The sequence below is a fragment of the Rhipicephalus sanguineus genome, chromosome 8 (assembly GCF_013339695.2).
Source record: "Rhipicephalus sanguineus isolate Rsan-2018 chromosome 8, BIME_Rsan_1.4, whole genome shotgun sequence".
Taxonomy (NCBI): Eukaryota; Metazoa; Arthropoda; class Arachnida; order Ixodida; family Ixodidae; genus Rhipicephalus; species Rhipicephalus sanguineus.
In genome coordinates, this window is record NC_051183.1 from 72,964,344 (window position 1) to 73,036,432 (window position 72,089).

The following is a 72,089-nucleotide window of genomic DNA, read 5'->3' on the forward strand; positions in this document are numbered from 1 at the left end:
GCGCGAAGCGCCGAAGCAGAAGAAACGTCCACACTGAACGAGTACTTTCCACACACTATATTATTTACACGTCGCCTAGGTAAAACAGGAATGCCAGAGCGGCGCCCCATGGCATTCGTACAGTGCAACACTGAACCGAAACCGAAACAGAACAATGAGCTCGTGCAGAGGGCGCGGAGGAAGGCAAGTTTCAGCGCAGTCGCATTTTCAGCGCAGCTTAAGAAACTAGGATCTCTAGAATTACGTATCTATGTGTCTTCTATTAAAGGAACACACCGCCTAATACTTACCTAGTGATGTTGCGCCTCAGATATGCGTAATGTTTGCTTTTTGATCAACAATGTACACAAGTATGAACATAGTCAGTTGTTCAAGATGGCTGGCCCTTGGGCAAGTCGTTCAACTTTGGCCGGGTGGCTGAATCGAGTGACGTGCCGACAAGCAGAAAGACAGACAGACACACCAAAATTTCTGTGTTTAAGTTCCTCAAGAAAGGCTATCGTCTTTAAAACATCTTGAAAAGCGCGCACTCAGACGTTTCTTTTAGCTTATTCACGTTACGCGCGCAGGTTATACCATGTTCGACTTTTTCAAATGGTGCACTTACGGTATGTGTTATACGCGTATTGGACCGTAAAACAACAATATTCGGCGAACTGATTAACTCGTATAATCCATCGTTCTTGCGCCGAAAATCTGGACATTGCGTGAAAGTAAACATAAATTTCCACGATTTCGCCGACATTGCAGGCAGACGTGAACAATTTTGCCTCAGAGACAGTACCACTTGCATGACAAAGTAACGTCATAGTATTTCTGTACTTTATGAACAGAAGGGGTTCTTATGCACTACGGGATTCCACTTGGAGACCATCGTTGATTAGATACTATGCGTTATGCGCAAGAGAAACACCGAGTCCTTTAAGTGTATGCCTCTTTATTTGCGAAATGTAGCCAATAATGGTAATATATCAATTTACTATAGCAATATTAACTATACCAGAGCAACCATTGACACAGCATTCATGGCCCGATCACTTTTTCTACAGATGTCTTCTCCGGTGACAGCCCACTGCCCACCTTGTCCGTCTGTGTTTTCCACCCGCAGATCGTTTGCTCACTCATCTAGACGAGTTTCCCCGCCCTCGTGATGAGCGGATGCACACCTTCATTGTTTCCATCATCGACGCGAAACTCCTCAGAAAGCACAAGGGCTCTCCTTCTGAAGAATTTGGGTTAACTTCTCCGGCTTGGCAAAATCGCGCGCATTCCGGCGAAATCGCGCGCATTTCATGGATCGCACAAATGCGACAACCCCGACTCGGGCGATGCCATGTTGCCGAGTGGCGGCGCATCACGACCCAGAAACAGGCCTCCGCAGAGCTGTTTCAGTGCAGGCTATGCCTAATAATTCATGGTTGATTGCCACATTCTCTATTCTATAAACGTATAAGTGCTAACTATGATTTTGATTTCTGTGTTTGCATTTTGGAACAGTCCTAGAGTGCTAAAATATTTGAGCAATTATTTCCGGTGCTTCAAAAGACCTGATTGGACGAGCGAGCTCTACCTTTGGCCGTACTGCCAACAGCTTGTGAGACGGAGTATAGTCTATCCTGCGCCTCGTCGTCGTCGTAGTAGTAGTAGTGGTAGTAAGTGCCACGCAGGTCACTTCATCAGATGGGGAGTGAATGAAGAAATAAATAAAATGAAGTGTTGTGAATGATGATGATGATGTTGATGACAAAGCTCGAAATGATTATGATGATGCTGATGAAATGCGGTAAAACATACAGGGAAAACAATTAGCACTTTCATTATTCACATTTTTAGACGCCTACATTGCTTTTATTAAACTGAGGCAAGGCACGTGACCCCGCGGGAGGGTGCGCAAAGGAGCACTAGCGTTGCTTTGTGCTGCTTCTTAGGTGAGTAGGGGGGCTGCCACCCCCGTGCCATGACGCATGTCGTGACACGAGGCGTTCACTGAAACACCATTGACTGAGCCAGCAGGTCATGTGATCTCGCATTACCCAACGAAGAGTAAGCGCGCGTTGCAAATCTAGCGGAGGACATGCGGCACCACTTGATCTCTAGAGCCATTCACACACACTGTCTCCTCTAGAACTTCGCTACCCGACGGTTCTCACGGCCTCTAGCTGGCTGAACTTTTCTCGAAGAAACAGTGTGCCTCATACTGACCACAGCTGTTTCCTGTAAGCACTAAAGACATTGAGCCCAGCTGTAATTGCGGTAGAGGTGTCACGTCATTTTAGTAAACTTGGACGCACATGGGGAGGCAAGTTCGAAACCGATTAGTTACAGCTCATGGACTTTGAAAGCTAAAGGCGATGGCTGACGTACGCTGCCCAGCAGCTGCGAATGAGTCGCTTTGTAGGACAACGTAAAAACTTTACAGAAACGCGAAGAAAAAATTAGATTCGGTAGGAACAACTGGAAGGCTAGTTAGATCATATGTAAAACAGGGGATGAAATACCGGGCGAAGAACAAAGACATTAAGAAACAGATACCGCAGGTCAAGCGCTGATCTTCTCAAATCTGCACCACTCTACGAACAGTAGCCGGTACCGCTGAGCTTCAGCACGCTGTTTTAGTTTTGCGTACCCATACACGTGGACGTGAGAATCATATCATGTTCATTTCACCGAGATTCAACATGTGGAGTTGTTGTTTGCTGGCCCTGTGCTTCTTACGGACTATACAAGCCGGATGGTGTCTTAAACGTAAGTGCAAATGAGGGCGTTGCTGAAAAAAAATATTTTTGTTTGTTTACGCTTGTACCCTAGGAAACCAATGAAAAAGGAAGTCACAGTAATTATAACGGGCCTTATTTGCAGTTCTTAAGTGTACTGTACAAAAAAGTGGAAGAAAATACGACTTGCCGCTGGTAGGGACCAAACCGATGCTCCATCAACGAGGCCTTCATTAATCAATTCCCCTTCCTTAGTGCATTCATAGCTACGGTCCCCTGCCGGCATAATTGATGCCTTCTGGTGGTGCGCGAGGGTTTGCAGTAAACGGTCAGCTCGTAAAAGTGTCACGTGCTGCGTTAGGCCAGTTGCCAAGAACAAGAGTGTTTGATACCCACCGTCAAGTTGTCGATGCTCAATTGGTAGAGCATCGGGCGTGTTATTTGAAGGTTGCAGCTTCAGTTTTTGCCGGCGGCAAGTTATCTTTTCGTCCAGTTTAATTCCTTTACATTTACAGCGTAATTACTATCATACAAATAAATGACCGCAAATAACGTCACCTATATCTTTCTTCAACTGATTGTATGTTGGTATATCATAAAAGATTAGTTTAAAACGAAAAACAAGCCCATAAATTCCCTTTCCTTCATACTCTCATACTCAGTGTTTCTGGGACATTGCTTAATTTGGGCAAGCGAACATGCCTCAAAGCACATTTCATCATGTCCGAGAGATGAATTCATTTTTTTTTTGAAACCATTTGAAATAAATGAAATCATTCTGCTTTTGCAAAAGTTTTTTACAGACAAAAGACTTTTAGAGACGACCTTGCGAAACCCGCTGCCGGTATATGCACCCTTCGTGGTTCTCGTGGTCGCAAGCACTTCTTCCTACCCCGGAGCTTCTATCGTATCTAAAAAGCACGTTTTGATTGTTGCGCCATTCGCTCGGTGGTTTACTCCAATTGTTGAGCATTACTGGCAAGGACAACGCATATTTTGTAACGCACGAAATCAAGAATTCAAATTTACTCATTACTCAATGTGCAGGTGAGAATATACGAAACCAGGCGAGTTGTCTTACAAGACACGTCTGTCTATATCAGTTAAGAAGGTACTTCCTATTTAATGCAAGCGCTGTAACATCCGAGGTACACATTGACTGCTTCACTGTCCCTACAGAGCATGATTTTATGTACTTATGCCGAAAAATAAAAGATCATCATTCGACATTGTAAGGAACAGTGTGAGCGTATACCACCTAGCGGGCGCCCAGCTATTTTATTCAAACGAAATAAGGATATAGCAGGCATAGGTTGTGATTTGTGCATACCGTACTTCGAGTATAGTTAAAGATCTCACTAAGCAAAGCTTCGTCAATTGTTTATAGCGCAGGAAAGGTTTACGAGGCAGGTTGGAATTGGTGTTGGGAGCCACTAACTCTCGCCCTATTAGAATTACATTATAAACTTTTCAATCCTGGACCCTAGATTGTGATAGGCAATGATGGTGTGCTAGGCAAATACTCTTTCAGAGGACATGCTGTTGGTCTGGAAGGTGTTTGCTAACCTGTGTTCTGTGTGTCAATGTCGTTGTGCCTTCGAACGGCATTATGACGATTTCAAATGCACGTTGTGAGAGCGCTACGAGAGAAAGCATAAGAACAAATGTTTAAAACAACTGCATATTCTTTAGCTTCTTAAGAACCTTACAAAACTTGTCGATCAAGACTACATGAATTGCCCTCGAGGAAGGACCCCTACACTACAGGATCGGGGCTGCCACAGGACAGCAACCATATCAAAAGAATGGTCACGAAATAATGTAATGGTAGCGGCTCCCTACTTGAATGTTCTGTATGCCATTCCAGTGATTCCTCAAGTTTTCATACAGATTCCACACAGAGCTTATATGTTTTATATATTTGCTATATATTCTCATAAGAATTTAACACAAATATACTCAATCATTGGAATGAATCACGGTTCAGAAGGGCTATATCCTGAAATGCTCTTTACTTGACAGCTACTAGAAGTGTCTCCCATTAACAAAAGTTATGTTGCCCTTTTTGCAGTACCGGAAGCACTGGACGTTGTTTACCCACATCTCATTGAAAGTCGCAACGAGGCCGGCCAAAAAGTCATCAAAGTGACCAACAATATCACGTTGAACTTAGAGAAAAGCTCTGTAGTAGGAAAACAGTTCTTACTACGTACATACCAGGGCGACATTATGGAACATAACTATGTGAGTATACGAGATGATCTTCAGGTGAAGAAACGGCAGTAATACATGCCAATTAGGTTTCACGTAATAAACTAAACAACTAGATTTGGACGGCTATAGTTAAGCATAGTACTAATGCCAAGTGCTTGCAGCTAGTGTGCAATTTATTTCGTTTTCTTTATTTTTGCCTGTAACATCCCAGAACTCTATATAATGAGGTGTACCATTGAAGAACATAATTATTGGTAAAGTTATTGGTTAAACCAATTATTATTGGTTTACTGGTGAGAAAACCAGTAAACAATATGAACAACAGAACAAGACGCCGAAGTGACGTGAATCAAACCGCTTACAGTGAGAAAGACTATACAATCGGCGTTTACTTACACGCATGTTGGGATATTTTCAAGCGCCACGAAACGGAACGAGGACAGCCGCTACAACTGGAGTGTACCATGAAGTATTTGGTGGCTGTGAAATTGTTCGACAAACATTGATCTTTTCTTACATGGGATTATTTTCTAAGTGCGTTTCACAGAGCCACCCTGTATTTACCAAATTACTAATTCCCACCACCAGCGCACTTAGCAAACGGTGTGTGACATATGTGTGCTATACAAAAGGATGATTTCAGTAGCCATGAACAAGTTTATTTCGAGAAAACAGAGAATTGATGAAAACAACAGCACTTGTAATAACACGACATTTTTCTATGTGTTTTGCAGCTTGACGGAGAATTATTAGAAGAAAATCTTTACCACGACCTTAACCTTTTTGCCTCCGTAACTGTTTCTGAAAGCGCGGGATTGACGGTGGTGAGACTTCATTCTTATTGCAATGACTTTCAGCTAGGATCCAGATCGATATCACAAGGCAGAGTACATCTTAAAAATGTCCGTTGTGAGCTGAAGTTTCAAAGTTGGGAGGTATTTAAATGATCAATCTCTTGGCTTTAGCAGCATGTTGAATTGGCAAGCGCTAGCTAACCTTTCATAGTATTGTTAACCTTTCATCGCACAAACCATTAGGAACATCTGCTGCAGATTGTCTAGATAATTTGCTTTGGTTAAGACTAAGGTTCAGTTGCAATGACGCATTTGGAGCAGTCGATGGACTCCGCGAGCGAGCAATTTAATTCTGGCTAGAGAAACGCTCAAACACAAGACTAGCATGCAACCACCACCACTTGAGCAAAGCGGAAGTTCTGTCTTCCGGTAGCAGGATTACCTAGAATAATTAGTCTGTGATCATTTGTTTCTGATGGTCACTATCAGGACAGGTCACTTGCGCCTAGCCACCACCATTGCTACGCTGTATAGAAATTTGGTTGATTGTGCTTTGAAGCCAAAGCATGGAGCAGGCAGGCGTTGTGCCCCTTTAGATGGCAGTTGTCAGCCTCTTCCCACCCTATTTCCTGTGTGTCTCGTGCTTTTTTGTCAATGTATACAACGCAAGAATAATATATTAATATAATAATAATTGCAGTGGCTTAGCTCGGCTAAGCCACTGCAATTTTTTGTTACAACACGGATGCGAGAAAATTATCTTGTGTAATTAGGACAACAAATGTATCTTGTACAATAGGGAAATACGTCGCTGCGTTAGGATTTTGTAGTGAATAAAGAGATGTCTTCTAACAAGAGAAATTTCTGTTCTTCTGATGGCAATTTCTTTGTGATGTTCAACTGGGATGTAAATATTTTAATAGTATAAGCTAGCTTTATAGAGGATTGTGCTTTAATGTTGGTAATTGTTGAGTTGTTGTTCCTTATTTAACATAGCAAGTTAAGCGAAAAGAATGTATGCCCATAATAAGACTAGGCTGAAACTTTTCGGATAACCAGCGAAAGCTTAAAAGAAAGAAAAATATTACAAGCCGTACCTGAACACAACGTGAAGAATATTGACTCCAATGATTAGCAAAACATAATAGTGAATATAGATAATCTCCTCAAAATTCCACAATATAATTTTCATGTCCTTTCAATAAAGTAACGTCAGGCACTGCTATAACAACGAGATCTATCTCAGTTCCACTTTATTCCGCACATATTGACATTGATTGAGTTACTTCTGCAAATTTTAATTATACTTTATGCGGGAGGAGGTCCTTGCTAACAAACTGTTGCAGAAGCCTCTTCTTAAACTGGACTTATCACTTTTTTATGCTTACTGTGTACACCAGCGCTTTCTTCTATATATATTTCACAAACACAGAATGTACATTACTAAACAGGTTTTGTTTTATTAGGAAGGCATAATAGGCCAGAAATATGGCATAAAGCCTTTACTGCCGCAAGAAAGAACGACGCAAGGGAACATTCCTCATATGATGTACGCGCTCACCGAAGATAAATTTCAAAGGGACAGTAAGTACACTTCCATTATTGCAACATGGTTTTCCCCGCCGCGGTGGTCCTCTGGTTCTGATGCACGACTGCTGATTCGAAGGTCACGGTATCGAAACCTGGCACCAGCGGCCGTATTTCGATGAAGGCAAAATGCTAGAGACCCGTGTGCTTAGATTTAGACATATATTAAAGAACCGCAAGTCAACATTTCGGAGCCCTCCACTATGGCGTCTCTCATAAACACATCCTGAGTTTGGTACATCCAAACAAAACAATTAATAATCGTTATGGCATGTTTGTGTTACGTATCGCTATTCCTTTGTTATGTGTGTAACAAGGTGCCATTGCTATTTTAGCGAAAATATGGATGCGCATGCATACCGCATCAGATCTCATGGTTATGTGTCTTTCTTCATAACGCTCTATCACGAACAATACTTTCACTGGGAATCTTGCCAGCGTTCGCATATATTCGCGTATGTGTTCACTGCATGTCTTCATTTTGTAATGTACTCCTTGGCCGTTTTTCTTTTGCTCGAATTGCAGCACAACATTGTATGTTGTTTTGTAAAACTTTATTTGTTCCCACTCCTGTAAAAACCCCCTCTTGGGGTTGACAGCATTCATAAACAAACGAACAAACAATAGACAGCACCCCCTTCTATTTAAATATACAGGATAGCAAAGCACACCTTGCAATGAGATATTTTGTAGCCGTCAGTTAGAGAAAAAATTACCTCCTGAAATTATGTGACGATGAAGAAGCTGTGCTCACTAACGAAGTAAAGTCTAGAAACAAGCCTTTCAGAAACAGTTAAAATATATCATCAGCATCGGCGAATACCCTAACACGGGTATATCAACAGACGCACTAAATAGCACTTCACTGCCAAGCACAAGGCGTAATCGTATCGCGACAAGGAAGGAGTTGCTGTTGTCATCGCCATAGCATTTATTATCGTTGCTGTCATCATCGTTGTTTTTACAGTTCCTGTTATAAAATGCACGAAGTGGCAATTCGTTGAACACTATTAGTCTAGTCAGAACTGAGCAAGGAACAAATCCGTGTGTCACTTGTCCCGTTAAACGGGTTGGCAATCGCCGGGCGGATTCTAAGGACTGGCGTCTCGGCCCTCCACATACGCACCACGAAAGCGCGGACAATTTAGAGTTGGTCCTTTGGTGCGCCAGCGAGCGTCGGTTGTGGTCCAAAGACCGAGTCAGAGCCGACAGTGGATAACACAAACGAAAACGAAAAAAACCCGCATTTCCCCGAAGGGGAGTATGAGGAAGTGCGAAGCACGGGGTGATGCTATGAGGGGGCGCGCGCGACTAAACTGCAGAGCCGAGCGAAGGAGACGGCAGCGAGAGAGCACGCGCCAGCCGACCCACGGAGGTCTGGCCGTTTTTAAGTGCAAAGCACTTTTACTGATGATGATGATCTGTCTTCCGAACTCGTTCCAAAGAACCCGCAACGCGTTCAACTTGTTGGCGGCGTTGCGCACGCCCGAGATGGGGCTCAGGTTGTTGTCGAACCACAGTCGATCGCACACCGCGCAGCTATATCCAAAGCTGCGGTCCAGGAAGTCTCGCTTGAAGCGCGCGTCCGGCCGATCGAATTCGAGGGCCCGCGCTCGCTCACGCATCGCGCGTCCCCGCGCCAGATCGGCTTCGGGGTGCTCGGCTCGCTTCGCACGCTTTCGTTCGGCGTCTCGCCGCCGGCCTTCATCACCACAGGCAATGCGCGGGGCGCGCGCAGCCACGGAGCGGAGGGCGGAGCGCGCGCAGTCACGTGGGGCGTGACGTCGCTGCGCCGTTGCTACAGACGCTCCTCTCCGCTCCTCGCGCCGTTGCTATGGGACGGCGGATTCAGGGTCGCTTATAAAGTGCATTCGCACTTAATATATTCTCCGTTAAGGCAATACCAATATGACAAACACGTGCACACTCGGCTAGTGCCAGTTACAACTTCACAATATAACTCGGATGGTGTTAACACAACGGGAACTATGCAAACAGATCACACGCTACAAATTCAATCTCATGCATTACATCTATTCAAGGACAGTTAAAGTCCTTAATATACAATGGCGTATCCAATCCACAATTCTTGGACGGTAATCGAATGCTTCTCTTCAAGGAAACACTCACGCACGCCAACTCCAGCGGTGTCTGTCGCAGTTCAATCGTCGTCGTAACTAGTCACGGCTCACACGGCGTCGTCCTCTAATTCTTCCAGATCGCCGATCAACTGACCGCACACCATCATAACCACGTCTTCTTTGGCTAACGGAGCCAAACTCAGCATAACTTCACCATCTCCGAGCCGACTGACTGACTCACTCCTTCTCGACGGTCTCCTGTCTGCCTGACTGGTCATCGTTTGCACGCTTTCATCCCTTCTCCCCCGGTTTCTAGAAGCGTCGGGAGGTTTATTCGGCGTGCAGTACAGCCAAGGCTGAGGATAGTTCGAGATTTCTCTCGCCGGTTCTACGCGCGGCGGCGTCGCTCGGTGATGCGTCCCCCCTTCCTTCTAGAAACATCCAGGCTTTGCCGGGCGTTTGATCGGGTTGTCTGCGTCTGGCTCGAGTGGGTGAGGAGGATGCGGCGCGTCAGCGCCTTTTGATGTTTGGTTTTAAATGCGAATGCATTTCTTAGTCGGGGGTTGTCCTGCGTCCCTGGCCGGCGTGCGCACAGGTGTTATCTCTCCGCGCGCGCTCCTCCTTGCCCCTAGCAACAGCTGCGCCGCGCCTAGCAACCGGAGCAGGTGGTGAGCGGCGGAGGGTAAGGGAGAGGATGGGCGCGCGGGTGTGTGATGGCGCTCGCATCGCGGAGCAGCGGAGGGTAAGGGAGAGGAGTGTACCCGGTGAGGGCGCTCGCATCGCGAAGCTCGGTCGGCGGAGAGAGAGCTCGGGCGCTCCTCCTCTCCGCGCTCGGACCTATATATATCATGGTGGTAGCGCGCGCTTTGGTGTCTTGATAGCAATGGAAGTCGGTGCAGTCGAATCTCTCGCGACAACGATACCACTAGGACGAAGTGTAACACAATGCAACTCGAGCATTACGCCTCTACGTGCACACTCTCGTCTCTCTTCATTAATTAATCGCACACTCATCGGGTGCACGCAAATGAATTCGCATTTCCTCACGATCCCCTTCGGGGAGGTGCGGCTTTTTTTCGTCGTTTGCGCTTCTTGGGCGAGCGGCTCGCGCCGTTCTCTCCTGCTGCTGTTTGAAAGCGACCGCGCGCGCGCTTTATAACCTTTTGTGACGCCGTGTTTTAGCGCTCCACAGTATCTCTGTAGAAAACTCTATATTTACACCTCATTATAATGACGCCTAACCAAAGCTACCTTGTCCAACCTCTATGATTTTGGTGAGGAGACTTTAGAGGCAGGTTTTACGGACACCAGTGTAGCCTCTCACCGCTCTTTTTCTCGCCTTCTTGTCACTGGTATTGCCATCTCACCATTCTAAAGTGAGATTCCGTTGCTGTGACAAATCCCAATTACTCAATATATTCGCCGAATCACTCAGTGTTCAAAGCTGGTAAAGAAACTGTCAATTTAAGACACCAAAATGTTTTTTTTATTTTATTTATTTATTTATTTTGTTACCCTCAATCGCCGAAGCTTTACAGAGGGGAGTGGGTTACAACATGAAAAATACAAAACAACGAAAAAAAAAACGTGCTATTTTATACATGAACAAGACTAAAGCAAAAAAACCGGCGCGGGTCATTTCGCTGCAGTAAACTTCGGGTAACAATGAAAATTGCACCACCTCGCAAACGTGCTTTCCTTTTAACCTTGACCTAGCCAACGATAGTAATTTCGAGATCATTGCTCTTAGATTTGTATTCGGAATGTTCCGCTCCTCAGCACATTTTGTTATGTTGAGACTAACTGAACGTGCTCAAATGTCTCCCCGATGCTTTATGCTGAAACACTGGGGCTGTCTCGCTGAGCAAACGTGACCGTAATTGATCAGGACGTGACATTCTAGTGACCGCCATATCATAAAAACCTCATATTACCGGTAAACAAGAAGGTATTACGGCGGCAGCCAGAGCGCGAGAAATATTTTTGCGGTTGACCATGCTCAGTTCGTGAGAACATACCATGGCGTCCGGCAGAGTGCGTTGTCGTATAATGCAGTGAGGTTATTACTTTTTCTTGCGTCTTTATTTCGTTTCAACTTTAGCGCGTGTACATTGTTTCAGTGTCGCTAATATTAGTAGTAACAACGTTGTTTTTATCGGCGTTATCCTGTTGTTGTTTTCTTTTCTTTTCAATAAAGCAATTACATGCAGTTGCGGTTATTGCTGCAGCAAAAGCCTCTGTAGGAGAAGATGGTAGCTTGGATGTCACTTGTAATACCTTGTTTTTTTTTTCTTTTGCGACCGTCATCTTGATGGCTACGCGTATTGTGGCTATTTAGGCTTTACTGCCAAAATATCAAAGGAGCAACTTTTCAAAGGAACACCGAGAGAACATTTCTTCAAAACGTTCAGGGCACGCAATAAATAGAAGAGCATGCTGCTTACGTTCATAATTATCATTTGCCCGAAATATTCCTTCCAAGCAATTATGATGATCTTTGATTAACGCTCTCATTTTAGCGGTTTAGTAATATTATCCGCAACGTGCCCCCGTAACGTATTGTGGGCAGTGCATTCTATTCAGTTTGTACTTTCCACATCTACAAATTATAAAATCATTTTTCACCTACAACTGCTTTTTTTCCTGTGACTGTACACTGTTAATTTTTCCCATATCTTCCTAGCTTTCCGCAGGCCAGTGAGTTCCTTCGTTTCGTCCAGGCACAACGTGAACCAGAGTAAGTCACTAGCACTATTTGATGATTTGCAGACTGCAGTACACCTATAAAGATGGCCTGAGTAATGTGCTAGATGTAGCTAGGAAACTAGACACTTTTCGGCCGAGAGTCACATACAACGTAAGAATGCAGGAGAGGCCCCTGAAGGTGGCCGAAGCGTGAACTCCCCGACTAGATAACCAGCTTCACTTGAGCTCTCCTCAACGTTCTCCGACGACAGAGTAACCTGCCTTCCTACTGGTGAGGTCAGTCTAGACAGCACCTCCTGTTCTTTTTTCAGTGCCAGTCAGATGTACCCGATTCAACCGCTCTCTACCCTCTCAAGTCGTCCTTTCCTACCCTCCCCAGTCGGCTAGCCTTTGCGCCTGCTTTAAGTTCATGGGGAAGAGATCCCTTTAGGTGGCGCCACATGACGCAAGTGATATTACGTAATTTTTAGTCAGCTGTGTTCTCATCTGTGAAAAGATGTCTTGCATCCCTCGTGATCACTATGTTGCCTGTCATGCTGGTTCTCCAAGACACGCGGTGTTTTGAGATGATGCGTCTCCGTTCGTAGCGTTACGCGCTACCAACGGCGACGTGTCACTGCTGCATGTGCTGCCTGTAAGATGTGCCACTCGAGCGCTGTGAGGCTGCCGAGGTAGTCCTTCTAGCTACAAATGAAGGTATACGACGGAAAAGCCCTAACGGACGCATGGTGTAGGAGAGGGATCCCGCGGCTACCGCAGCTCAACAGGAATGCTCTCAGACGCAGGTGTGACGAAAGCAGTCGTACGCTTTAGGTGGCGTCGCATCAAGACAACTCCATCAATTAGGACGGACCAACGGCTCCTATTGAAAGATAGGAGTGTTTGCAATGTCATTGAATTCTAGAGAACGCGGTCATTGGCGCATGTACAGTCGCAATCTTTTTGAGAGTGAACACGAGATCGCGTGGCTATACGAGCTCCCAGCGCAGCTAAGCGGCGACAGCGGGAAGCATTGCTCATGCGTAGTGCGTCCGGCTTGCGAAAATTGTGCCGTCACGCTCATTGCGTCAGCCAAGGAAGCGCGTGTCGTCTGCTGCACTTCGACTGCAGAAAGAAAGCCGGCCGTGTGCTTCAAAGTGGTGACAATGTTGTACTTGCAATTACGTTCCACACGATTCACGAATAAACTTGAAAATATGATCTCGTTTGCTGGCGTTCTCAAGAACATCGTTGATTTGTAGCTGGGCGCTTTCCCTGACGCACATTTTGTGTTCCAACATGACCTGGCGCCGGTACACACTGCAAGAGGTGTGAAAGAGCACATATAAAATCATAGGATCACTGTGCTCTTCTGGCCGGCATGAACATTCGTGAAAATATGTTCGAATATACATAAAAGCAGCCATGGTGCGACCCCTGTTAACATGGCGAGTGCGGACGAACTTCATGTAGCTGTTCGCGATGAGTGGGAGAATCTTCGAGCGCATCATAACTTTGTGCTAGCGCTGTACTCGTCACCACCACCCACTATAATGGCAGCAGTGCTTTTTGCAAAGCAGGACATGACAAAATAATTGTAACATGACAGAAAATTATAGCGCTTTACTTATACTACTTCCTAATTGTATTTTTTTTTGTGAAACATGCGCCAAATAATAGCTCGGATGTTTGTGTTTCTTTGCCTGTTCGTTGTACGACTACAAGAACACGAGAAAAGAAAAAAAAAACGAAAACGAAAAGGTGGAACGCCAGGCATAAGAAGCACATTGGTTGAACTGAAAGCATCAAAATTTTAGTTTTCTTCATACGATCACCACCAAGGCCGGAAAACAGCAAGCAGACGACACACGAGCGCTTCGGTGACGTGATGCGCGCGAAGGGAAGCTACCCTGCTTGCGCATGCGCGCCGATACTGTACGTGTCGCCTGACGGCGCTGGTTATGCAGAAAGCCACGCTCTCCTGTGTTCACCCTCAAAAAGATTGCGACTGTACATGTTCATCCGCCTTGGATGAGAAAATTTCGTTTCCTTTTGGCTTTATCTAGTGCTTTACTCAGGACCTGATTTAGTGCGTAGTGCTGCGCAATTTTGCTATGTTTAACGTCGTGTCTCTTACCCAATTTCCAGGACCGCCAGACAAGATAATCTTGGAGCTTATAATTGTTGTGGACAGTGCTTTCCGACAACAATTTAAATCAAAGCTGGAGCTGCTGGTGTATCTTATGATAACAGTTAATTCCGTAAGTTTCATCCGTCATTTTTTATTATATATTTTGTCGGCAGTGCTTTCAGCAGATGCAGTCATCGCCCGCACGAGGAATAATTTGTATAGAAGGCAGTCACCTCTTAATTTTTCATTTGTCGCGAGTCATATAGGTTTCGTACAAAATGCTCTATTGAAAGAAGGTTAACTCACGTTTTTCTTATTTTCGAGCAGGTGAACATAAAGTACCTCACAGTGTCAGACCCAGAAGTAGAGATAAAATTTTGTGCTCTCGAAGTCATTAACGTAAGCAATTGGAGCAATCGCTGCACTAACATCTGACATGTCTATTGTTCGATGTATTCACACCATCGCTTCATTTCCAGCACAAAGTGGAAAGTAATTTTTTCGTGCGTAAAACATGGCTTCGTATAGAAGGCTTTGCTACCCTCCTTAAACTTGAAAGATACGTCAGATTTAATTATCAAAAATACTCGTCTTACGACGCACTATACCTTGTAACAGGGTGAGTAACACGCCACTTGCAATTATTATTTCTTATGGAAAATTATTAGTTCTCTTTAAGTTCGCAATTTCTTTCATTTTATTTGCGCAGCCTTGACATGGGATCTGACGGGATTAAAGGCTGGGAATCAGGACAACTAGGCAAGTCACACAAAGAGCTCTTCATTGCCACTGTGAAAATGTCTTTGGCAGATACATTGTTTATTTACGCAGGAACGCATCAGTCTAACTTTACGACTATTCATTGAAGAAAGCTGAAGTTTGTTAAAAATAGGCTATACTCCACAAAAAAAGAGAGAGAGACAGTAGTCTAGAAACAAGGCGAGGCAAAGCCTTTTTTGTTTTCTTTGCCAGCATGGTCTCGTTTTCCACTACGCCAGTTAAAATTATGGAAGAGCCGAAAACGCAATAATATAAAAATTGCTGCACTTTTACGTCCCAAAACGACGATATGGTCATCAGAAAGCCGTAGTCGAGGGCTCTGCAAATTGAGGCCAAGGGGTGTTCTTCAACGTTGACCTAAATCCAAGCACACAGGCCTCCAGCATTTTGCCTCCATCGAAATGCGGCCGCCGCTGCTAGGACGCGATCCCGCGGCCATCGGATCAAAAATCGAGCACGGTAACCAAACGACCACTGCAGCGGGTATCACGTATTTAAAAGGAGGCATCATTTTTTACAGCGAAAGCTGTTATGAGATCACAACAAGGGCCATTTTTGGCGCCGAAGTTGTCCACCGCCGCCGGTGTCCGTAACCACTATATCTCGAAATCAGAAAAAAAAAACGAAATAAGAAAAAAATTCAAGGATGGAACGAGGTTCGAACCTGGGCCCTCGGCGTGGAGCCCAGTGTTCTACCTCAGAGGCAAACCGGTGCTTGAAACTGCTTTGCAAAAAGACTCTATACAGGCTTCATGTCGGGAACGAACCATGTTAACATATGTAATGTAGCGTGATAGAAGAGTAAAACATCAACCAGGCGTCACACAATGCGAATTCTGTAACCAGGCGTCACACAATGCGAATTGCGCAACGAGATGGTTGTTCAATGCTTCCAACCCATTACAAAGGGCTCCGCCATAATTCTTCATCGTCATCAGCCACAGCATCAACAAAGTGTACATAATATCTTAGAGGTGCTTAGCGGGTGCCAAGGTTCTCCGCAGAATGACGAAAAATTGCATAGTGCCTGCTTCCATACTTCACAAAAATTATGATTTATAGCGTAGTGGGTTCCTGGCAAGTGCACTTCTATTGGTTGCCAAGGAAGCCCATAAGGCTCCCATGATCCATTTCCTCAGGGTCTCAATAAAGTTAATGCCCTCTCTCTATTGCTTTCTCACGTTAGCGTATGTTATAAAGCGTGGTGGGACAGTTCAATAAAGACCGGGAGTCACACAATGCGAATTACGTAACTAATGGGTCGTTTAACGATTCCAACCCATTACAAAGGACTGAGCCATAATACTTCATCGTCATCAATCGTCGCATGAACAAAGTGCATATAATGCCTCAAAGATTGTACGTCGCTTCTGCGCAGAATGGTGAATAATATCGTGGTGGGTGCTTCCAAACTTCACAAAAATTATGATTTGTGCCGTAGTGGGTACGTTGCTAGTGTAGTTTTATTAGTAGGCACAAGAGTGTTTATAACGGGCTCTAAAAATTCCGCTCTTCCAGCTTTCGCTCTCACTGTGCTGCGCTTTCCGCGCAGGCCTGGCGTTTTTTTATTTGTTTTTAGTATAAGAACTGCTTCAACAATTTTTTTTTTCTGACAACCACGTCATTTTGCTGCAAATATGACCGCTAAAGGTGATGCTGACTTACATGTAAGTGTTCGAAATAAAATATGCCGATATGGCAAGAACTGCAGGTGCTGAAAAAGAAAGTGCGTGCATTATATAGCCCTAAATTTTCTCGCTTAGAACCGTGAGTACTGTAAGTCTTCACAGAAGCAGACCTGTGGAACAAGGTAAATATTAGTAGAAACAACGTGCCTCGTACTATATGCGGCCACTTTAGCACAGAGGTTGTTAAGGAATGATTATTTTTACCGAACAATTTTGATAGCATACCAGGACGATAACGCAAGAAACTGTGCTATTGTCATTTTCTGATGCTTGAACTTGTTATTTTAGCATTATTATGTAGCTTCCTTAGTTTACTTGAAGTTTAATTCCGGGAAAACATATGACATAATTCCTCCACGGACACATATAATCTCAGTGAACTGTAGTATGTTCTAGGGATCGCATACATCGGAGGTGTCTGTTCGACTGAGAAAGTTGGCATCGGTGAAGACAAGAAAGATACATATGAGGGAGTTAGGATTATGGCTCACGAATTGGGACACATGTAAGTATGTTTATATTTAAATCATGTGCTGCAGAGCGAATTACACGCTTCCCATTTCAAATGGTACTCTGATTGTATAACTTTATTGATGGTGCGGTCAACGCGGCGCCAACATTGTACGGCGGAACCAACATAGGAAACAATCAGTGACGTAAGCACTGTTCGAACTGCTTAAATTCGCAAAACTACTTGCACGTTTGCCGGTGTGACAGTGTAGGATTGGGCCCGCTTCAACCATGGCCACAGCGTTGCAAATCATATTGAGCGCCTCTGTAATGTCATGAGCAGTATGAGAGGGAACACGCAACCGCATGGTGAATGGCCTCGAAACCCAATTCAATCTGCATTTGACTGATGCTGGCAAAAATAAAGTGGAAACAGTGTCGCTTTTCCGCAAACTGTTGTCACTCTTACCATGGGTCTGTTTTTACGACGCCCGAAATATACGAAAAAATAAGCACCTAATATTGTAGCCCCCGCGTAGGGCTGACGCGCAGCAAAGAGCAGTAACGTTTTTTTTCAATCATATTTTGGTGTGTCTTCATTTTATGTGTTTGACGCACCCACGCAGCGAATAAAAAAACGCTGTTTTTCGTGCAAACATACAACACAGCCACCCTTAACGTGGTATAACTATCGCATTATCGCTAGTGGCCCGTGGTACGTAATCAGCTGCCGTTTTTTTATCAGCACTGTCTATGCGGGAAGTGCCAATATTCAGTAGGAACAGGGTGCCCTTTCCACTCTTGTTTCCGACAGCGGTCAGCGCGAATCACACTGCGTAGAGTTCGAGCCTATTTGCCACATGGTTTTACCTCCAAGTACTGCACAAGTCGGCGCAGATCTTGGTTTCTCCACTGCTGCCCCGCAAGTCGTCTGCGCTTAAAGATCCCCGGAGGGTATCTCTATCTTGTTCGCCTTGACGCGGCGGGTCCAGTAGGGTCGCGGGACAAGAAGTCGGCATCTGAATGCTTTCGTGCCGACTCACCGTAGTTTGACGGGCACGCTAACCTCGTACGGAACATCACTTCCCTTAAACCGCCGTTACATCCTGATAGACGGAAAGCCTAGCCACAGTTATCCCACTAACCTTCGTTGCTCCGAACTGAGGTTGTCCACTTCAGTTAAGGAAGCTAACTAACAAAATGGCGCCACCCATGTCAGTCAGTCGAAAGCAGCGTAGCTCCGAATGGAGGCTGAAACTTCTTCCTAAAAGCAAGTCAACTGGCCTTTCTCACTGACAGAGACGCTGACACGCGAAACAGTTCGTCAAAGCCAACCACGCAGCCAAACACGGCGAACAAACTTATTAGAGCAACGGATTGTCTTAGTTTTCGCACCGACCGTAAGCAGACTTCGCCCATAGTTGCGAGACTAGTCCTTACTTAAGCCAAACATTGTCAAAACGCTTGATGGAATGCGCTCGGGGACTGCAGGTGCAAGGAGGAAGGATTTATTTTAAATTAATAGATTGTATTAGATAGTATATTTTAAATAAATAGACAGTGTAAACCCAGCTAAACGTTCATATTTTTAATCGCAAAACTGAGTGTCACATTACCTGCTTTACGGACCAAGACTAAGGACACCTTTTCGCGTGTAACATGTGCCAACTGCAGTGGGCACTAACTGCAGTTAACTTCGGTTAACTTGGGCTCGGCGTAACTGAGGTTAGCGTGCCCGTGTAACTATGGTATTAAACATCACGCTGACGACGTAATCTTACAGTCTGAGACTCCATCATTCTGGGCGACCAGAAGGGTCTTCTATGCTTTCCAGCAAACACAAGGCGTAATGGCCGCTTCCGACTTTGAAAGGCCTGCCATACACGTAGGGGCGAAACTTTGAAGTTGCTCGAAAAATGACAATGCATTCCTTTTTCTTCGTTGAATACTTGGATTAGGCTTTTGATATCGACTGACTTGCATAAGCAATGACCCTTTCAAGATCATCTTTTCTCTATACAAATATGGCGCCGAGCACTGCACTGCTCGCGTCGGTGTGCATAGTAATAGCTAGGCGATTTGCGAGCCAGCGGTTCGAGCGGGCGAGTGGAGAGGGCAGCGGAGTGCAGAACGAAGGGAAGAGTAATAGCTGAGCGACGCCACGCTTGTTTCAGCGGAGTGCTTTGCTGCGCCACCTATTGAACAAGGGTAAAGTTACTGTCGATCGAGCATAGGCTTTGCTTCGTGACATGCGGAATAAAATTGAAGTCACTGTAAAAAGAATATTGCAAAATACATTTTGTATGAGATATTATTATATTTATTGAAGGTGCCGACGACCGACATGCCGCTGCCGTTTGTGTTGGGGCTGCCACCTTGGTAGACGCTCGCATGCTGCTGCATGCTCGCATGCGTCTGAGGAGACGAAATGAGTGGGTGAGGGGCTCGCTCTCTAAAGACGCCAGCTTTCGCAGCGTGCCCGGCATGCGCAGTTCGCCTCTCCGCTCGTCTGCCGGGCGTGCAGGCTCGAAAAACCACCCAAGTATTACTCTCAAATTTCAATGTCTGCTTGCTCATGAAAATGACAAAGAACGGACGTCGACCGCAGGCGTTGTTTTGGCTTCTCAAATAATTGAGTTGAATAGTTTCTAATTGAAATCGACGTAAAGTTTCATCAGGACTGTAAAGAACGAGCGGATGCGAGAAGAGTTTTTCACGAGGCGTCTACTATAGACTCGAAGAACAAGAAACCGGCGCACTTGTTTCCTGTTGAGAGGCTGAGGAAAATACGTTATGGCTTCAGTCTCATGAAGGTGTGGATGAACTCCCGAATGGCTGATGACGTGTACTAGGACATTTAGTTCTTCGTAGGATAAATGACACATTTTTGGTTTCAAAGTGAGTCCGGACGATTTGGTGACTCGTAATACTGTCTCAGACGCCTAAGGTGGTCATCGAAATTCTCATCATATAAAGACATTTTGACTCAAGTAGACAAAACAAGACTCCTATTTTAGGCCTGCCAATATTGTATCCATTACGAGCTGAAAGATCGTACGTGCCGAGCACAGTCCAAACGGCATATGACTTTCAAGGGTCGACTGCCAATGAGAAAGCCTTGTCAATGGTTAAGGCCATACGAAGGCAGTTATACACCCCAGTATTCTCTATATCATTTTCACATGTTCCCTTATTTTAGTTTTATTTTATTATGATGTGTAATCAAGCTTAAATCTACATCCTCATTGAACCTGACAATATTTTTAAACGTATTAGCCATTGAACATAACTCACAATCTTTGTTCTTTCAGTAACATATATACTCGCCAATATGTGTCCCACAATCTTAACCAGTATTAAGGCACGTCTTCATAAATATTGTCCAGTAAGTCGGATGACCCAGCTTTTATTAACCACATCTCAATGAAGCATTGAAAGATGTCTGTTTTCTTTCTTTCGTTTACTCTCCCAAACTAGATTAGGCTGTCCCCACGACAGCCAGCAATACTATCGTTTTTCGTCTAAGCAATGCCCTTGGTATGGAGGGTACATGATGACCCACCTCAAGAATAGCAGCAACGCCATGAAGTTCTCTACCTGCTGCAATGAAGCGATCACACATCTTGTAAGGTATGTGCAGCAGCATAAAGAACAGTAACAGCGCATTGCATTCTGCCAGAAAGCAACGCATGCGAATCTTTTTGCAGACCTCACAACCCGTGGGGATCGGCTTTGCCTATGCAACTTATTTAGCGGGTAATTGGCTCTTTGCCGACGCTCCTGCTTTTTATGAGCGTTACGAAATACACCAGCTCGTTTTTTTAAAACTCTTCACTACCGAAGAAGGATGTATATATAAATAGGCAAAAAAAGAGATGCTTTTTGCAGAATATTATATCACGTGGCTCCAAACTGTAAAAAAAAACTTTTGGACAGAATTTTCATTTACCAAAGATAAAGATTGGTATCGACGAACCTGGACCTAAATATGGATATGGCAAGAACACCTTCAACAAATATGAATTCTGGCTTTCACTGCTTAAAATGTTTTAAAGTGATTCCCAAGGACAAGTAGTATAACTTTTGCTCACACTATTTTATACTAAAGCAAAATATATTTGCGAAACTGTAAGCAATTAGGCCTAAACAGCCACAAGCTGCACGATCCGCCCATTATCACATTGGTCTGTTTGTGCACCAGCCGCCAATGTTGATTTTTCCTGCTGACTCTGAGTATGGGTGAAGGACACTCTGCGCTACAAATGCACGAGTTCTCAATGACACTGATTAGTTTGCCGTTATGTAATATGCTTCAGAAGTCATGCCCACAAACATGGACGCAGGTTGCGAAGAGGTTAAAGCTGGAATAATCTGTGGGGCGATAGCGGAATTGTGGCGGCTGTCGAAATAGTCTTTTTCAAGGAAATGGTTCCATTAGGTATTTACAAACTGTTTCGGAAACAAGCTTTGATTTTCAGGACGTTGATTAGAATTTCTGACTGGAATTTACCTGGGAAATGTCATCCTTAGCTAGTACTTAGTCGCTTACTACAACCGCTGTATAATGTTCGCTGATGTGAGCTGGTGTTCAGTATTTGATAGCAAATGTGAGTTGTAATTTTTATATTAGGTAATGTGTGCTATTGATAGCCATCCGCTGTTATAACATCATCTTAATAATTGAATTTCTTTCGACTAGTGTCCCATTTCTCTAGCCCTCCTAGAAACATGTCGCCGGTTTCGGTCTGCCTTATGTCTGCTTCTCGAAGCGAGCTCCGCACACACTTCCGAAATGCCACACGTTACAAGGGTGCCCTACATCTGTCGCCATGGCATTGAACTTAATTCCATCTCTGAGCGTCGAGTCCACAGAGAATTAGTCGTTCGGGGCACAAGCAATACAAAAATCTGGGGTCGCGTCCAACTGTGGCAACGTTGTTTCTTTGTGCAGTGGTGTTCCATTAGCGTATCATTATTACCGTTTTTTTAACACGAAAAACAAGGTGTTGTGTGTTGTCGTTAAATTCATCAACTCTTAAGTTTCAATGGTTGCGATTAAAACAAAAAAAGAAGGGGACCTCACAGTTCCTCTCTACTTCAGCGTTTACTTCGCATTTTATGTTTAGGAACGCAAGGTGATTGGGCGGCACATGACACTAACACCCGCACCAATGTATGCAACTGCCTGCGGGTACAGTGCCTTCTTGCTCCGTTATTATTATGATGCACCAGTATAACAACAAGCCCACACTAGAACCTTTAATGCACTTTTACGCTTTCGTATAGAAACATCTATTTTGAAGTTTCTGAGAGGGACGTGTGCATGCAAAATGTGTAAAATTCAATTCATTGTAAAACACACAACGAACTAGCACTCAGCAAGGCAATATATTTGTGAAGAGGGCATGCTTTTATAAACGCATGCGAAATTTTGACAATCCACTAATGAGTTACGGCGCGAATCACAACACGCCGTGACAGTTCAAAACGACACCTTTGGAATAAGAAATGTTAGAAATTTCAAATTTTGCAGCCATAGTGCTTGAGTGAGAATAAACGTGCGCCTGTATAGCAGGGAAATTAATCCGTGTGCGCATATTAGAAAATACCTAATAACGAAGTTCAAATGCGCCTGAGGCGATCAAAGTTAACGAAGAAATACGTAAGCCGAACTCATAACGTACGTGTGGCTAAATACTTTGTTTACCACAAGTTACCTCATAACGAGCAATTAACGCTGGAGAATCATTTCTACGAAGGTGTTAGATGCGTGGGATCCAGCAGATCCCACGCACTGCGGGAATCAATTCCATGCGAAGCATGTGCCGAAATTTTTTGCTTTGACCCAAGCGTTACGAGGTAGATGGACGTCTTTGTATTAATTGAGCGCATGCTGTGCTGACCGCATGTTGTGCGCTTACCAGGCAAGCCTAGTACACTCGTGCGTAGAAGTTTGCTCGTGGTCCGACGTAACGTCAGCACTCATGCTAGAGCATAGACACCAGTTTCATCGACACGAAGTGCACGCTGCGGTTTGATCATGAGCATATCATAAGGAGCAATCGCTGGCGTATGCGTAGAACGCTTGACTATAGGTTGCGGAGTCATAGTTGTAGATATATAATGTTTTTGTTTTTAAATTGATACTGAAGTGGATAGTCAACACTGCAGCCGCATTTGGCGCAGTTCTGAAATGACAGGTGTATAGGGTCTTTTTCTGAAGCACTTTGAAGCAGTGCGTGGCTCTGCGGTAGAATACTTGTCTGCCATGTAGAATGCCTGGGTTTGATTCCGGCTTGACCTGTGATTTTTAATTATCTGCTTCATCGGAATATTTCACCCATCGACAATGCCGCCGACGCCAGTACCGCATTTTCTGCGACGTGGTTTCCTTCATGATGTCGCGTCAAGATATTGGAAATCTCGGTTCACATTGCCTGTAAATCAAATGTGGTGCCACATACCCTGCATACCACGGGCTGCGGTATGCCGGTATGTGCCGCAGGTGACCAGTGGAAAAGAATTCAAGATGTACGCGACAGGAAATTCGTGTTCGTCGTACACGCACGTCCTCCTATACCAATTTTGTTAAATACCAAGTTAAGGAGACGACCATAAGAGCACTAAGACGACGCGGCCAAATAGATAGATAGATAGATAGATATATAGATAGATAGATAGATAGATAGATAGATAGATAGATACATAGATAGATAGATACTTTTTAAGAATTTTTCATTCGTTAAGAAATGCTTCGAATTTGAATGACCAGTCGAACCACAGGGCTTTTCTTTTCCATCTCGCTCTTCGCTGTCGAGATATGCGGCGTAATATCACACCATTCCTGACTTTCTGGCCCAAGTACTGATTGGTTACAAAGAACACAATTAGACAGTATTAAAAAACAACAATGTATATTTAGTAGTTTCCAGACTCACTGCTTTTCAAATTCTATTAGCGTTGAAAAACGCCAAACATTCATCACATCTGACTCTTTGTCCTCAGCGGGTTTGAACGGTGGTGGGACGGTGGTCACGCTGCTCGGCCACTGGCCCGAATGTTGCGGGTTTGATCCTCCCGTTCCGGTCGCATTTCGATGGAGGTGAATTGCTAGAGACCTCAGTACTGCGCGATGTAAGTGCACGTTAAGAACACCGATTGGTCAAAATTTCCGGAGCGCTCTACAACGACATGCCTCATAAACATGTTATGGTTTTAGCGCGTTAAACCCTAGACAATAATATTACTGCTACTCCTAGCTCTTATTTAGCCTGCAGATGACTCTCGATATCAGAATCGGGTAAGGCTTCTTTACAGCTCTCAAATGTTGGCTGAGGTATCAGTACACTTCTTGCACTTTCTTGGTAGATCCATACTACCTTACATTCAAAGAGTGCCCTCTCCATACAATACTTACCATATATTTTAAAGAAGTCTTACCCTACAAACAAAAGTGATTATTAACAGCGTACTTTACGTGATGTTGTCTGTTCTTGCAATTGTAGGTGTTTTTAGGAATACATTTTGGTGCGTCTGTATTAAAAAAACAATAACGCCTTAAAATGTTCTTCACATTCACAGAACAACGAACCTTAATTGCCTCAAGCTAGAAAACGCAATAAGAAACATAAGCCAAAAATATGACACAGATAAGCTACCTGGTGAAGTGCTAAGTAGGGACGAAGTGTGCCAACAATCATTTCCTGAAATTGACGACATTCGCTACGCAACGGCAAGTTTGTTTGTTTACTACGAGATATGAAGTGTTATATACATTAACAATAATAAATTAACATTTCAGTTCTTGGAGATTTGACATCTTGACACCATTTCCACAAATACTGGGTAATGTACCGAATTGTTGTACCGAATTTTGTACCGAATATGTTTTTCTTCAAAGTGAGGTATGAGGGTACAAAATATGTTACTCTCAGTGATGTTCGCACTGCCAAAAATGTTTACTGAAGTCAAGTGCGCGCTGCTTCCACAGAAGAAACTTGACAGCTGAACGTGAAGATCTCAACTAATGTGCCAGAGCAATGGGTTAGCTGAAGAAAGAAAGTGAATTACAGCATCCACCTTGTTGGCTTTTTTTAAAATAATCTACGTACCATATAAATATACGGTAGCACCGTATATGTATATGGTAGCGGAAGAGCTCTACAGAGATCTGTACAGCGGCCGAGACAGTCAGGATGATAACGTAAGAAGCAGTAATATCCCAGAGGAATCTGACACCCCACCAGTATTGACAGGGGAAGTAAAGAAAGCCCTAAAGGGAATGCAAAGAGGCAAAACCGCTGGTGAGGATCAGGTAACATCAGACCTGTTGAAACACGGTGGAAAGATTATGTTAGAAAAACTGGCCACCCTGTATACGAAGTGTCTCTCGACGGGGAGGATACCAGAATCTTGGAAGAATGCCATCATCATCTTGATCCATAGGAAAGGGGACATCAATGACCTGAAAAATTACAGGCCCATCAGCTTACTGTCCGTTGTCTATAAGCTATTTACAAAAGTAATTGCGAACAGAATTAAAACGACATTAGAGTTTCATCAACCAAGGGACCAGACAAGATTTCGTACAGGCTTCTCAACAATAGACCATATTCATACTATCAATCAGGTGATAGAGAAATGCGCAGAATGCAACCAACCCCTATACATAGCCTTCATAGATTACGAGAAGGCATTTGATTCGGTGGAAACATCAGCAGTCATGCAGGCACTGCGGAATCAGGGCATCGACGAAGCCTATATAAACATAATGGAAGAACTCTACAGCGGATCCACAGCCACTATAGTCCTCCATAAAGAAAGCGACATAATCTCAATAAAGAAGGGCGTACGGCAGGGAGACACCGCGTGTTTGCAGGAGGTTTTCAGGGTCCTAGATTGGGAAGAAATAAGGATAACAGCTAATGGAGAGTATCTCAGTAACCTGCGATTCGCTGATGACATTGCATTGATGATTAACGCAGGAGACGAATTACAGCTCATGATTACTGAACTAGATACGGAAATTAGAAGAGTAGGTCTGAAAATAATATGCATAAAACTAAAGTAATGTGGAACAATTTTGGCAGAGAACAGCGCTTTGCGATAGGTGGCGAGACACTGGAAGTTGTAAATGAGTACATCTACTTAGGAGAGGTAGTAACCGTGGAGCCGAACCATGAGAGTGAAATAACTAGAAGAATAAGGATGGGATGGGTTCATTCGGCAAGCATTATCAAATCATGAATGGTAGTCTACCACTATCTCTCAAGAGGAAGGTATACAACAGCTGCATCTTACCGGTACTTACCTACGGAGCAGAAACCTGGAGACTTACAAAGAGGGTTCAACTTAAATTGAGGACGACGCAGCGATCGATGGAAAGGAAAATGATAGGTGTAACCTTAAGAGACAGGAAGAGAGCAGAGTGGGTCAGGGAACAAACGGGGGTTAAGGATATCATAGTTGAAATCAAGAAGGAGAATTGGATATGGTCCGGGCAGGTAGCAGGTCGGCAGGATAACCGCGGGTCATTAAGGGTAACTGACTGGATTCCAATAGATGGCAAACGCGTGAGGGGGAGACAGAAAATTAGGTGGGTAGATGAGATTAAGAAGTTTGTAGGTATAACGTAGGAGCAGAAAGCACAGGACCGGGTTGATTGGCGGAACATGGAAGAGGCCTTTGCCCTGCAGTGGGCGTAGACAGGGTGATGATGATGATGATGATGACGTATACGGTGCATGACGGCGGCGACGGCGACGGCAAAATCCAGCAGAGACTGTGCATATAATTGCTATCGCCATAAAAGCTTCGCTTGCGGCTTGGTTGCGTATGCCTAATTAAATACAATGTGAGCGCTAATTTACCAGATAAAAAACACAGCCAGGTAGAAGCGGGAGTGACACTGCAGAAAAGATACAGATTAGCTTGAAAACTCTCCATGTGTTTATTCAGATTTTACAACGAAGCTGCATATAACGATGCCATTTGTAGCTCCACGAACAGTTACCCTCTCAACAAAAAGTGCCTCAGAAAGAGGGCAAACACCACGAGAAATTTGAGGACCACAAATAAATAGGATCTAATATGACGAAATAAATTATGTAACAATATACATATATATATTTATATATTTATATATATATATATACAAAGATACATAAGACTGAATTGCGGAAGAGTAACTTCGGTTGCCAAAATGTTATAAATATAAACGTAGATACGCTTTCATAGGAACAACTGTTCATTTTGTCGACGTTTCGACGGGAGTCCCTTCTTCTTCAAGACAAAGCATGAAGAAGACAGGGCTCCCGTCGAAACGTCGACAAAGAGGGTGGTTTAGGAAGGCGCATCTACGTTTATACTCATATATATATATATATATATATATATATATATATATATATATATATATATATATATATATATATATATATATATATATATATATATATATATATATATATTGTAGCGAACCGTTGGCACTGTCCAGTGGGTCACCCCCTTCGGCTTCTTTCAGAGAGAACGCAGCTCGTGCTGAGAGTTAGCCCCTGACTGTCGCTGTCGTGCATCGTCGCGTAGTGCCCGCCAATAAACGTCTTTACAGCACCACGAGCGGGTCATGGTAGGTATTGATGCATTCCACGCTGACAATCTCGCGCCCTCAGCGGCGCATGTGCGAAGATGGTTCAATGGATTCGATCAGGTAGTTTTCAGGGGATGTGCGTTCAATGACACGGTAGGGACCTTTGTAAGAGAGGCCAGTTGCAGTGGTAGGGATCGAGAACCATACGAGCGCTTAAGGGACGAACGTGGGCTCCGCAGTTGCGTCACCGCGAATGCTCCTATACCGCTCTCGGTCATGTGTAGTAAAAGTATTGGCAAGTTCGCGACACTCTTCAGGAAGTCTGGCTGTGGCAGAATTAGGCGCGCACTCAGATCGATCCGGCATGTATGGAAGGAGCTTGTTGGTTGTGTGCGACGGGTGCCTGCCCTAGAGTAAGAAAAATGGGGAAAAACCAGTAGTGCTTAAGGGGCGGTATTGTAGGTGTAGGTGACGAAGGGTAGAATGGCATGTTCATTGGTGTGATCGACGGCGACGTACACGAAGAGCATGTCGCCTGGCGTACGGTTAAAGCATTCGGTGAGACCATTCGTCTGTGGGTGGGAAGCAGTAGTTTTGCGGTAAGCATTGCAGTCCTTGAGAATGGCTTCCCCGACTTCCGACAAGAAGACACGGCCTCGTTCACTGAGCAGCTCCTGGGACGGACCGTGACGCAGCATGAATCGGTGGAGTAGGAAGGAGGCCACATCGCACGCTGTAGCCGCTGGGAGGGCGGCAGTTTCAACGTATCGCTTGAGGTAGTCTACAGCGACGATGGTTCAGCGGTTACCAGCGGACGTGAGATGGAGTGGTCACGTGACCTGTGTTAGGCTGAATGACGCCTACTACTACTACTACTACTACTACTACTACTACTACTACTACTGTGACGATGACGGTGCACAGGGTAGAACACGACAGATTCGCTGTAAACAAAAGCTAGAAGAGCAGCCGTGGGAGTCGAGAAATGTTATGAATTCGCTTATAAGTTTCATAAGTGCTCACTCCAACTTTTGTGTGATACGTGAAGTTATATTACAAGAAAGATTACAATTTGTTGTTGCTGAATTTCTCAATTACCGACCCATTGCAGCCAAATGAATTTTTCTGACTTGAAGTGCGGTTTTCCTTTTCAGGACAATTGCGTAGCAAAATGCTACGCTACCTGCTATTCTGAACGCAAGAACAAAACTCTCCACACACTCATGCCGGACCATACCCCATGCAACGAAACGAGTGTCGGAGGAATACAATCAGAAGATGTACGTTATCGATTCAATCACAAATTTTAATAGGAGCTACATTGGTTTGGAGGTTTGGTTTAGGTATTCTCAAAATCTGAGTGTCTGAGCCAAGTCTCGCCAACTTGCTTTTCAAGGCATACCTAGTTTAAAAAAAACATCTTAAGTGCGCATGCTAAGTCATTTTGGAGTGATTATATTTATGAACGAAGGAATATACTCTGCAATTAACTGTACCTGGACTAGTTCAACTGTAACTAACATCGAACAGTTGTTATTCTTTTACGTTACTCGTGGTTGCCAGGTTCGAAGGAAAACCATTTGTTATAAGAAATATAACACATGGTTATAACAAATAGGTATAAGAAGCACATGAAAAGTACTTGCATAAAATAACTACCGTGTGTTTTGTAATTGTAGTTTTAATACCGTTTCCAACATACTGTCCCAATTTACAGATTAAGCTCTTGTTGCCTGTTGTCGCAATCTTTCACCATGCAGAGTCTTAACTTAAATATTTAAAATAGGCCTTGTAGCAAGAATAGTCATAAGTTGAACGCGATGTTTTGTCACCTGGCAATAACTCCTGAGCATGCCGCCATTTAAGATGCAGGAAAAAGACATTGAACATAGCGCTTCTAAGAAGGGTGACTGCCGCAAAACGTTTGTGTGGCTGCATCCAGTAAGGAGCATGAATTGAAATCGCCATATCTCCAGAAACAAAAATCTTGAATGCTGTCATAAAGCTAGATACTTTCTACAGCTTGAGTGTGTTTGAAATTTTAGTGTGTTTAGCGCTAAAACTTGTAACAAAAGCCATTTTTTTCCACAACTCCTGTTACAATTTATTTAATGGTGTCTAGAAATCATACCTGTGATAGTGACCTGGAGCTAGAATAATTTTCGTTGTTATTAGCTATCATGCAAGCATTGTAAATGCTATTGGATTGATGACAGTAAAGCGAAAAATTCCTGGGAGGAAGAGGCTAAGGCGCTTAGGTAATTCTGCCACAACGGTAAATGCCTGACAGTTACATTATGAGTATGTAGTAATGAACATTTTACCGCGTAGTTATAGATCCCGCACTGCAATTTACATGGAAAACGAAGTATTTTAGGTGCGAAGGTATAAGTACATCAACTTTCTAAACTAACACCTGTGCGTTTTGACGTAAGCTAACAGACTTGCTCTGTATACGATTTCAAAAGTGTTATGTGCAAAAACCTGAATATCATGATGATCCATGGCGTATTTGACGAATCCGGATTATTTTTGTCTAGATATAGGTTTTTTTTCCTCGCACCTAAAGCTAAGTACACATGTCTTCTTACATTTAGCCTCCGTCAAAATTGTACCGCTATGAATGGCGATCGAACGCGCGTCGTAGACTTTGCATCGAGAAACCCTATAAGGCTGAGGTACGATGGCGGGTCAAAGTTGCGGCGAAATGTATTGAGAATATGCTTTAAAAGTGCAATCTATATATCTGGCCTACAGATAAGTGCAATGTCACCGCGTTTTGCTTGCAAAGAAATATCCAGCAACAGGTGTAATTGACTGTGTATATTGTCACATGGTCGTGACGTCAACGAAGGCAGCAGTCAGCACGTCCGAGATGAAACACTTTATTTGGCCGAACTTGTGGCCGGGAAACTGAAAGTCAAGCTACAGCAATACGCCGATAGCGGCGAACAGAGCGTCGGCCGTCGAAAAACTGACAAGCGTTGAAGCGCTTCGGCATTTATACATGTGCCGTCGAACATTCCAGCGTTATCGTTGGTTGTCGCGCAAGCTCTAGAATAAGCTCGAGTGTTCGCGTCTTGCACGCAATCTTAACAAAACGATCTACTATAATCGCGAAGCTTCACGAACAATGAGTAGTTGGTTGCGCTGAGCGTTGCTGACGGTCTTTGTGGGCGAAAACCGAATACAGCAAAAGCGATAGTAAGAAACACGCATGGCAATATGACTTGCGAATATTGCGAGTATTTAGCACGTGGTTACTGCGATTATTTATCTTTTTTTTATCAACGCAGTAATAATAATAAATATGTCTTCATTGCTTGTTAAATCAATATTTATATATTGAAGTGGTCAAGCGCTAGAACGTAAATTGTGCAACAGATTGCTGCAGCGGGAACACGGACATCACATTATGAGGGTAATGCCTCAGAAAGTTCATGTCATTGCATATTTAATTAAACAACAGTACGAAGAAGAAAGAGTTGCATGGCCACTGCAATCTTAACTCAGAAAATGCTTGTCACACGGTCCCATAAATGTGAATTGAGCTTCCCCCCAAAAAAAACATGGCTTATCCCTCCGTCCTAGGAATCGGTATAACACGAAAATGAAACGTGTCTTCAGAGAAGTAGTGCTTATTGTGTAGTGATATATGAGAGCTTGTTCAATGTCTATTCGTGTTTGGCAGCTACAGCACCGTTTTGACGTGGATGCACCCATGTTGACGGCATGTCTCTATCGCGGCGACTAACGCCCACGATCATGATTAAACCGTTGTGGTAGCTGACGGTGTGAACATATATTTGGACACAGTGAATCGTGAATCCCGCGTAAGGATGATATCGACAAGCTCATAATCAACACTATACCCGGTATGCACTTCTTGAAAGCGTCGTCAATTAAGGAGAGAAACGGCACGGTGTGCGCTTTCTAGTAATGGGTAGCCTACGCCTGTGCTCATGCATACATAACACACACTGCGCTTCAGCAACGCGGGAGGTAGAGGTTCGTAGCCTCAGCCGCAAACGCGTGCGTCCTGCTGGCCTCTGCCTCGCAGGCGCTGCTCTCGCTCCACCAAGGCGCGACATTCGCCCGTTGAAATCGCGTCCTTTCTGCAATGCATATTGCAGCAGTTTTGTTAGTCGGTGCTCTCGCAATTGGAGCAGTCGGCGGCGGAGAAATCCCGTTGGTGCACGTGGAAGCTTCACTACTCCGATGAGCCGACGCACGCTAACACAAAGCCAAAGGCAAAGAACGTAACTGCGTCAAGGGTGCCTCGGTGACGCCAGCGCGGCCGGTCTACCTCTCTGGTATGGAGACGCTTTAACCATGACCTCCGATATCGCGTGCAATCTCGGAGTAAGCGCTAGTAAGGGTCGGTCGTGAAGCATTACTTTTTTTTTTCACATCTCACAGACGGCGGCACCGCCCCGCTCCGCCCGCCGCGAAAGAGAATGTGTGAAAGATATAAGGCGCATTCGCGCCGTGTCTAGCATCTCCCGAGTTAGCTTAGTCGGTAGGGCGTCGGGCGCTTGCCGTCGCGGCCGCAACGTCATGGGTTCGATTCCCAGCGGGGGATCTTTTTCTTTCTCGCCCGTTGGCGTCCATTTTATCACCGTCATATCCGCGACGGATGTACTTGGTGGACCCCGGCATAAAACGCTTTCTTGTTAAAAAAATAACGGAAAAATAGGCACAACTTCTATTGACGGGACTTGTCGGCTTTGCTTACTTGCTCCTTCTTTCAGGTAGTTGATAGCTCGGCACTGTTGAAGTGTAAGATAGCCTCTAAATATTTATGGACAAAATTGTACGATTTTCATGTGCCATTCGATAAAATGGCTTCAGTGTCAGGGCAGGCGCTTAGTTGTGTGTGAAGCTGCGTAAATTGCTAAGAAAACTGTAAGCTGTACAGATGGTTCTGGCAAGAGTTCGAGTGGTAACACATTTCATGCGATGTGTTCAAGTCGTTTATTTTTCTAATTCGCTACTGTATTTTTCTCTTTGACAGAAATGTAGTCTCACAGTTCGGTTTAGTTCCCTTTCTTGACTCACTAGGTAACATTACATATTCGTATCTTGCGTTGCTTTCTTGCAAGATTATTGCGTTGTGCTGCGCGTAGATATTTTTATGGTGTTGAATCCTTGAACTGCATTACAGAAGTTATATTACATTTGTATTTCTGTATTTTTGCAGAACGTTTGCGTTAATGGAGATTGCAGGAGCAAACAGAGAGGATACCCCGTTGAGCCTGTGAAGAAGCCGAATTATTAAAATGTGTAAAGCTGCTCGTTTGTCCAGTGTTAGTAAATAAAGGTTGTTCATGGGGTCCGTGGGATATCGACCACGGTAAATTGAGCTTGTTTTCTTAGAGACAGTGAAGAATCGTTATAGCAAAGAGTAAAAGGTTAGTCTACGTAGTAATTTAATGACGACGGGTAAATGTTTTAAACTGATCATGCTAGTTTGCGGAAATTGAGATACCACTGCGCGAACTTGTGACCCATAAAAATGTACACTGCCACAGAAAAATTAGGAAGCTCCACGGGAGTGAATGAGGTTGTACCAGTGAATCTCGACGCAGATATCACTGCACTGTAAATTGTGCTGTTTACTAACAAAGATAATAATAATAATAATAATATCTCGGGTTTAACGTCCCAAAACCACGATATGATTATGAGAGACGCCGTAGTGGAGGGCTCCGGAAATTTCGACCACCTGGGGTTCTTTAACGTGCACCTAAAGCTAAGTACACGGGCCTCAGACATTTTCGCCTCCATCGAAAATGCAGCCGCCGCGGCCGGGATTCGATCCCGCGACCTTCGGGTCAGCAGTCGAGCGCCATAACCACTAGACCACCGTGGCGGGGCGTTTACTAACAAAGAAGGAAGCTTTGTATGAAAGGCTAGCGTGAGGATATGCTTGCCGTCTCTTCATAGTATCATTTCCCGTATGAGAACAAATTGCACACGAGAATTCCTAGAACAGCAAGATCGGTGAAGATAAACGCAAAACAAGGAGCTTGTAGTAGGCTAACGCATCTTTACTAGTGCAAATGGCTAAGGGCAATCATGATACCAATGCTACTAGAAAGAAAGTTCAGTGTTGGCGACGTTAGCCTTTATTAGAAGTTCCCTTTTTTATATATCGCTGAGGTCAGCGATCCCTTGGACGTCATAATTTATTCAGTGCATGAGTCACTTGAAAGTCCTTATTTGCATCAGTGCTTTAGCGGCCTCCTGCAGCTGTGTTATGCGACGCCATGGCACCAGTATCTATCGAAACAAAGAAAATCATCCGTAAGAAAATCATCCGTAAAGCTACAAGCAGCAGCACGAGCATTAAGATTTACTTTCTTTTTGCATTTGCAGAGCAGTGCGAAGTTTCTTCCAAAGCGCCTTCGCAACCATAAGCTGTGTATTGTTTATCCGAAGTCATTTCTGGTTGAGATCGCATGGAACCGGAAGCAAATACTTAGCTATCATTGAGACTGAGAATCTCATGAGGAAAACACAACTACTTGTCCAGCAGCTTTGCTGGTCATTGCAATGCATCTGCTTTGGCTATTAGCTTCGCAACGAGATCAATATTGCATCTTCTTTCAACTATAATTTGCGTTAGCAATGCAAGGCCCACGTGGGAGTCACGAAAAACTGTACCTTCATCTTGAGGATACTTATGGTAACAGTAGACGGTTGGCGGTTGTTTATTGCAAGGTTGATATGCCTCAGAAATTCAAGTCTTCGTGCTACACACGGCCTATTGCAGGAAGAGGTGACAGTAACGCTTAACTTTATGCTTTATTTTATCTCGTAGCCAAGCGAAACACATAAAGTTAAAAATTAGTAGCGGGCACCTTGGCTGATATTACGAAAACGGAGACGCGTGTCTGAAAGGGCACCTAAAAGACGCATAAACGCCTAGACATGCTTGATGTGCGTGCGTTCGTGTCTACGTCTTCTTTTTTTCCTGCGTTCACTCGCGCTGCTTAGCTTTACACTCAACTGAGTGACCAAAACAATTGCGGTCGTGTTGGGTGGTCTACGGTTAATAAAGGAAAAGCTTTATACCTGGTGACAACTTTCAGTGGTAGAAGAGCCAAGCAACAAGGGCAGAGCTAATTGCACATCTGCTACTACGCCAAGTCCGTTTGCGGGCGATTTTGGCTTTGGTTTCACAAGCGCATCGAAAATGTACGTTTTCGTACGAACGCCCACGGCTTATGATATTATTTGTGAAATAATGAAAGAAATTAATATTTGTGAAATAATGGCATGAATTATAGGTTATAATATTATTCGAAAGCTACCACAAGCCTTGATATTCAAGGATGTAGCAATCAAGAAAAAATACCTGGAGTAACTGCTGAGCTCTTCAAAAATCCCATTATATAACGCTCATCTGCCATCGGTTCAGGTAATGTTAACATATTTTTCTGGAAGCAATAGAAAATTTGCATGGCGAAGGGACGCATGAAACCTCTTTATTGAAGTGGTCGGTTTTGTTTTTTGAAAGAAAACAAACTTGGAGGACGCTTGAGCTTCGCCTTCAAGAGTAGAACGCGATAGCATAATTGGGCCCAGTGCGCATTGACTTCTCAATTGTTAGCCTGCCTTCGGTTCTCGGCGCATGCTTCAACCATGCCGTAAGGAAACGAACGACTGTGTGCGTAACATTGGCCGTTTCAAACTATCCTAGAATGGCTACTGCAAGTACAGGAGCCTACTACGCCGTAATTCTTCCTCTTTCGAATGGCGAAGGGCCCACTACGCGTCCGTAAGGCAACACGCGAACTTACACAGCTGGCCCCTTTGTTGATGCTTTTGCAGCTGATGATGATCAAATTTGTCTGAGCGCTTTTTAATGGGTGGGACTTTAAAATACCCACTCGTTGCGCAATTCGCAAGTTTTCACGCCTGGCGCGATGCTACTACGCTTCTGCCACGCAGTATTACATGCGTTAAACACACTCCTTCAACTGCATGGCATTCAGATAGTGCTTTTTTTTTTCCTGAAGTTGTGTACAATCGTGGCTCTGTGGTAGAACACCTGCTTGCCCGAAAACTGCCTGGGTTCGATTCTCAGTCAAACCTAACAATTTTATTATTTATTTTATTTGCATCTGAATTTTTCAGTCGCGGTTAAGGTGAAGATTAATTGCTCACAAGGCTAGCTCTTTAACGCTACCATGTTAAAAAGGCACGGCCGAGCATGAACTCAAAAATTGGAAATCCTATGCTAAGGGAATAAGCAATTTCATAAATTTCGGCGCGTACATGGTCGGCATCGTCATTTTGCTACTTTTGGAGACGCAGTAACTTTCTGAAGTTGCTAATCTTCTCAGGCGACGCTAAGGCATGAGCGGGCAGCAGAATTCTTGGCCACAACCACTCGGGAATGTGCTTCTGCTGTTTGCAATTCCAAGCGGGTAAAACTAACTTCTTACCCTTCGTGGTCATGAACGGTACTTCTTCACAATGAAAAAGAGGCTGTCAACTCTTTAATAGACAGACACACGCCTGTTACCCAGGCGAAGCTTCGCACTCGTAATTTGATCATCCTAAAGTCATCTGATCGTTCTAATCTTCGAGCGCGAAAAGCACCTCCCACCGTAGACGCCGATGGGCATGGTGTTACATCACTTACGACACGCGATATTCAACGTGATTGTATCAGTAATAGCAGCCAACGGAAATACGGACGAGGTATGCAACGCAATTCATTAAATGAATAATTCCCTTTTGGTACTGTTTTCCATCACAGTTTTGCTTTCAAGCAGCTGGTTGGCTGAAGATTTCTAGGTCACCGACGTCAAGGTGTGTTTCGCGATTACAGACCCGCTTGCGCTGGTCGTATCGCTGTCACACAAGTTGTTTCCAGGAGATTGTAAGCGCCTAATGCAATATTTCACAACGAACCGCTGTTTCTTTAAGTCCGATGAGTGCAGATCACTCCATGCTCGCTTACAGGCTTCCATGTGCACCTGCAGCAGCCTTGCGACGCCATGGTTGTTTACCTAGGCAGGAAAACACCATGGCTGTTTATCGGGGCAATAAACACTCCATATGTACTCCTACGAACAGGTGTCATATCAAATTAACGTGTGTGGTTCCAGTGTTGGCTCCGCTTTTACTGCAGTGTTATAAACATTGTATTTGTATTCCTCTGACACAACAAGCTATATTGAGGCATCGCTCGACCACGGAGAAATATATTGACAAAAATTACGTATGATATTCACATGATCGTACCCTAAAGTGCACTTAGTCTCGATAATACTGACGTATGCACTCTAACGTGAGGGATGACGTTAAGTCGCACCTTAAGTTACCCTTTAAACGCCAGTGTTGTTGACGTGCCTGGTAAGCCCACGATGTGCTCACATCTACTACACTCACAAAAACACGTCGATGCATCTCGTAACGCTTGGCGCAATGCCATAAAATACAGCGTAGAAATACTCGCCGACTGCTTCGCATGAAACCGACTCCCACAACGCGTGGCATCTGCCGAATTTTTTAGATGCGAAGTGGCTTTTGCGCTGAGCTTTGTGCGTAGTTCCACAGGCGACCGTCCGCTTTCCACCACCTGGCTATGCGCGCGCTCGCGCCAAGGAGAAGTCTTCTTCATCTTGTTCTTCGACCGCCTTGGTGATGATACGTGCAGAGCACTTTAGAGGCCCGGGCTACCTTATGCTGTCCCAGCTTGGCGCAACGCAGAAAAAATTAAACCGTCTCCCGCTAAAGGGGACCATGAGGCGATGCGAAGCCGGAGCACTTGCACGATCGCGTTTCGTTGGCGTTTGCTGGGCATGCTACCGACCTCGCGTCGTGGAACGCGAAGAGGAACACTACGCGCGTCGTGTCTTCCCGCTAGCCTGGCCGTTAATTCTCACAGGGCTTGCGGAGAACGCGGTCGACAGGCGGGCGAGAGGGGGGCAGCGTAGGAGAGGAGAGAGAGGGAAGGGACGCGCATGCGCTGGCCCTCATCGTGGCGCTGCGCAGGAGAGAACTTCGGCATGTCGAGCCCGCATTTCAGAGGAGCCAACCGAGGCAAGCACTGGATTGAACGTGCGCAGCGCTGTACCACTTGAAGGAGAGGAGACCCAAGGAGGAGAGTAGCGTATGCGCCGCGAGAGCAGAAGCGAGAACGCAGGAGAAGCGCAAGCAGGTGCTGGTAGAGAAGAGGAGAGAGTAACGCGCAGCTGTTGGAGAAAGGAAAGGAGGAGAGTTGCGCATGCGTAGTGTGAGTGCGGACTACCACGCCGCGTGCGGATTACCACGCCGCGTGACATGTCCCTGAGCAAGAGATACTTCGCATCTAAAAAGCCATGTGTTCTGGCACGCGTTAGAGCGTTCTGGCTTGTGTTAGGGGCTGGGTAAGACGCTGTGGCCTCTCCCCTTGACACTCTCTCAGCAATCACGTGATGGCGTCGGGGATCGAGATTCTGCAGACGCGCCTTGAACCCGCGTAGCGTGCTCCAACAAGAAGTCGGGACGCAGTGAATTCATGGTGTGCTCCACTTGCAAGGACGCATTAACAACGGCAAGGTGCCCGTGATTAACGGAATTTTAAGTCGACTCATGTGCTGCTTCGCATCCCCACATGGTCCCTTTAGTGGGAGATAGTGTAATTTTTTCGAAGCGGTTTAAAGCACTGTTGTGGCTCTGCGGAAAAAGAAAATTGAACGATATAAACAGCGCTAAAAACGACACACGAGAGAAATCATGCAAGCTTCTTGCGTGTCACTGCAAGGTGCCAAGTGCATTAGCCAAGTTTCGACAGCCTTATCACAGCAGAAGTATCACACCTAAGGAATGGTTTGCGCTTTGTTCATCACTTTTTCCCCTATCTTTGTTACCTTAGACAATCGAGGTGTTTGTATATTACCGGGCGTTCTCAGTTGGTATACATATACATATATATATATATATATATATATATATATATATATATATATATATATATATTGTTAAGGTGCTTAATAGACAGCACTCAACGACAATGAGTAATGGCGACAGTCACGGCAAGGCACGAACTCTCTGCGCGAGCGGCGTTCTTTCTTCAAGCAACCAAAGAGGATGACCCACTAGAAGGCGCTGGAGAGGGTAACCCATTACCATGTCCCAAGGCTTCTCTACAATTACCCCGGGTACGAAAAGGGAGCCGTCCGGCGACCTAACAGCTCGTCACTATGAGTGGGTCATAGTAGGCCTTGAGACGCTCCACGTTGACACTGTCGCGCCCTCGACGGCGCATGTCCGAAGCTGGTTCGATGGGTTCGATCAAGTAGTTGACCGGGGATGTGCGCTCGACGACCCGGTATGGGCCTTCGTATTTCGGCAGCAGTTTTGAAGAAAGGCCACTTGCAGTGGTAGGGACCGAGAGCCACACGAGCGCTCCAGGAAGGAACGTGGGTTCAGAAGTGGTGGTGCCATCGCGAATGCTCTTCTGCAGCTCTTGTTCCTGCGTCGTAAATGTCTTGGCAAGCTCGCGACACTCTTCAGCGAGCCTGGCTGTGCCAGAAATAGGCGCACACTCAGATGAATCCGGCTTGTATGGAAGTATCGTGTCGATGGTGTGCGACGGGTGCCTTCCGTACAGTAAGAAGAACGGTGAAAAACCAGTAGTGCTCTGAGGGGCGGTGTTATAGGCGTAGGTGACGAAGGGCAGAATGGCATCCCAATTGGTGTGATCGGCGGCGACGTACATTGACAGCATGTCGCCGAGCGTGCGGTTAAAGCGTTCGGTTAGGCCATTCGTCTGCGGGTGGTAAGCAGTAGTTTTGCGGTGAACAGCATGGCACTCTTTCAGAATGGCTTCCACGACTTCCGATAAAAAGACACGGCCTCGGTCGCTGAGAAGCTCTTGGGGTGGACCGTGACGCAGTATGAATCGGTGTAGTAGGAAGGAGGCAACATCGCGCGCTGTAGCCGCTGGGAGGGCGGCGGTTTCGCCGTATCGCGTTAGATGGTCAACAGCGACGATGGCCCAGCGGTTACCAGCCGAACTCAGAGGAAGTGGTCCATACAAATCGATGCCCACGCGCCCGAACGGACGGTTAGGGCAAGGTAATGATTGTAGACCTGCTGGCGACGCGTGCGTTGCAGGTTTTCGGCGTTGGCAATCGAGGCAGGAGTGAACGAACTTCTGCACGTAGCGGTACATCCCACGCCAGAAGTATCGTTGTCGAATGCGGTGGTAAGTTTTGGATACCCCAGAGTGCGCGCATTGCGGGTCGGAGTGGAAGGCCTCGCATATATCAGAACGCAGACTGCGGGGTATCACTAGTAGCCACTGGCGGCCGTCGGCGTTGTAATTGCGTCGGTGCAGAAGGTCGTCACGAACGGCGAAATGGTGGGCTTGAAGACGTAACGCGCGAGTGGATGGTGTTGCCGTCGGATCAGTGAGCAAGTCGATCAGCGAGGTGATCCATTTATCCTTGCGCTGTTCGGTAGCGATGGTGTGAACGCTGATTGAAGCAACAGCTATGTGAGATACTGAGCAGGGGGCATTGTCGTCAGGCAAGGGAGAGCGCGAGAGGGCGTCGGCGTCAGCATGCTGGCGTCCGTTGCGGTACAGCACGCGGATGTCGTAGTCCTGCAGGCGAAGTGCCCAGCGGGCGAGACGGCCTGAGGGATCCTTCAATGACGACAGCCAGCATAGTGCATGATGGTCGGTGACGACATCAAATGGGCGACCATACAAATAAGGCCGAAGCTTTGTAAGGGCCCATATGATCGCCAGGCACTCTTTTTCCGTGACTGAGTAATTGGTCTCGGCTCTGGTAAGCGTACGGCTTGCGTATGCCACGACATATTCGGGGAACCCTGGTTTGCGTTGCGCAAGGACAGCGCCGAGGCCTACACCGCTGGCGTCCGTGTGTACCTCCGTAGGGGCCGTAGGGTCGTAGTGACGTAGTATGGGAGGAGACGTCAACAAACGACGGAGCTTTGCGAACGCGTCGTCACACTCGGACGACCACGAATTTAGGGGTCCGTTACTTCCAAGCAGCTTCGTCAGCGGCGATATGATGGTGGCAAAGTTTCGTATGAAGCGTCGAAAGTATGAACACAGTCCGACGAAACTGCGCAGTTCTTTGACGGACGTAGGTTTGGGAAATTCGGCCACGGCCCGAAGCTTGGTCGGATCGGGAAGGATTCCGTCTTTGGACACGACGTAGCCGAGGATTGTCAGCTGCCGTGCCGCAAATCGGCACTTCTTCAGATTCACTTGGAGGCCGGCGTTGCTCAAACGTGTCAAAACATGCCGCAGACGTTGGAGATGCGTGGAGAAGTCCGGAGCGAAGACGACGACGTCGTCCAGGTAACACAGGCACGTGTGCCATTTCAAGTTACGCAGAACGGTGTCCATCATGCGCTCGAAGGTCGCGGGCGCATTACACAGACCGAACGGCATGACGTTGAACTCGTACAAGCCGTCGGGCGTGACAAAGGCTGTCTTTGGTCGAGCGTCATCAGCCATGGGTACTTGCCAGTACCCCGAGCGCAAATCGAGAGATGAAAAGAATTCTGCTCCTTGGAGGCTGTCAATCGCGTCGTCGATTCGCGGCAGTGGATAAACATCCTTGCGGGTGACCTTGTTGAGCCGTCGGTAGTCCACACAGAACCGCACAGAACCGTCCTTCTTCGTAACGAGAACAACAGGAGACGCCCATGGGCTGTCGGAGGGCCGAATTACATCGCGTCGAAGCATATCGTCCACTTGCTCGTTAATTACCCGGCGTTCTGTGGGAGACACGCGATATGGACGTTGCCGCAGCGGTGGTTGGGCGCCAGTGTCGATGCGATGCGTAACAGCGGACGTGCGGCCGAGGGAAGTTTGCCCGACATCGAAAGAATGACGAAATTCATCCAACAAGCACAGAAGCTGCGAACGCTGGACCGACGTAAGGTTGTCAGCAATGGAGGGACCAAATACATCAGTAGGTGACGAATCAGACGTGGAAACAGCACTGATGGTGCAGGAACTGGTACAGTGCGAGTCATCGGGTGCGTCCAGAACTTGTGCGTCTTCAACGGGTTCCACTTTGCCGAGACATTCCCCTCGAACCAACGTAACAATGCACGGGGATGGGTTGGTAACAAAAAATAGTGGTGCTGCCCTGAGTGACTCGCACGGTCGCAAAAGGTACCAGCAACCCTTTCCTAGTGCAGACGCGGGCAGATGGCGAAAGGAGTGCAGTGGTGTCGGAGAGACCGGCGCAGTAGACCGACACAGCCGTTGACGAGTTTGGAGGCACTTTCGTATCGTCTTGGACGAGGATCTTGCTCATTGCCGATGGACTGTCTGTCGGCGTCAAATGTGAGAACGGTGAGAGTTCGATTTCGGCTGGTGCGCAACGAATTACGGCGTCGTTGCGGGAGAGGAAATCCCATCCCGAGATGACGTCGTGAGAGCATGCCGCAATTATGATGAACTCGACGTCGTACAGAACGTCCTGAATGACGACGCGAGCAGTGCATACTGCTGTGGGATGAATACTCTGGGAGCTCGCGGTACGAAGGGACATCCCAGAAAGTGGCGTCATCACTTTTCGAAGTAAGCGGCAAAGTTTTGCGTCCATAACGGATACAGCGGCTCCAGTATCGATAAGGGCCGATGCGCGAACACCGTCCACAAGGACGTCGATTACATTCGATGGACTTCGCTGAGGGCTTTCACAGTTCGATAGCGTCGCAGCCCTTGCCTCCTGGACTGCGACGACTAGTTTTCCTGCTCTCGTGCGACAGAACGAGGCCGCATGGGTGACAGTGACCGACGTCGGGGTGACGGAGAGCGGCGAGTAGCTGGAGGTGGGCGTGACGTCGGCGACATAGGTGGAGGTGGGTCGTAGAATGCACGGCTTGACTGGCTGGTGACAGGTGACGCGACTCGAGGCGGCTGCACGCGTTGACAATAACGTGCCACTTGACCGGCGTAACCGCAAGCAAAGCAGATGGGCCGGTTGTCGGGGGTGCGCCATCGGTTCGCCGGGGTATGTCCCGCCCATGTCGCAGTACGTGATTGACGAGTCGGCTGCTGAAATGACTGCATAGTGGGCTGCAGTCGGGGCCGAGGGATGGCGTCAGCATATGTAGCCGGCACACCCGCCTCAAAGAACGGAGGTCTAGCGGCGGCTTCGGCGTAACTCATTGGGGCAGCCGCAGGAATTACTTGGGGCGTCCTGGCGACAACTTGAGCGTAACTCTGAGGCGCAGGAGCCGGAGGTTGCGGGTGGTACTCAGGCATGACCTCCGCAATTTCCTGCTCAATCGCTCGGCGGAGAGGAGGAAGAAGTGTGGTCGACGACTGTTGAACGTGCGGCGGGTGGGCAAAGGCGAGGAGGGAGATCTGGCGTGCAATTTCCTCGCGCACGAATGACTTGACTTCTGCCAGCAACGCGGCCTGGTCAGATATTGCCGCCAAGCCAGCAAGCTCTGCGTCGCGTGATGGGGAGCGACGGGTCATCGAACGCTGCCGGCGGAGCTCCTCGTAGCTCTGGCACAGCGTTATGACCTAGGTCACTGTGCCAGGGTTTTTGGCGAGCAGCATGGTGAAGGCATCGTCGTCAATGCCTGTCATTACGTTCCGGATCTTGTCAGACTCGGACATGGTTCCGTTGGCCTTCTTACACAAGTCGAGGACGTCTTCGATATAACTTGTGAACGATTCACCGGCCTGCTGAGATCGCTCACGTAAGCGCTGTTCGGCTTGCAGCTTACGAACTGCTGGGCGGCCAAAAACGCTGATGACGGCGGTCTTGAAATCGGCCCAAGTCGCAAAATCGGACGCGTGGTTGTTGTACCACAAGCTTGCTACGCCCGCGAGGTAGAACACCAAGTTGCTTAACTTGCCTTCTTCGTCCCATTTGTTGGGGATGCTGACGCGCTCGTAAATTGCGAGCCAGTCCTCCACGTCGGTGCTATCGGCGCCAGTGAAGATAGGTGGGTCGCGTATACGGGGGACACCGGGACATGTGCTCGTTGCGAGAGGAGGCGTTTGCTGGGCGGCGTCTTGAGGCATGGTAGATGGCAAGGTACGGGATCGGAGCTCGAGGGGCATTGAATGGGAGCAGAGCGCTCTCCACCAAATTGTTAAGGTGTTTAATAGACAGCACTCAACGACAATGAGTAATGGCGACAGTCACGGCAAGGCACGAACTCTCTGCGCGAGCGGCGTTCTTTCTTCAAGCAACCAAAGAGGATGACCCACTAGAAGGCGCTGGAGAGGGTAACCCATTACCATGTCCCAAGGCTTCTCTACAATATATATATATATATATATATATATATATATATATATATATATATATATGTATATGTATATATATATATATATATATATATATATATATATATATCGTAGTTGCGAGTGAGCGCCCGTGTTTCCCGTTTCTTCCTCGTCGTCTTTTTTCGAGCAGTTGATTTTATTCAATAAGGAAGCACAGCAACTCGCCCAACTAACTGTTCTGACGAAAAGCAGCTTATGGTCACGCAGATGGCCTCGGTTGAATTCCATCTCGAGCCTCTCATCTTTAATATTTGCACCCATAGAAACTCGCTGTAAATGCCAATTTATCCCAAAAAGCCAGGGACCGAGGTCGATGCTGGAATTTCTTTGACGCGGACTTTTTACGCTATCACATTAAACCTAACAGGGCCTCTTTTGCGTTCGCCTAAGTCGACTAGAAGACGAAAGTCATCTGGAGTGGCTATTTGATCGTGTACTTTATACCACGCGCACGTAGCTTTTTGATTTTCTAATGCAACTTGACTGTACTGGAAAAATGTTATTTAGGCCCTGCAGGATCTGTCCCCTTTGTACGACTGAGTGATTCCTAGCTCCGCCAACAATTACACATTGAACACGAAACTATCAACACAAAACCTTGAAATTTTAATAAATTCGGGGGATGCCGAGCACTTTTTAAGAATATGAAGGTGAAAGCCCTCCTGGATATTTTGTGTATATGTTATTCAATATTGCCCGCCGCGGTGGTCTATTGGTTATGGTGCTCGACTGCTGACCCGAACGTCACGGGACCGAATCCAGGCTAATCAGAATCTCGGCATTCCGATGGAGGCGAATTCCTTGAGGCCAGTGTACTTATATTAAGGTGCATCTGAAAGAACACAAAGTGCTCAAAATTTTGGAAGCCTTCCACTACGATAACCCCCAAAATTATATAGTGGTTTTGGGACGTGAAATCCAATATTTTTTTTTTAATTTTGGAGTTGAATAGTCTTCTGATGCGCTGAATTTTATGATGAATGCTTTGCTGATGTGCTCTTTAAATTTATATTCAACTCGGTGCTGGTTTCCTGTAGACATTTGGGGTGGTATTTCTGTCTGACTTTATATTGCGGTTTGATTAAACTTTTTCAAGTCAAGTCAAGTGCTTTTATTTTCATTTTTTCTTACAATCATGCTTATACAGATATCTGGACCGATAGCCAGGAAAGGCTAGTGTCCGGTCCAGTGTTAATAATAAAACATTCAGGTCAGTGCACTATTTACAGTTAGGTATACAATTACATATCTTAACAGACAAACAAACGAACAATGGTTTTCACAAGTGCACCCTAATAGTTATTGCAGATATGTTAAAGGTCCTGGTTCGCAAGAAAAAAGAATTTACTACACTGCTTAAAGTTGCGTGCGGTTTTAACCTCCAAAGGTAGGATATTCCACATTTTTGTTCCACTTAATTCGATCACTCTTTCACCGTATACATTATAACATTTTGGTAAATTCAGATTGCCTTTTAGAGCATGTCTCGTACTGCGCGTCGGAAAACAGAACACATTACGAGGAATAGGAAAGTTAGTGCACATAATGCTATTAACTGAAATTGAAATCTTATGATTACACAGAGCCTTAAGCGATAACACTTGCTGTGTCTGGAAAATGTCGTGAATTACATCATTGTTACTGTTAGGATTAATTATTTTCAATGTCCTTTTCTGTAATTTTTGTAAAGGTTGTAGGTATGTTTTGTAAGTTACGCCCCATGATGCTATACAATAACTGATATGGCTATGACAAAACGCATAGTATAGAGATTTGAGTATTTCAAGGGGGAAATATTGTCTTGCTTTAATGAGGTGGTAACATCCGCACGCGACCCTCCTGCACACAGTCTGAATATGCGCTTCCCAATGTATATGTTGGTCAAAAATGACGCCCAGATACTACCATTTACATGCTGCAGACATTGTCGTGTGCTTCTTTTACACCCAAGAATAGCTGAAGATGGGCCAACGTCTCAGCACTACACACACCGTGGTGTTCCTGAAGGTGGCGTCTTAAGCCCCGCATTATTGAACCTTGTGTTCATCGCACTCGTGGAACGTATTCCGCGTTCAATTCATATGGTCATTTATGCCGATGACATCTCTGTTTGGTGTCAGGTGTAACACGGCCGCAGGTGTATGCGAGGCTCCAAAAAGCCTTGATTTCAATATAGGTGTACGTTAGTCAAGGAGACATCGAGATTTCACCTGAGAAATCTGCCTTGGTCGCATTTACGCCGAAGCCAATGACAGCATATGCCGTATCCATCATGGGGCAAAATGTTTGTCACGCCAGTACGCACAGATTCTTAGGCGTCATCATCGATAGGGACCTTTGGTGAAGTCCCCATGTGGCTGGTCTTAGCAAGCGCCTGGCAGCCATCTCACATCTCTTCAAATTCCTCAGAGGTAAAACGTGGGGAACATCGTTGCACGCTGTGTTGCAATTATACCGGACTCTCTTTGTCGAGTACCTGCAGTACAGTCTACCGGTGCTGAGAAACACTTGTAAAAGTAACGTACGTACAATCGAAAATGCTCAGGGTCAGGTACTCTGGGTTTGCCTCGGACTGCCACGCTGCACGTCAACAGCGGAGACCATTGCCACTGCAAAGGATCATCCTGCAAGCGTTCACATAACCATGGAGGTGCTTAGGGCACACATTAGACACTTTGCTCGCACCCCTGACCACCACCTAGCCTCGCTTCCAAAAGACCGGTCCGATGCATCCTATTGCAAAAAGATTAAGGCTTTCCGAGAGTGCCTTCTAACAGACTACACACCTCCTGAGAGAATCCTGAGACCCCTTTGGTTCCCGGATCAGCATAAACTTCATCTGATAGTGCCAATGATTCGGAAGAAGGCGGAGCTCTTGTCGCTAGCTTTAAAACAGCTGTCTCTGCTGATGCTAGACGAGCAATACGCAGACCACGTCATAGTTTACACGGATGGCTTGACAATTGTTAGGGGATCTGCAGGAGCTGTTATCTTCCCTGCAAAAGCTTAAATGTATCATTTAAGGCGTTTCATGGGGCTACGTTGATTGCTGGGGAGCTTGCGGCACTCCGCAGTGCACTTCGAAGAATTGAACTAGAGTCACCAATAAATTCGGGCATATTTACAGTGTCGAAGTCAGCCCTGCAGTGTCTATCATCAGCTTTACGTCTAGGTGCAAAAGGCCAACTAGTATTGGAAATAAGAAAAATCTATCAGCATTTAAAAGACAAATGGCATGACATAACTTTTCAGTGGCTTCCAGGCCACTGTGCTATCAAACGCAACGCCCTAGGTAACGAGGGGACAAAGACTGTGAATGAATAGTCTAGTTTGAAATATGGAACACGACGAACTTTTCTTTGCTGCAACGAAAGTTTATTCATAGCTATTTTTAAATAGAAAAGGAAAATGCGAAGAAAAGACAATTGCTCTTTTCGTTTAGAGCGATCGAAATACGGTTTTGAAGGGGGCGGTCGCACCGTTGTGAAAAAGCGGACTTTTAAACTGCGCCCTGGCACGCCCGCTAAATATGTTCTCGCGTTTTGCTCCTGCTCTTCTTGATCTCAATTCCGGTGGTCCGCATTTTGCGCTCGCTGAGTGTGCTGTTCTCAAGCGTGTGATATCGTGATTGAACGCATTCGTCGAAAAGTAAAGTGAGCAGTAAGCATCAAATGAACGTCTGCTTCTGCAGTCTTTCTGTGAGTGCTGTGACCTAAGGGACGATGTACGAGCAGGTCCACTGTTAGAGGGAACACGCTAGCGCGTAGCTCACGCCACGCAGCGCCACGTACGTGAAGGGGGGAAAAGCAAGCACATGCGCTGTAATTCAAAGGGGCGGTGCGATTCGAGCGTCGTCTGCTAGCGACCCTACCCACCCCATCGCTTCGCTCGCGTGCGGCCACGTTTCAACAGCCTACTACTAGGACCTGCTTCAGTAATCCATCGCTTCACAGTCGTTTTCGACGCTTGAAATGTAAGGTTGCACAGATATTTTGGACAGAAGCGCTTGGCTTATCGGCGATAAAGCAACTAGTTCGCAGCCTTGCTGCCCTTTTGTCAGATGCAACGTAGGCTTGCAAATAGCGTCCTTGATCATTTGCTCCTTTCTGTTCCTAAGATCGTGTTGGTCGTTTTGAGCGGTCGACTCTTCATCGTTGAAATGGAACGCTAGGTATACCGTCGAAGAGGAATTTCAGCGACCTGCGTTAAATAGTGGACGAACACCCTAGGCATTGTGTAATCTTCTAATTACCACGAGCAAAGAGCCCTCTTGCGTGCCTCCGAGCCAGAAGACCAACGCCGGCTCATCAAGCGCGCGGTGGAGGCTGCGGTATCCCAAGGGATCCCCGCCGCCCCCCTCTTAAATAGCGCGACCAGTCTTCGTACTGGTCCCCTGTATCTTTTTTTTCTGTTCTGGGAGAAATAATTATACCACCACCCGCTCACGAACACACGCTTCTTTATTGGCATTTCGGAAGAGCAATATCTCCGTATGCTTTATTTTTTATATAGCTTCTTTTTGCGTGCGCATGCCGCACGCAGGAACTCGGAGGGGTGGTTCGCAAGCAGACGACGCTCGTCATGCAGCACCTCCAGCGCGCTTTTGCGCATGCTCTTGGTTTTCGCCGCTTCACGTAACTGCCACGGTGCGGAGCGAGAGCGTGCTTCCCAAGGTCGATCCAAATAGGTCGTGAAGCTTCGGGCGAAAAGCGGTTCAGAACCTATTGCCAACGACACCAGCAAGGGGAGTTATGGGTGTTGCGATTGAAGCGCGACTGTTTTGAGGGAACAAACACTAATAGCGAAAAACCAGGTTTTGAATCAAGGGTAAATCAATCTTTATGTTTTACAAATTACATTTATTTCCCGAACAATATTATGTAGGTGCAATGTGCCAAGAATGTATGAAAGTGTTTAATTATTACGAAAAACTTTTTTTAGCGCCCCCTGAAGAGAGGCGCATGTCATTGTTATTAAGTGCAGCCCTTGCGGTGCATAGAAAGGCGCGCTCGTAAGTTCCTCTGCGACGACACGCCCCCTCATGTGTTCTGATGTTTCGCACTTGTAAATATCGTGGTGACAATTTGATTTTGGTGTGCGCGAAGTTGCGAGCTGCGTTTCATCATTGGTGAACGTGTTGGCTATGGTGTTCAACGGGCAACGGCACGACGCGACTAACATTTCAAGCCGAACGCTTTCCTCGGTACTCGCGGAAACGATGTGGTGTTCCAAGGATGCAATAACAACATGCGTAAGCCTGGCGAGCCCTTTCTTCTAGATAAGACACCGGGGCAACGGTTCGGAGTAGTGTGCTTGCTGGATTTTCATTCATCGGTATTCCTGCTGCCCGGTTTCTTTCGTGAACAAGCGGTGCCTACTATATTTCCTGATATCGGTGAGCAGATCTCTAAGTTATCTGTCGTGCTATAATTGGCATGTCTTGATACGTTACACGTAAGGTTAATTTATTGGAACATAAGGCAAAACATAATATACGTAGTGTACGCACTTTTTCTACTTATTACGACATTTGTTGCTCATTGTGTATGTTGTGATAAAACTACGTTATTGTGACCTTTGAACAAAAATTGAAATATTATTTTCGCGTGACCAGGCGTCATTTCTTCTCGTTAGAACTGAAGCCCACATGCGATGCGCTCTTTAAGTTCCCTGCGCATGTGCGAGGCAACAAAGCAAAGCTGCAAAAATGGGAGGTACGCTGCTGCCTACTATATTCACACTGTGGAAGATGACACGAACGCAGAATAAAAGCTCCAAGAATAGGGTTTCCTGGTAAAACCAAGGCGAATTGAACGGCGGTACACTTAAACAGCGCTGTTTAGTCACGGGAAATATTAGTGCGGCTAGCGTTAGCTTCAAGCGCACTCGCCAAGGGCTTGCCGGCTCGCCGTAGCACGAGTCCTTAGCGATCAGGCGCCTACGAAAAATACTTTGAGGTCAAATTTTGTGCTAGCGCCAACAAAATGACGTCACCTATTACCGATATTGGGTCACATTCGTTTTATTTTTTGTTCCGCCGGAAGTGTTCCTCCTCACACAGATGGCGCTAAGCCCCATAAGCAGCTAATGAACAGCATTTTCTGAACGTATGGTCATCTATGGAAGCTTCGCTACCATTTACCTTGTGTTCCCTCTAACTGTGGACCGACGTGAACTTGACCCCGGACAGGGAACACTATCCTGTGTAGGCGAAGAGACGATGTTCAATGCCAGGACGCAACGGTTACTGTAGGCATTGATTGAAAAAAAAATATTCAAGTTGTATAGTATTGCCCTATCAATCTCCACCAGAAAGGTTTATAATGAACAGCCACCTGCGTGCAATTAAGTCAGCCGCCGCGGTTTTCTTGTGGACGGCTCATCCGAAGGTCGCGGGATCGAATTCAGGCCGCGGCGGTCGCATTTGGATGGAGGCGAAATGCTAGAGACCCGTGTACTAAGGTACGGTAGCTAGTTGGGCGAGTAGGTACATCCACGTCTTTACGCACAACATGAAGGAAATAACCAACACGCCGGAAGAAAAGACGGAACAGGAGGGCTGACTACGATTCACCCTTTTGTAGGATTGCTTATATTTCTCACATGATGATGTAAAAATCGGCTGTCATATACTGATATAAACTACAAAAAATAGTGTAAAAAAAATTCCATCAAAACGATGTCAGTACTTCCCAGAAAAGAGCTGGGAATTATACGCCAAACATACTCAACAGAGTGTTTTCAAAAAAGTGGGAAAACACTGTCCCATTGACTCATGAAGGCCTCATCTCGCGACTGCACCAACGGGTATTCGGGATAAAACGACCAAAGCAAACGGCACACAGCAACCCTTCTCAAGTTGTGCAGAGCAACGTTGTGCGCACCCCATTTCCAGCTGTAGGACACCACCTGCACCTGTGCCTCTTCGAGCCTTCATAGCACTGCGATCTGTTCCTGTAAAGCTTACTTCACCGCATGCACCAAACATTTTCCGGCCCATTGCCTGTCCTTCCTTTGCCTGTCAAAATTGTCGAGTACTGTTCCTGTCCCTGAATATGTGCACACTTTTGAAGCGGTATATGATATTGTGACGTGGTAGTGACGTCAACGAAGACAGCAGTCGGCGTGTTCAAGATGAAACTGTTTATTTGGCCGAACTTGTGGCCGGCAAACGGAAAGTTAATTTACAGCAATACACACGGTATGCACTGATAGCGGCGAACAGAGCGTCGACCGTCGATCAACTGACAAGTGGTCAAGCGCGTCGGCTTTTATACAGGCGCTATCGAACTTTCCAGCGATATCACTGGTGACGGCGTTATCTCTCGATAAAGCTGGAACATTCGCGTGCAGCGCGCAATTTTAACAGAGCGCTCTAAAACAATCGCGAAGCTTCTTACACATCGCGGCGCCGCCAGCGCAGCGCGTTGCCAATAGTCTTTGTGGGTGAAGCTTCAACTCATGAAAAATAAGACGCGCGGCAATATGAAGAAAAATATTCTACGCACCATTAACCACAATTACGCTAAGAGATGAACGTGGCAATATGGCAGGATATTGTGTTTTGATGCATATATCAGTCAGGTTATTATTGCGAATATTTATAAAAAACACGCGATGACTGGAAGGTAAAACTGCCTCTTTGAAAAATCAGAGAAAATTATCCTGCATTCTGATTGGTAGGTTCTTTCTGCCTCAAGAAGAGGAAACCAGGAAAATATGAGTGACTTAGTGTTGCGCAAATCTCGACGGGTGCTGTGGGAGAAACTTTTTTTTCTAGAGGCGGAAAAGTGGTACGTATGTGTCCTGCTGACGCACGAACGGTCAAGCTTTATTCAAGTTAAACCAAACACACATATACCAAAAATACACATGTGTACACCAGTACATCTGGCCTTCCATTATCCAAGGCGCAAAAAAAACCTCAAGGCCCTTGACGAAACGTAGAGGTGAGCGTGGATTACATAAGCCTAGCAATAGTTTTCCCTGCAGTGCACACGAAGCCATGCCATGCAGGTGCACCTGTCGCCACGCTTAGAAATGTGGTAGGCTTCAGAAATGAGGCGGGTACTTTCCCCTTTAGCTCTCCGCAAAATTTTTGCGCTATCAAAACTGAGCGTGCAACCAATGAAGAGACAAATGTCTTCGATAGAGAACTTAGGCGCTTAAATGCGGCAGACAACTCATGCTTGACCTGCTGGTATAGAGGAAAGGCCAAACGGCGCTCGGAGCCTCTGCGCCGCTCGTGCACGGAGCAGCTGATTCTTCCTCGAAAGTTGCAACAAATGCGCCGCACAAAACAATGTTCATGAAAGTTGGTGAACTTCTGAAGGGTATAAGAACTTGGTAGGTCTTTGCAGGTTCGTTTCCTTTGCAAGCCTGATGATGCACGATCTTATATTTTCATCGCGGCCAGTGTGGACTTCGGTGTTCCTGGATAGCTTCTACATTTGGCGTGGTTGTCGGCTGTCTTCGAGAAATACGACGTCTTTAATGTTCCCTTCCATGGTTGGCCTTTCCTGGCGGCATGGTGGCAGTTCTTGAAGTTATCATTTTGCCCGTAGTTCCCAAATCTTCTAAATTGACCTATCTCATGTTCTATTATTGTTTCAAATGATGTGATGACATTGACAGCAGCTCGGACGTATTCGTTCTTGGAATCGAGATCAGCCGTTTCCATGTGAGGAAATGCTTCGCTGTGAGGAGTTCCGGATCTCTGACGTCACTGAAAACATACGTGATTGGCCTGTAGTTCGCACGGCTTCAACTTCCATTAGAGTCGTGACAGTCAAGTTAGTCATTAGTCAGCACTTGTGTTTCAACGTTTCTTCTAGTGTCTGTTATTTAAAACGAGTTGTGGGTAACGATTCTTGCGTGTTAATGGAAACTGCGCAACGGAGAGATCGTTTCTGCTCGTTCCAAGGTTCAGGCATTGGCATCTTTCCTGCAAACCTGAAAAATGTGGTACATAAAATGCTGCACTTTCTGGGAAACATGCATTTCTTCTGTCTGTGTAATTATAAAGCGAACAGTGTTAACAGGAATATAGGTTTACCCTAAACATCAGTGTGTATCTTTCCCCCATGTTCGTCAACAAAATGTTTATTCAAAAGGGGACATATGCTTAAGGGCATGACGGACGTGTCAAAATTCCGCAATGAATCTTCGTACATTTCGAAGGTTAGAGTAATTTACGGAATGCTTCCTTGACATACAGGTGCTGAGTTCAGTGCATCAAAATACAGATGCTGTACGTGATCACAATGCGCGATCAAATATAAATTTATCACGAATAGTGATTACATTAGTGACAAATTTTCTGGCTTTTTGTAGTGCTCATGATGAGTAGTTTTCTGTTAACTCAAATGCTGCCGCCTACAGATTAGCGTAATATCGGTTAATCGCCACTCTGCCTTCAGTGTTCCGCTGAGCAGATGAAAGACAGTGAAACAATTCAAAACATGCGGTACGTGGCCAGCACATCTGGCCACATACCAGCACATAGCAAGATGCCTAGCCCATAGCAAAATAGTGACTAAATGCGTTAGTACAAGTTTCATCTCAATCTCGAGCTTATAGAAAAAAAGGAAGATACACATTTTGCGCCATTAGTAACATACATGGCGTCACCGTTTATGACCAGATGCACTGTCATTTCTGCTTTATATTTGCTTCCATCGGATGTAACCCTTCCTCATAGAGACAGCACTAACCTAATTGGATAGCTCATGAACAGCACATGTTAACTCGTAGGCGCCTATGAAAGCTTCGCTAACCTGCACACATTCATTGACGTCGCTTTCTCATTTCTCCATACAGGGTGACACAGCCTAAAATCATCAACCGGAAAAGGGGCAGGGGGAGCCAAGCCGAAATTGTTGTGCAATAGCAGTGAGGTGTACAGACTATACCTGTCGTTCTGGTACTCAAAACATAAAATAGTGTTTGTGCTATGTTCAGCATCATACGACGTCTTTATCAAACTTTACCTTTTAAAAAGGACTGATAATAAGGGGGAAGAGGAGTTCCATGTGGACAACGATGGGGTGTTGATGGGCAGAGGTCCCCTACCCTGAAACGTCCGCGGGAAGCTGATAGCGGGAGAGAGCGCGCTGCTGTTTTCGAGGTAGCCACACTTCGAGAACGTAAGCTTAAATCCTCCTGAGATCCTGAAATAAAAACTACCACATGATCATCCACATCTCGGAAGTCTGTTGCCACTTTCGATCCATCAAACAGAGGTACTGTGCAAATAGTATTTCTTAGCATCCATTGGTACTGCAGCTACATCTATGGCGACAAGTTTTAGTTTACTGTTATCAACCCTCACTTTGGTGTGTTGACCCCGAGGCCCTGTCTCGGTGACTAATGTCTTTTCAAAGCCACGTGGGCGGCTGTGGTGTTCTGTCAGCATCGCAAGAGTATACTGCCATTTCAATACTTAAGCAATACATAGGCCCATCCTTAGGAAGTTATAGGTTTGCATTTTGATCAAGGCTACTGTTCAAGTTGTTTGCAATATGTATGACCGTCACTTTAATGCTTCCCCAGAGACCAACAAAAATTTTGGCGTCTCTGATATCGGTTCACGGACAATACATCAACGATATACTACCCTGTTTTATTTCATTCGGAGCAGACATAGGTGCTTTCATGCCTAAACTGTTCCTAATTATGGCTGCAAATTGGGCAAGTTCAATGTGTCCAGTAGTAAAGAGTGCAAACACGGCGCTGACTCACAAGCAAACAGACTCTGTGTAAGTGATTTGTTTTTATTCTTGACTATGATACCGTGTTCTTTCTATCACTACTTCGAGACCTGTAGACAAAACATATGTTAAAGTTCGTTACTCGGAATTATTTCAGACATTCCCGCCATGAGCGTCCATGGCAAGATGCTAAACAGAGCTGATAACTACATTTCGAACTGGGCATGCCAGGTTAGACATTCTAGCATCTTGTCTAAGACTTTCATCCTGAAGAGTGGTGTTCGTCAAATCTAACACCAGTTCTTGGATACGCATGTACATTGTTTGTTTCTAAATGTGCCACCGCACTCAATCTATGCACTGCGTTCTTCTCTAGTTTCGTGGATGACGTGCAGATCGGTTTTAAATTGCAAAACGTCAACTGCTATGGACGTGTCAAAACTGGTTTCAGGGAAATGGCAAAATATGCTAATGAGAACTGATCTAGATGGAGCGCTTAGTAAAGCATGTGATTTCCAATAACAAAAGTTGTTAAAGGCTGCCAGAACCTACCATGTTGGTCTGAACAACAGCGTCCGTAGCCACTTAATAAATATTTCTTGACCTCAACCAATATGCAAAGCTGACCTGCATTCTATGTATTTTATACCTAAAAACTAAGTGCCTGAAGCCAATGGGCATATCGAAGATCCTCTCAATACACGAAGGGGTAGCGACGTGTAATATTTTTGGAACCTGTATGATACCTTTACATCTAGACTGCAGCGCTAGAATTTACAATCTGCAAGGCCGACTACCATTACTATGCTAGATGCTGGTCATCATATGAATACCCGCCTCGTGACTGGTGCCGTAAAAGTAAGTTCAATGCACGGCCTTTATGAAGAACGTCATACACCAGTTTGACATACTTCTCCTAAAGTCAATTGATGTCTGAACATCTATGCTATATATCATGAATGACGCATCATTTTTCGCGCGTATTCACAGCTGACATTCTGCTGGGGAGCCATTTTGAGTGCTTGTGAAAAGGTTGTGCGAAAAAATGTCCCACTCTTAAAACGCCGCCCAATGCACCTAGGGAAGATTCTACCGCGGGGCTGTGGCATGTAGTTGGATGTGAAATATCACTTATGGACGACACGAGGCGCGTATCAGAGTCAAACAGTCCGATGACATTTCAAAACAGTCAGGCTCAATACGAGTTCCCAGGACACGCACTCATGGGTCAAGGTTCTATGCCATGCGTTTCCTGTGCAAAATTAATTATTAATTAATTAATTAATTATTTAATTAATTTAATATTTACCCGCATCGCCCCGTAGGGCATTAAAGCAAGAGGGTTCCATACTTAACTAGGTACATGAAAAAAAATGATTTCAATGCATGGAAAAGACATGATTTCATGGCATATGTGCACTGCTCGATGGATAGTTGTCCCCATCTCAAACAGTTCTTGAAAAAAAGGAGCACTGCAAGACGTGACCTACAAAAGCAAATTCCCTGATCATGAAGTAGTGGTCCCGGTGCTTTGATATGTGGTATGGCGCCTCTAAAGAGTGTTCGCGGTTTGGTTCATCTGGATACGATTGGGCCAACGATGCGAATAATGTATTGCGATGCCAATTATAAGGACGTTCCAGGTTCGTTGTTGCCGTCGCCGTCATGTTCCTTGTAAAGTCCAAATTGTGAACATGACCCCGCGCGTCTTATATAAGTCTATGCCAGTGAGAGTGCGCGAGCGCTGCCGATGAACGCCGGTCCAGCAGAGATGAAGCGATCCGGCCGTTTTTGTCGCGCAGAAGGCACATGGCGATCGAATCCGTATATAGCCATATATATATATATATATACATATATATATATATATTATATATATATATATATATATATATATATATATATATATATATATATATATATATATAGACGCCAAAATCGCTGCACCAGCGCTTGTCTTCCTTCGTGTCTTGTACGTTTCACGCTACCCAACAATGTTCATTTTTAGTGGACCAGTGGGGTGAGTGGTGGGATTTGCCTAGTATCTGCGGTAAATACGTGCTGTATATGTCTTGCAGCGGACGTATTATGGTGGCGGAGTGAAAAATATAGAAGGGGACATACAGAAGTTATTGTCATGCCGACACGATCTTTGAGTTCACCCTGCAATGTTCCTTGGTTGTGAACAGCATATTGACTGCAAATCAATGTCAGCTTGCCAAAAGGATCTCGATTTATTGAGTGTTCTTCAACGACGTAATCGGCAGCAAAGCCTCTTTTTGCGTCACTTTAAAGGATAACTAGCAGCGCTAATTTAACGGCTTCGTAAATGCTGTGGATAGCGTTTTTTTTGGAGCGGTACCTCTTATCCCTGGTACAAACTCACAAAACGCCTTCCTGATAAATATGGCTTCCAAGCTCAGCCAAATTAAATGCCGGCTAATGACTGCAGCAAAACACAACCGCTGAAGCGGCTCAAGCATGGCCTCGGCAATTAGTTCCGGCAACGTGCCGTTACAACGTCGCGGTGGCGGAGCTAATCACAGAGGTCACAGCTCAAGATCAGTCATTCGCACGGTGGAGCACCGACGGCGCCTAAAAGCGTCTGTGGGTTGTCTTGAAGTGCGAAAATCTATGCCCCTTCTCTAGGCGTATAGTCGAAGCATCTTAACTTCTCGTCATAATTATATTGAGTAGATTCTTGCCGATGCGTAAAGAATGTAGATTCTTGCTGATGAGTTTCCGCCATCCTTTCTCCCTTTCTCCCTTGTTTGAACGCGTTGATCACGCGCTTCAATCCACTCGCATCGTGTGTCGCTGCAATACCGTCCATAGTGTAGCAGTCGCTTCGCCAGAGCAAGGCATGGATGATGCAGGATAAGTAGTAGAGCAGTCGAGTGAACCAAATTGTGTTTTTATTAAGGAGGTATGGCAAAAAACAGGAGTCGCTCAAGTTCACTACTCCGTACCGCCACTGCCACAGGCACTGGCGCACGCAAGTGCACTGCGTTTTTGCGCCGAGAACGCCCACGGTATCGAACAACGTCTGCACTGAACGAAACCGAGACATCGTTCGAGGAAACTTGCTTTCATCACGTGCAACCACAGCAATTCTTCATTTTTGGAATCAGGAAACGTCAACACAGTGTGCCCCTCAGCATTTAAAAAGGGCCAGCCTGACGTATAGAAAGGAGTGAAGTTCAGCTTTCTCTGTGTGGAACACCATTCAAATTTAACCTGCTGACGCACTAGGCCTGATATATAGGTTTTAAATATAGCAGATGGCTCATGTAGCAACTCGTGCGAATAAAATCACCTGAAGAGACATTTTCTACCTCCTCCTTTCTACCACTGAGTAAATCAGACACAAAAGCAACCTATGGCTAAGGAAAAATATATTCATCCACGCCTATAGACTCGAAATTAGGCTTGTAAATCAGCACGCATATGTCCGTCGCATTCATGTGGCGCCAACATTTCATGACGCTTTGGTTATTGGGTATTCCGTGCCTTGCGAACTGCAGTAAACGTAAGTTCTGCCTCATTTGATATGCATGCTAGCATTTCAACGGACTGCCAGTTATAGTTTACAAAATGGTGCCTCAGTTAAATTTGAGGAACTGCGACCTGAATAGTGGCAAATTTTCATTTCCAACCGTAGTAGCACCATGTGATGATTCGACGTTGCCACCACATTGAGAAAGTTGCTTCGACGTTGTGGCCACATTGCGTGCTACTTGGGAAGCATGTGTTCCGCTACAAACAATAACATTGCGTTGAACCACATGCTACGCGAACGATTGAGTAGAGAGGGCATCTTTTACAAAACCAGTGTGCCCCAGTGGCCCTGGTGCAGCCTCTCGGACATAGATGTCCACGGAGTACATCTTCCGCGCAATACACAAGCTTTCACTACTCCGGGTGGTTAAGTTCGTTCATGCTCCCCACTTTTCAGGAGATGGTGTCGCACTGAAAGAGGTAGCGTGAGGGCGGCTGCAGCCCCATGAGTAAGCGCGCAGTCAGGCTACATCCACACCACTTTCAGCTGCCGTATCTGTCATTTGCCATACCAAAAAGCCGACTTACATCGCCTTACGTATAATTGTCCTGACGCACACAAGGTTCGGCGATGTCATTCAGAGTGAGCTCCTGTTTTCTGAGTGAACTCTTCTTTTTATAACGACCTATGGTCAGACATACTAAACTTGTGCAGCTCTATCGGCCTTACGTCGGCTCACGTCTGCGCATCATACTTCAATGTCATAGCCTTCATACACCAGCTCAATATGTATTTATCAGAGGCGTGAGTTACGGAAGGTGGGGGGGGGCGCCTAAAATCGCCCTTGAACCACATTCTATACAGGAAGTTCATTATGAAAATATCGCGTGTAAATCGTATCCTTTAATAAAATTGTACTTACTGAAGTGCAACCACTTATAACTCCTAATTCAAGGTGGGAGAACGATTATGTCGTATACCGGCGTAAAAGAGCATTAACACCACAATCAAAACACCTAATCATACGCTGACGCACTCGTGAGTCGGCTCACTAAGACGGCGATAGAGTAGTGAGTCTCAGTCTGAGTGAGTGCAGATGATAATAGTTCTGGTGAGCTTGAGCCTTCGTGACTGTAGCTGACACACATTTTAGTCGGTTGGAATGCGAGTTTGTCAGGTAGAGGAACATTTTTGTGAGACTGAGTCGTAGTGAGTCCGGCTGCGAAAACCTCTAGTGATTCTAAATCCCATTGCGTGTCGTTGAGGAAAGTTTGTTAAGTGTCAGTCGCAGTGAGCCCTAAACGCAAAATATATTCCTGGAGTGTGTCACATCCAGCTTTTTGCTGACTTATGTCCAGGTATATTGGCTTCCATTCGAATCCGCCTTGAGACTCAGTCCCGAATAGCACATAACCCATGAGAAGCAGAAAAGAACGCAACTTTTCTTGCGATGGCTTGCATTTTCTCCGCGGCATCATCGTTAAGGGAATCGATACAATACTCTGAAACTTATGATATTGATTTCAAATTGTACATGTATGCTCAGAATGAGGTCTTGCACGTTATTGACTTGAAGATAACTTAACCTGCTGAAAAAGGGTGGCACCCATGCACTTTAGTACGCTTAAAATGAAGGACATTGTCAAATAATTTCAGAGTACCATGTTTTGTTGAAGTGACTGTTTTTTACTGGATGGCTTCATCATTAAGAAGCCAGATGCTGAAGTTCTAAACAACAATTTGCAAAAAGTGACAGTCGTTTGAAATATGTTTTTTTTATCTTCTGGTGTAAATTTCCGTTTGCGCAGTAGTGCTTGCTGCTCTGACTATCATTTTTCTCAACTCTCGCAGGGTCTGAGGTTATAATATATCCCTGTCTCCTTGAAAGCCGGAATGAAGGTGGAAAAGAAGGTAATACGAATACATGACAACATCACTCTTAACCTCCAGAAGAGCTCTGTGCTATCAAAGGAGTTCTTACTGAGAACTTATCAAAGCGGTGTTATGGATCATAACTATGTAAGTGTGAAAACTTATATTTATACAGTCAGTACTTATCAATCTTGCGTGCAACAAACGCGCATCCTTTCACTTTGTGATCAATTTTACGTGATGAAATACCCCTATTATACTGAAATGATGTTCAATATAGGTACCCGTGGCAATTAAATCATCATAAACACTGGCTGAGCTCAGAAATACGTAAACCTATAGCATAGGCAAACTTTTAAAAACTTCTTTGTTAACTGACACCTGGTCACTCAAGCAATTTTACAGAAAAAATGGAATTCACTGAAAGTGAATGTCAGGTCATCAAAGGCTAGCTCTGCTGATGAAAGTGAAACAACAAAGAAAACGAATATAACTTTGGGCATATGTAAAGCATGAGTGGAAACAAATGTGTTCTTCCCATGTTTACCTCTGAAGAGCAAAACCATGATTCCGGACTGCCTGAGCGCAGTATTCTTCCAGTGTTTTGAATATGTATTTTTGCGAGGACCTGCTGGGGAGACCACACTATCGAACAACACCACTGAAAACGATATGATGCCGGACAGTTAAATTTCTATTGCTGGCCTCAATACTTCATTGCGCAACTTAGATGCAAAATGTCATTGGACCTCGTATTTGAAGTTCAATAGCGCTCTGCAGTTGACAATAATTTTCAGTCTTTCCTTTAAAGATTCATCATTTCGCAAAAATGATCATCATGAGGTTGTGCTGTGTCCAGTGCAAAACGAAGGCCTCTCCCGGTGATCTCCAGCCCACCCTGTCCAACGCAAGCTGCTTCCATTTTATGGCTCTAAATTTCTTAATCTTGTTGCTCTGTTAGATACTTTACCACCCTCGGCAGCACATTACCTCCACTGGTATGCATTCTGACGTTCTAACTAACCATCGATTATCTGCTCTCATCATGGCGTGTCCTACCCAGGTCCATTTTTCCCCTCTCAATGTGTTTTAGTGTAGCGGCTACCGATGTTTGTCATTTCAACAATTCAGCCGTTTTTCTAACTCCTGCAGTTACGCCTGTCATTTTTTCGCTCCATCGTACGCTGAGTCGTCCTTACCTGAGTGGTCCTTAGCGCACTGAGCATTCTGGCTTTCCTTGTTTCTAGCGTAAACGTGCAAATGGCATTTTAAAAGCTGAGAATCATCAATCGAAAGCGCGCTTCCATCAGTAACATCCACCTCGTAAAGAACGCTTGCCTCTATTGCGACTTGCTTTAAAGATGTAATAAGTACAAGCTTGTATTGAAGTACCTATGCTTTCGTGTCTATGTGTTTGTGCGGTCAAACCTTCCAGGGAGCTATAATACGCTTCCTGCATTCTGATGTTTAGTGTTCAGATAAAATTTCATCTATTTTGGAGTATTGAAAACAATGCAAAATTGAGCTCCGAATATTGGAGAATCGGAAATACACTAAAAATGAACACCAATAAACGCCGAATTCCCACAAAAAATAAACTCCGAAAAGTACTCTCCAAATTTCAAGAAAAATAAGCTCCGAAAACACGGAGCCATAGTTATGTCTAGTCAAGTACAATGGTTGCACGCTTTCTGCTTTGTGACAGTGGTATGTTAACGGTCATGAGTAAAGAGTATCTACCGTTCGCACTGAATTGTGTTTCTTCGCCAGACGATATTCGAACCCGCATACTAACAATTCCAAGGCGAGCAACTTAACAACTGGGCTACCCAGGTACGCTGTCAGAGCATAGCATACCCTTGTAAGTAATTTACAGCCAGAAAATGGGCAAGGGGAGTAACGGTGAAGAAGAGGGAAAGGAGGAGGAAAGAGAGTAATTATAGCGTAGAATAAAAAAGACAGGACAAAAGGCGGAAAAAGGAAGAAGGAGAAAAAGAGACATGCTCAAAGGAAGAGAACGAAATAGAGAGCGAAATAAAGAGATGGAAAGAACGAGGAAGCGATAAATAGGGACAGGGAGAGAGAAAAACAAAGGGAAGATAGAGAAAGTAAGATTAAAAAACCGAGAAATAGAAAAAAATATAGAGAGAGAAACGAAGAAATAAGAATAAAACCGAGACAAAAACACATAAAGAACACAGCAAATAGACAAAAAAAGCATGGCTGATCCCTCTGACATAGAAATCGGTATAACATGAAAGTAAAACGTGTCCTGACAGACGTAGTTGAGCATTATTTGTGCATTGTTTCGCCCTGAGGGCGAAGGAATGAATGTTATAGCAACAAGCTGTAATGTCACGCGAACAACGGCAACCAGCTCGAAACTTGAAACGCGCTGCTCAAGCCGAAAGGACGCACGGAACGAACAAAACTGTCACAGCTAAAAACTGTCACAGCTCGACAGTTAAAGCGCGCTGGTCAGATACAAAGTAGGACGCACGAGACGAACGCACAAGTATACACAGTATGAGCGCGAACATTCAAAGATGTAACTTATTTGTTTGTGAGTAGCCCGCTCCTTTCGCAAAAGCGGCCGCTGCTCTGAGCGAAGTGATCTTCGTGTTCTTTGTAACTTCAACGCAAACTTGCGCAGAGGGCGCAAGACGTACAATATAAGCGCGCGCACGAGCGACCACGCCCTGTAAAGGCGCACGCTCATCTCAACGCGCGCCCTTCGCGCCATCTCGCTAGTGATAACGAAAACACGCTGTTGTACACCGATCTCCGAGTACCAGCACCGGCAAATGTTTACCAGCACCAGCACGCCGAGTACCAGCACCAGCACGCCGTTAGTATGTCGAAGAACGTGCCGTCTGTGGCGGATTCTTTTCGCGCTGAGAATCGAGGGGTCGTAAGTTCGACTCCCTGTGACGGAACTTTTTCCTCTAGGTTTTCTTTGCCATATATTATTCTTTATATTTTACAACGTCATATCCGTGACGGAAATGCGTCAGTGAAGCCGTGGTGGACACCGGCAAAAAACAATTTCGTGTTAAAAGAAAGAAATAGAGGAATAAAGAGAAAATTTGCAAGACTTAGCGCCCGTAAGGTAACACGCGAACCTACGTAGCTGCTCACTTTGTTGACGTTTTTGCTGATGATGATGATTAGATAACTGTGTGCGCGTTGTAATGAGTGGGCCTTTACAACAGCCGCTGGTTGTGCAACTTGAATGTTTTGACTGCTGCGAGAGTTTACGGTTCTGCGACGCCGTATTACACACGTTGAGGAAACTCATTCCACTACATAACATTCATATAGTGTTTTCTTCGACGCAGTTTCAAGCGATGGTGTGAGTCTGTGGTAGAACACCTCTTTGCCACGCAGGGCGGCCTGGGTTTGATATCACTCGAGCCGAAGTTTTAAATGCGAAGCATTTCTTAGCGAACCTCAGGCACTTTGGGTGTTTCTATCTACGTAGCTATCTATCTATCTAGCCGCCTACGTCTGGGCGCTCTCCCGGCCGTCTCCATAGGTTGTAATATACCAAAATTTGCATATCATAGGATGAGCGTATGTCAAACACGATTCACTGGTGACAAGAATAACCCAAAATACCTGACGCGTACGTCATGAAACCCTTTCCCTCAGTCACGTGTGGCACATACCCGCATACCAGAGTTCATGTTATGTTTCTGTTTTTTATGCTCGTCACTTAGTCACGTCGCGCAATACCAATTTTGGTGTATATCACGCTAGTGAAACGGCCGCCAACGCACCATGAGCGTGGCATCCAAGTCATGCTGTACATGACATGCGTGTCATGATTTTCATATGACCTCCTGATATTTATGTTCGTCACATAGTCACGTTGCGCAGTACCAATTTCGGTGTATATCAAGCGAGTGAAACGGCCACCAGCGCACCATGAGCGTGGCACTAAGTCATGCTGTACAATACTCACGGATTGAAACAGGACACTCGGAGCGCGCATGTTGCGCTCCGAGTGTCCTGTTTGTTGCGCTCCGAGCAGAACGCATGTTGCGCTCCGAGCAGGACACATGTTGCGCCGCTCGTGGATGCTCGTGGAACCAAGGTGTTGCATTGTGGTATAGAGCAAGGGAAAGAACATGTACGGAGCAGAATTTGTTCTTCCGGTCGCCAACGTGTCGGGCTGTAGTTCACCACGTGCACACCGTCAGCGTGGCGCTGCAAGGCCCGTGCGCTTTCGCATGCCGACCGAGCAGGCTCGCCGGTGCACACCACTTATATCGCGGTGCGAGCAGACGACGCTCTCGCTCTGCGCACTTTGGCGATGCGGCACGCATGCTGTGCAAGTAAGACACGGGATTCAGCTAAGACATTGTGCCTTACGTGCGCTCGTAGACATGATAAACACCTGCACGCAGGCACAGAAAGTTTATTTCTCGCTTTCTGTCAGGACAAAAAACAAAATAAAAAAGAAGCAGCCGCAGGCCCGTCTTCGTGCAACACTCAAACAATCTCTTAGTATTTTTTGGTTCGCCCCTAGCAGCCAGTGCCACATCGCCAAAGCGCGCAGTACGAGAACGTCGTCTGATCGCGCCGCGATATAAGTGGTGTGCACCGGCGAGCCTGCTCGGTCGGCATGCGAAAGTGCACGGGCCTTACAGCGCCACGGTGGCAGTGCGCACGTGGTGAACTACAGGCCGACACATTGGCGACCGGAAGAACAAATTCTGCTCCGTACATGTTCTTTCCCTCGCTCTATACCACAATGGAAGAAGTGGTTCCACGAGCACCCACGAGTGGCGCAACATGTAGCGGCGACCACGCGCTCCGAGTGTCCTGTTTCAATCCGTGAGTACTGTACATGACATGCGTGTCATGATATGCACGTTAGGACCCGTCGCTTATGTTCTTCATGCACTCTTGTCACCATACAGTTTCGGTATATATCAAGCTAACGAAACGGCCGCAAGAGCACCAAGACTGTGGCATGTAAATCATGTTCATGACACGAGTGTCATGATTTTCATGTTATGACCTGCCATTTATGTTCGCCATACAGTGATGCTACGTCACACCAATTTTGGTGTGCATCCTATTAACGAAACGTCCAGGAGAGCACAAAGTCGTAGGCGGCTAGATAGATAGATAGATAGATAGATAGATAGATAGATAGATAGATAGATAGATAGATAGATAGATAGATAGATAGATAGATAGATAGATAGATAGATAGATAGATAGATAGATAGATAGATAGATAGATAGATAGATAGATACGCTCAAAGTCGCAGATGTTCGCTAAGAAATGCTTCGCATTTAAAATAATCGTTATCATGACGAAAGGTAAACTTTCTTTTATGATGCGAGTCGGTGGTTAATCCCGGGTGGAGCCCTCCGGTAAAGGCCCTCTGGCAGCGGCGGCTCGTCGGGCCTGGTACTAGGGTCATCACTTGGATCCCCAGTACCGGCTCTGACAGCCATGCCTCCCACGACCACTTTGTGAGTGTTTGTCGTGAACGCTCCAACCTAGATATTTCATGGGCTAGCCGCTCTGTACAGTCGAGCGCGATTTGAAGGTGATCGCGCGAAGGTCGACCAAGAACTACAACAGCGCCACGGCCCAGAATCCTCTTTCGAGGAGAGGGAGGTATCAAGCAAACTTCACTCACTCATTTTGCTGTTCCTTAAGCTGCGATCCCTCCTGTCTGAGGAAGGCACATTTTCATTTATTTTCTTCTTTAAGATAACGCGATATATTTTTTCCAACTCAGAAAGCCGTCCAAACGAATTGTGTTCAGTTATTTGCGAAAAACTCTTTCGGCAGTTATCGTATCTTTTTAAATTGTTGGTGTTTAAATAGTTACTTTATATTATCTTTTGTGTAACGCCTTTAGACACTACATTTTGCTGTTTTAATATATTTTGCATTTCTATGTTCGTGTGTTCAGTTAGATCTGCAATAATCAGTATTTCACCTATGTATATTTATCTCTATTTTGTACATGCTGTTTTGCCCCCCTTACAAAATGCCCCACGAGGGCGCTGTAAGGTACTCATAAATAATATATATATATATATATATATATATATATATATATATATATATATATATATATATATATATATATCGAGGACACGACGGTGACGGCAAAAGTAAGCCGAGAGTGTCCATATAATTGCTATCGCAATAAGATCAGCCGAAAGGGTCCACATAATTGCTATCGCAATAAGAAGAGTGTTCCACACTAGCCCCCTTCGCTACGGCCGGCGCTGCCTAACGCTTCTAGGGGTTACACATACACAAATAAACAACGAGGAGGACGGTGAAGCGCCTTCCGTCGTTGCTCAAATGGTAGAGCATGGGACGCGTCGTTAGAAGGTTTTGGGTTGTGTCCTACCGTTAAAAAGTTGATTGTTCGTCAACTGTAATTCATTTAAGCTTACGGAATTACTACTACACTACAGATATAATAACAATTATTGCCCCTTATGCATTTTCCCGCCTAACTGTCTGCCGCATTTAAGTACGTGTGTATAACAAAGAAACGAGCCTACCAAAACATTCCCTTTGTTTTATTTATACTGTGTTTTAGTATACAACGGAAACCTTCTTGAGGTTGTTTTGACTGTTTTTCGCTGCTGAGAGTCCGCAACTACTGCTGGAATAAACAAATAAACTAATATGAGGTAAAAATGCTAAACACGTTTCCCACGCGTGGTAATAATTTTTCTATAAGCCTACTTATATTACGTCCAATACATCATGGTTATTGTTGCCCATTTTACACGGAAATCAAAAGTGTATTTCGGCGTTGTACAATTTTTCGTAGTTTATCTGAACCCCTGCAAAATACGCCCTATCACCTACCACAGGAGCTTCAAAACGTGGTACACACACACACAGACACACACACACACACACACACACACATATATATATATATATATATATATATATATATATATATATATAGTATATATTCGAGCCGTAACTTTTTGCACTTTTGCGCCAGGATAGTATATATTACACTATATATTTCACTCTATAGGCGCCCGGTGAAACTAGTGCTGAAAATGCCGCGTGAAGCAAAATATTTTCCGCAATGATGTGAATCTGCCTGTCTCTGCTTTAATTACTAAATGCGGAGCATTTCTGAGCGAACCTTTCGCAGTTTGAGCGTTTCTATCTACGTATCTATCTATCTGTCTATCTATCTAGCCGCCTACGTCTGGGTGCTCTCATGATCTCCTCCTTAACTTGGTGGAGACCAAAATTGGCATGGGAGGGTAAGAGTATTCGGCAAATATGACTCCCTGGTCATGACATGAATAACTTGAAAATTTTGTCGCGTACGTCGTCAAACCCTTTCTTCGAGACACGGGCCGCGGTGTACGGGTATGCGCCACAGGTGATTGGCAGTTTATATCTACCCAGGAACAGCGAGATCAGACTTTGCTAATTTAAATGCGAGAGCGTTAGGAAAAACCGACATCGGCAGCGTTGACCCGACGAATGGAAATAATAAAAATTACGATCCCAGCAAGAATCGAACCCAAGTATTCTGCGTGGCAATCAGGTATTTTACCACAGTATAAACCAGGTCTATAAACCGGTTTGGAAAAACAGCCTATGCAGGCGTAATGTTGGTGCAGCGTCAATTGTGGTTGTGGTGCTGGCTATCTAATTTTATAAGAAAGCAATAGACACTACATATTTACGCTTGCGATACAGGCATCATATCAGCTTAACGTGTGTGCTTTGAGTGTTGGCTCCGCTTTTATCGCAGTCTAATAAACGTTGCACATGTATTCCTATGATTCAGCAAAGCTATTGGCCGCGAGATCGAGCAGAGTCGGCACGTAGCGGCGAGCGGAAGAAACCGGCGAGCGGATAGTCTGCTAGCCACACCGTGGTCGCTTGTGTGCGCACGTCGTGCACGTCCTCAGAGGACGGCTTATTCCATTGTGCTAGCACAGTATCAAATGTTTGTACGATATGCCTACACGATATACACAAGCATTTCGCCTACCGAGATTTGTATGGACTGTTGGCGATTTCGAAATCCTTGTATTACCGCAAAGCATAAACTAGTGTCGGCAGATAACAGTTAGCGGTAAAAAAGACCTCAAGCCACGAATTTCTAAAGGGGAACACGTATTCATGCAAAACAAAAACGCAGAGCGCACAAAGTTCTGCTTCATCTAATTACGCAGAAATACGGGCTCTCTTTTTTGTAGCCGCTGGAACAAGAAGTTAATACTTTATTGGCTCAGTCGCGCAACGCTATTTATATTGTGGTATAGGCAGCACACAAGTTAAACGAGTATAAATAAAGCAAGAAAAAACATCGAGCACAGTGCTAAACACGAATGTGACCGAAGGCCAGTGACCCCTTTGACAGGTAGATTGCGCTTCGCTCAAACGTAATAGAAGCGTTAGGCCGGCTTTGTATATATATCACCATTAGGCTGCAAATATATCACCATTAGGCTGCAGTAAACGCGCTTTATTTGCCGACAATCGACTCAAACCGCCTGCGTCGAAGCGCCACTGCGTACATTCGTATACGCGCCGCCGACTGCCTATCCACACCAACGCGGCAACGGTGCTGCCACCTATAGCCCGACCTCGCGGCGAATATTGAAGCACTGCTCTTCCCAGGAGGAATACATTAACGAAGTTGCGTATGATATTCACATGATTGCACCATAAAGTGCACTTAGTTTCCGTAATGCTGGCGCATGCACTGTAATGTGAGGGCTGACGTTGCATTGCGCAATAACTTACCTTTTAAACGCCAGTGTTGTCGACGTGCCTGGTAAGCCCACGATGTGCGCACAGCTACTACCTTGTGATGCAGAACTATCGGTAGATTCACTATCGATAGTATCGATAGTTCTTTGAAACTATCGATAGTGCTACTATCGACAAACTATCAATAGTGCAATCGGTAGTACCACCGTTAGTATTACCATAGCGATAGTACTGCCACGCGTTTTTATTGCTTTGTTTTGACGTATTCGGGTTTCCCTTACAAAGACTGTTAGCAACGTTTGACGCAGACCGTGCCGTAATGTTTGATAAGCTTCACAATTGTTTGAGATCATTATGTTTAGATTACGCGCCGGACGCGACTAGTGAAGTTTATTCGAGAGCTTACGCGAGCACCAGCGATAACGCTGGAAGTTTTGATGACTGATGTATAAAGGACGACGCGCTCCACCAATGATCAGATTACTCAACGGCTGACGACTGCTCCCGCCGCTATCAGTGCGCAGCATGTATCGCTTGTATTTTGAGTTTTGATTCTCTGGGCCCAAGTTCGCCCAAATAAAGAGCTCCGTATTTCCCAGTCTTGCTGCAGCATTCATCACCATCACAACCACGTGACAATGCTATCGATAGTGGTGTGAATAATAATGCGGCTGCTGGCCGGCCATATTGCCAGAATATTTGCGATAGCATAGTACCAGCTTCGCTTAATTTGTGAGCAATGTAGGGCCGAGAAATCAATTATTTCCGCAGTGAAAAATGGAGGAATATATCCATCAATAAATTCGTCTCCAAAAACAACCAGTTACACCTTACAATTAAATTCTTGATATTTTTTTTATTTTGAAATATTAAAATGCAATATCAGTAACCTGATTCATGGCTGCGCTAAAAACACGGACAACAGAAGAGACGTACACAGGACGGGCGCAAACTACCAACTTTATTACTGAACGCCAAAGTAAACCTATATATGCACGAATCTCATCACGTGCTCTCTTTTACGCCCCTTCGTGCTTGATTAGCAACACACCCCCCTGGGGCTATCTTTCTTTGAAGCATGGTCATGATATGGTCAAACAATGAACAAGTAAAGAATTGACAGAACCACAAGGCCGATAAAACTAAAAATTGGAAGTAAAGAACCAGGATACTGTGTGTCATTCAGACAAAGCCGTCTAAAAATTGCAGCTCTTTTTGGACCACATTTTACCGCCCCATGCAAATTGGCTAAAGTATGTGCAATGATGCACAAGGAAAAGCGCTCCGTGTGCAACAAACGCCACGACAAAGTCTTCACTGAATGTACTTCAGGTGTGGTATATGAAATACCCTTGACCTGCGGAAATGTATGCATTGGACAGACGGGGCGCTGTTTCAATGAGAGGGCGCGAGAGCATAGTTTAGCGGTACGCAGAAATACCGGGGGCACCTAGACTTTCATTGCAAGCGTTGCGGGTGGATGCCAAGTTTCGAAGACACGGTTTTTTTGTCTAAATCAAGGAACAAGTTGCAAAGGGAAGTTGTTGAGGCCTATTTTATTAACAAGAAATCTGACCATTGCGTAAGCATGCCTTCTTTGACATTGCTCCAAAAAGAACTGCAATTTTTAGACGGCTTTGTCTGAATGACACACAGTGTCCTGGTTTTTTACTTCCAATTTTAGGGGCGAAGCTCCTTAAGGCGGCACCCGTTCGTCCCTCGTAGTCGTAGTAGTGCGTAACCAGTCGTAACGCTAGTACCAGATCTTGACCTCCAAGGTGGTGCCGGTGGGAGATTTTTCCTGTGCGTTGTTGAACAATAAAAATTTCGCAGCGTGCGCTTTAACTAAAAGCCGAATTCTTCTGTCTCTCATTCCCCATTAGCAGCCATTGGCATGTTCCAGTAGGAAACGTTAGTAGAAGTAGAAGTGTAAGTGTTAGCTAAAAGCCGACTTCTTCTGTCTCTCATTCCCATTAGCAGCCATTGTTTACCTCCAAGGTAGTGCCTGGTGAGATTTATCCTGTGCGTGATTAAACAATAAAAATTTTGTTCAAAACGCCGTTGATTGATGAAATAAACCAACGAAAGACGCCAGATGTTTTCTAAAAGCAAAACGAAAGAACGCCAGATGTTTCTAAAGCAAAACGAAAAGACGCCAGCTGCTTAACGAAAGACGCCAGATGTTTTCTAAAGCAATGGTTTTCTAATCAATGAAAATTCACAGCGTACATGTAAAATTAAAAGTGAGCTGCAAGTCGTCATAACTCATCGAACCTTTAGTATAAACGCGCCCGATCTCACGTCGGTGATGATGTACTGGGCAGAATTCACGGAAGATTCACGGTTTACCGATGAACCTCCGCAGCTTCGCCCACTCATCATCATTCACTCCGTGGATATGCTGTGATTTTTTAGTTTTATCGGCCTTGTGGTTCTGTCAATTCTTTGCGTGTTAATTGTTTGACCATATCATGACCATGCTTCAAAGAAAGATAGCCCCAGGGGGGTGTGTTGCTAATCAAACACGAAGGGGCGTAAAAGAGAGCACGTGATGAGATTCGTGCATATATAGGTTTACTTTGGCGTTCAGTAATAGAGTTGGTAGTTTGAGCCCATCCTGTGTACGTCTCTTCTGTTGTCCGTGTTTTTAGCGCATCCATGAATCAAGTTACAAGTTTGCACCAACTGGCCCAAATGAAAGCATTACTGCAATATCAGTTTGAAGCCACGCAGTCCCACCACATTTGAAGGCTTCCTTTCCTGCTACAGCTGAACAGTTTGACTTTATGATGACGTGTCAGCAAATCACTCTGTTGAAGAACACAATCATGTCAACTTTCTTGCCCTCCAAACTGCTCCTCCGGCTGCACTTTGTACCACGCGCGCGGCGAAACGAGTTGATTCTGCAGTGAGTACGCGCTGCTGATTTTATACTATCGATTGTACCATCAAATTGTTTTACTATCGATAGTGCTACTGACAGTATTTTTCACCATCGATAGGTCGATAGTGACTCAGCTATCGATAGTACAATCGATAGTTTTGCATCACTACTACTACCATTAAAAAACACGTCGATCTACCTCGTAACGCTTGGCTCAAAGTCATGGAATACAGTATTGAAGTACTCGCTGCCTGCTTCGCATGGAGCCCTTTCCCGCAATGCCTGGGATCTGCCAAATTTTTTAACTTTGATGAAGTGCTTCACAAGGCAGACTGCACTCTTTGTCGATAATTTTAGCTCATCATAG

General features: G+C 45.4%; 1 protein-coding gene across 1 annotated transcript; it reads left to right on the forward strand.

Moving 5' to 3' along the window:
- Positions 1–2,588: 2,588 nt before the first annotated feature.
- On the forward strand, positions 2,589–24,886 carry LOC119402098 (metalloproteinase-like). The gene is made up of 12 exons (XM_037669201.2): positions 2,589–2,745; positions 4,786–4,958; positions 5,663–5,752; positions 7,189–7,306; positions 12,074–12,127; positions 14,224–14,336; positions 14,534–14,605; positions 14,686–14,825; positions 14,916–14,965; positions 17,071–17,179; positions 20,602–20,754; positions 24,706–24,886. Exons 1-12 carry the CDS (start codon positions 2,655–2,657, stop codon positions 24,884–24,886), a joined length of 1,344 nt encoding a protein of 447 aa, XP_037525129.2. The 5' UTR covers positions 2,589–2,654.
- The last annotated feature ends 47,203 nt before the right edge of the window (positions 24,887–72,089 follow it).

Bases quoted from the DNA above. Each gene is read 5' to 3' on its own strand.
- LOC119402098 (XM_037669201.2), top strand. From the start codon at position 2,655: ATGTTCATTTCACCGAGATTCAACATGTGGAGTTGTTGTTTGCTGGCC. The intron at 2,746-4,785 runs GTAAGTGCAAAT...CCCTTTTTGCAG, and splicing joins AGCCGGATGGTGTCTTAAAC to TACCGGAAGCACTGGACGTT. The intron at 12,128-14,223 runs GTAAGTCACTAG...CCCAATTTCCAG, and splicing joins CAGGCACAACGTGAACCAGA to GACCGCCAGACAAGATAATC.